This window comes from Coenobita brevimanus, chromosome 67 (genome assembly GCF_032717465.1).
Source record: "Coenobita brevimanus isolate Jiangsu-jjx chromosome 67, ASM3271746v2, whole genome shotgun sequence".
NCBI lineage: Eukaryota > Metazoa > Arthropoda > Malacostraca > Decapoda > Coenobitidae > Coenobita > Coenobita brevimanus.
In genome coordinates, this window is record NC_137020.1 from 17,104,422 (window position 1) to 17,176,510 (window position 72,089).

Genomic DNA, 72,089 nt, shown 5'->3' on the forward strand with positions numbered 1-72,089 from the left:
TAATTGACCCAGTTAAAGGCCACGGTCTTATTTTTACCAGATGATAAGCATGATGTCCATGTGATGATGCCATTAGTTAATTTCTCTTGCAAACAAAGTCCTTAAAACAGCAAAAAAATGAGATTGAATAACTGCAACAGCAAATTCAAGTAAAAGAAGTAAAACCTGAGCAACAAATAAAAGAATTAAAAAATAAGAAGTCATTGAAGGACTAGTCTCCCCTAAAAGAGTTAACAATAAATGACCAGCCATCATATTAGCCATTAACCGAACCGCTAAAATCCCAGGTCGAATAACATTCCTAATACTTTCAATTAATACCATAAAAGGTATTAAAGCTACGGGCGTCCCCTGAGGGAGCAAATGAGCAAACATATGCTGAGTATGATTTAACCAACCATAAATTATAAAAGTTAATCAAAGAGGAAGAGCTAACCTCAAAGTCATAACTAAATGTCTAGATCTCGTAAAAACATAAGGCAAAAGACCTAAAAAATTACTGAAAATAAACGAAAACAAAGATACAAAAATAATAGTTCTCCTTTGTTGTCTCGGTCCAAGAATATTTTTAAACTCGTGATGTAAAGCCATATTTAACTTATATCAAACAATTGATCACCGAGAAAGAGAAACCCAATACATATAAGGCAAAAATATCAATCCCAAGAAAGTGGAAAGTCAATTCAACTCTAACTCCATCAAACCAGAGGAAGGCTTAATAATAGAAAATAACCTTGCTATCACTTTCAAATTTTTTCTTCAATATCAATCTCCCCCTCTTTCGATTCAATTTTTTGGGGAACTCTAATATAATAATTCATTACAATTAAAAAAAAAACAAATGTAATTAAAAACATAACAACTAAATTCAGTCATAAAATAGGAGCCATCTGAGGGATCGGATGATATCCTCACAGGATAACTTAAGCTTGACAAACTCACGTTATTCTTTAACTAATCAACCAAACAGTTATAATCATAAACGGAATTAAAAGCCCCTCCAAATTAACAAACATACAATATGGCATCAACCATTTAAACTTCTGCTGACCTACAACAGAAATTACTAATTTCGGAGTTCTAAGAGTTAAGGATATAATTAACACTCGATAAAAATACAAGGTAACAAGAGCAGATCCAAGAAGTACAACTAACAAAACAAAATTCCCTGCCCCCGCCAACTCCTGAATAACTAATCACTTCGGAACAAAACCAGTGAAAGGAGGAAGACCACCTAACGACAACAAAGAAAAAAATACCAACATCTTTACCTCAACAGAAAAATTGTAAGTCAAAAGATGGTTAAAATGAAAAGCTTGCTTGTAATGGAAAAGAACAACAATAGATAGAGAAATTAAAGAACAAAATAAAAAATAAATACCCATAGTTACCTCTCTTACCAAAATAGAAGAAAGCATCCAACCAATATAATTAATTGAAGAAAAAGCCAGCACCTTACGCAATGAAGTCTGATTAATAACCCCCACTGCACCCACAACAGCCGATAACATTCTAGCCACAGAAAAATAAACCTCCATCATCCTCATTCTATCTAGATAACATAATAAAAACAAAGGAGCAATTTTTTGAATCCTCATTAAAATTATAGCCTGAGGCCAAAGCAAACCTCCCGTAACCTGAGGAAATCACAAATGGAAAGGAGCACCTCCTAACTTTAAAATCAAAGCACAAAACAGAATTACAGAAGCATCCCTAAAATAAATCAACATAAAAGAAGCCGAAAAAATAATTAAAGAAGACCCCAAACTTTGGATAAAAAAATACTTTAAAGCCGTCTCTGAAGAATACTAATTACTTTTAATAATTATAAGTTGTTCGGGAGATGGCTGGTAGAGTTGAGCAGAGGGTGTTGCGATGGTTTGGGCATATGGAGAGAATGGATAATGAGCGACTGGTGAAAAAGATAACTAGATCTGATGTGAGAGGTGTAAGGCTGAGAGGAAGACCACGAATAGGATGGATGGACAGTGTGAAGAGAGCGTTGGATGCGAGAGGGTGTCTGTTGAGCAAGGAAGAGTGACTGTGCGTGACAGAAATAAATGGAGAGAAATTGTGAATGAATGAGTGATGACGCAGCCCTGAGGGGATATTCTCCAGCATTTGGTCTGATCAGTTAGTCAGGTCAGGTGCGGGTAAGGGGATGGGTCTGTTATGATGTGGCAGGGGTAAACCAGTTCTGCTGTCAGGCCCTGCTGCGGATGTCACTGATTGCATTGCGCAGTTGACCCTCGTGCGGTGCGGTGAGGATCTGTCCGTTCTCCCCTTTGGGGCTAAGATGCGAATGAATGTGATTGAATGGATGAGTAAATGGGGAGTGTGTCGTCCTGTCTCGGCTGCCTCCCTTTCCTTGGGGGAAGCAGCCTAGGTATATAGATAGATAGATAGATAGAATTATAAGAGGAATAAACGACAACAATTTCAACTCCAATCCAATTCAAGCCCTATATCACGAGCAAAATGAAACAGAAAGCAAAGTCCCCGAAACTAAAGTAGATAAAAACAACAAATTAGGAAAAGAAAAATAAATTCAAAAGAGAAAACTCTTTAATTAAAAAAAAGATTAATTACTTATTTCTTTTGTAAGGTATAGGTAATAATAATCTAAATTGCAAAATTGAAATTATCAGCGTCAACCTCCCTAAGAACTATACCACCCCTAAACTTTTAAAAAGAGAGAAATATGCCTATAAATGGGGTATGAACCGATCAGCTTAACCTTAGCTTATCTTCTTCATTACTCACCAGAAGTAATTATACTATAGTAGGTTTAAAAGACCCACACTTAAATTTCAGTCAACTGGTGAAATTCAACCTAAGCTTCATCAGAAGATGTAACTCATGACAAAAAAGATATAACAGAAACTCTCTCCACTACAATTGGCATAAAACTATGGTTAGCACCACAAATTTCCGAAGACTGACCGTAAAACAGACCAGGACGAGAAATTAAAAACCTAATTTGATTTAAACAACCAGGAATAGCATCAACTTCCACCCCCAAAGCAGGAACTGTTCAAGAATGAATAACGTCCGCCGCCCTTACCAACACTCGAATTTGAGTACTGAAAGGTAATACGGCCCGATTATCAACATCTAAAAGTCGAAATCCAGCTTCCCCTAACTCCTCAGTGGGAACTATAAATGAATCAAATTCCAACTGAGAATAATCTGAATACTCATAACTTCAATATCACTGATGCCCAATAGACTTTAAAGTTACACTTGGATTATTAACTTCATCCAACAAATAAAGAAGTTGCAGCGAAGGTAAGGCAATAGAAATAAAAATCAAAGCAGGAAGAACGGTCCAAATTACCTCAATCGTTTGATTTTTCAACAAAAAACGATTAATAAACCTATTAAAAAACAATCTAGATATTATATACCCTACAAGAGTTGTAATAAGAATCAGAACTATTATTGCATGGTCATGAAAAAAAATTAATTGCTCCATAAGAGGTGAAGCCCTATCTTGTAATCCCATATACTCTCAAGTTGCCATTAATTAATTCTAAAAGAGAATAGCATTCTCATTCATAGGTCCTAAGCCTAGTGCATTAATCTGCCATTTTAGAAATTAGAAACTAAAGGAATCTCCATATATCTATGATCTGCAGGAGGGTATGCATGCTTTCACTCAATAGAAGTAGGGAAATACATCGAAAACACAACTACACGATAAGACATTAACCTCTATCAAATAATAATAATAAACCCCAATACAGCTACTAAAGAAATCATAGATCCAAGAGATGACAAAACATTTCAAGCTGGTAAGCATCAAGATAATCAGAATACCGTCGAGGCATCCCATTCAACCCTAAGAAATGCCAAGGGAAAAAAGTAATATTAACTCCCAAAAACATTGTACAAAAATGAATTTTTAACCACTTAGGATTTAACGCTAACCCAGTAAATAAAGGATATCAATGCATCAGCCCCGCAAAAATTCCCAAAACAGCACCCATCGAGAGTACGTAGTGGAAATGTGCTACAGCATAATAAGTATAATGTAAAATAATATCAGTTGAAGAATTAGCCAATACAACCCCTGTTAATCCTCCTACCGTAAATAAAAAAATAAATCCTGATCCTCAACACATAAAAGGCCTATAATTAATTTGTGTCCCATGAAGAGTTCCCAACCACCTAAAAATTTTAATTCCAGTAGGAACCGCAATAATTATTGTCGGTGACGTAAAATATCCTCGAGTGTCCACATCCATCCACACAGTAAACATATGATGAGCTCACACTACAAAACCAAGAATTTCAATAGCCAACATAGCATAAATCATACCTAATCTTCCAAAAGCCTCTTTTTTTCCTGACTCTTGACTAACAATATGTGAAATCATCCCAAATGCAGGCAAAATTAAAATATAAACCTCAGGATGCCCAAAAAAACAGAATAAATGTTGGTAAGTAACTGGATCCCCTCCTCCAGCTGGGTCAAAGAAAGAAGTGTTCAAATTACGGTCTGTTAATAACATAGTAATCGCACCAGCTAAAACAGGCAGAGAAATTAAAAGCAAAATAGCTGTAATAAATACTGACCAGGCAAACAAAGGCCTACGATTCATCGTCATCCCTCGTGGACGCATATTAATAACAGTAGTCATAAAATAAGTAGCCCCCAAAATAGTAGAAACCCCAGCCAAGTGCAAAGAAAAAATTCCTAAATCAACAGACGCCCCAACATGAGCAATAGCTGCCGATAGAGGAGGATACACGGTCCAACCTGTTCCAACCCCCCTTTCTACTATCCCTCTCATTAAAAGCAGAGTTAACGAAGGAGGTAATAATCAAAACCTCATATTATTTATACGAGGAAATGCTATATCCGGTGCACCTAACATTAAAGGAACCAATCAATTTCCAAACCCACCAATTATAATAGATATAACTATAAAGAAAATCATAAAAAAAGCATGAGCAGTAACTACTACATTATAATTTTGATCATCTCCAGTCAACCTTCCTGGCTGACCTAATTCAGCCCGAATTACTAGTCTTAAAGAAGTTCCAACTATCCCAGCTCAAGCTCCTAAAACAAAGTATAAAACTCCAATATCCTTATGATTTGTTGAAAAAAACCACCGTTGCATTAAAATCTCATAGTGGAATTGTTAAGACGTTTGATTACAAATCTAAAAATGTGAGTATTCACTGAATTTTAACGTATATGTTAGTGTACAAGCACAAGAAGTTTTGATCTTCTAAGATAAGATGAAATTCCCTACCATATATTTCGTACCAATCCTCAAGGTTAATTAAACTTAAAGCCTTCAAAGCTTTCAGTAAAAGTAAAAACCTTTTAAACCTTGAAAATTAATGAAGAAGCAACTTACTCACCTTTAGATGTACGGTTTAATACATTCAAATTTCTGCCACTTCATTCTAAAATGGCAGATAAATGCCTAAGATTTAAGCTCTTATCATGGAGATTCGATCTCCTTTTAGAATTTAAGTTTTTTTTAGTATATCCAGTATATGTGACTTCCAATCACGAGGGCTAGAAACTTCTAGAAAAAAAAACAATGATCATTCTATCATTTATTACAATTTTATCTCTTCTAATCAGATGCGGCGTTATAATCCTAGCTTCCATTCTAGCTAAAAAAAAACAAAAACAATCATAGATCGAGAGAAAAACTCACCATATGAATGTGGATTTGACCTCAAGGGATCTGGCCGCTTATCATTTTCTTTACGATTTTTCTTAATTGCCGTCATCTTCTTAATTTTTGACATAGAAATTACCCTAATCCAATCAGTTGCTTACATCCTAGAAATTTCTAATGTCTATTCCTGAAGAACAGTAGGTTTATTCTTTATTCTAATTCTTCTCCTGGGCCATTACTATGAATGAGCCCAAGGAGCCCTTGAATGAAGATAATTTATCAACTTCAAATAATAGGCTATAGTTTAATAAAAAAAAATTTGATTTGCACTCAAAAGATGTCTTCCAAGACTAGCTTAACCCGAGATTTAGGCCAGAAGAGAGACTTCTAATCTCTACTTAAAGCGGTTAAACTCCGTTTATTTCTCTTATACAAAATTATTAACTTCGTAGAGATGAAGATTTACAAGTCTCTTAACAAAACACCCCTCCCTCCCCACTTGGATTTTTCATAAAAAGTAAAATTCTTAATATGGAAAACACACCTTCAAATTTTACCTCGTTATCAAATCGCCTTATGTACTAACTTATACGAAACTTAAAGACAATATAGAGCGACAGCCATATACAACTGTAATCGAACTGGGCCTAGAACACTCCATTAACTGTCCTGCTTATCCCACCTATAACATATACAATGTTGGGTCAAATCCACATATACGCCGAATGAGATCAGGTCCTTATATGAAAGGGTTCTATGCGGCCCTTTCCGTTATGAAACGGGGTGCGGCTGTGCCTGAGGACCCCTTCACACACGCTCTCAACGGCTGTGTTCCCGGGGTCCTCAGGAGCCTTACCTCAAGATCGTCCCCATAATCTTTATTCTAAAATGAGTCTAATGCCACTTGTTAACTTATTATATCCAGGAGGTCTGAGTCAAGTCTCTCTCATGAATATATAGTGGCCCTTTATTTAGCGGATTAGTGTATTGGAAAACCAAATTTAATTTTACCAAATTTAATCTGTTATTTATAACTTTATTAAAATTTGTAATAAAAACTTTATAGCAACTTTAATCTAGAGTAAACTTTGAGCTTCGCAAAATATTTATTATTTTTTTGTACCTCCCCCATCCTAAATTAAAACATTCTTTTAAGAAAAAATTTCAAGCACACTTTTTTCGCCTGACTAAATTCACCGTAAAAAATTATAGTAAAAAAATGCTTTATTTTAACTAATAAGTAAAATCAAGCAAGTCTAAGCTGGGCTTTCCAATACACTAATCCGCTAAATAAAGGGCCACTATATATGCATGAGAGATACTTGACTCTGACCTCCCGAATATAACGAGATAAAGGGTGGCATTAGCCCCATTTTAGAATAAAAATCATGAGTAGGATCTTGAGGTAAGGCTCCTGAGGGCCAGGGGTCCTCAGGCACAGCCGCACCCTATTACATAACTGATAAGGCCGCATGGAACTTTCATGTATAAGAACGTGATGGGTCTTCTTATGAATGAGTATTAGTCTTATTATGTATTAAGTGGCTGATATTCAGGCTGAAAGGGGGAGGAATTTGTGGTTGAGTTCGGTTACAGTTGTATATGACTGTCGCTCTATATTGTCCTTGATTTTGTATAAGTTTGTGTGTGAATTCTTTTTAAATGTATACATATAACATCTCTATCTATCTATATACCTAGGCTGCTTCCCCGAAGGAAAGGGAGGTAGCCGAGACAGGACGACACACTCCCCATTTACTCATCCATTCAAACACATTCATTCGCATCTTAGCCCCAAAGGGGAGAACGGACAGATCCTCACCGCACCACACCGCACAAGGGTCAACTGCGCAATGCAATCAGCGACATCCGCAGCAGGGCCCGACAGCAGAACTGGTTTACCCCTGCCACATCATAACAGACCCATCCCCTTACCCGCACCTGACCTGACTAACTGATCAGACCAAATGCGGGAGAATATCCCCTCAGGGCTGCGTCATCACTTATTCATTCACAATTTCTCTCCATTTATTTCTGTTACGCACAGTCACTCTTCCTTGCTCAACAGACATCCCTCTCGCATCCAACGCTCTCTTCACACTGTCCATCCATCCTGTTCGTGGTCTTCCTCTCAGCCTTACACCTCTCACATCAAATCTAGTTATCTTTTTCACCAATCGCTCATTATCCTTTCTCTCCATATGCCCAAACCATCGCAACACCCTCTGCTCAACTCTACCAGCCATCTCCCGAACAACTCCAGTTCTCCTTCACACTTCATCATTTCACACCCGATCCATATGCGTCACTCCACACATACTCCTCAGACACCTCATCTCCATTACATTCAAACTTTTCCCTCTGCTACACCCATATTCCATGTTTCAGCCCCATATAACGCAGTCGGTACCACAACACCCTCATACAGCCTTCTCTTTACATCCATTCTAAGCGAACGACATTTAAACACTTTTTTCATTCCTCCCAGCACCTTTCCTACTTCATTTATTCTAAACTTCACTTCTGCATCTATTCTTCCATCCACAGCAACATGTGACCCTAGATATTTAAAACAATCTACCTCCTCAAGCAACTCACCATTCAAAACTATATTCATCCCCCTACCATCTATCAACCTCTTACACTTCATCAGTTTACTCTTATTCTCATTTACTTTCAATTTCCTCCTTTCACACACCCTTCCAAACTCCTCTACCAACTGTCTCAATCTCTCCTCTGAATCAGTCACCAGTGCAGTATCATCTGCAAACAGCAGCTGCTTCAGATTCCACTCTCCACCATCAACATTCATCAGACTCAGACCTCCACCTAAAACTCTTGCATTCACCTCCCTTACAACACCATCCATGTAAATATTAAACAACCAAGGCGACATCACACATCCCTGTCGCAGCCCCACTCTCACGGGAAACCAATGACTCACAGCATTTCCCACTCTTACACACGCTCTACTATTTACATAAAAACTTTTTACCCCTTTTAATAACCTACCATCAAGTCCATACAATCTTAAAACAGTCCACAAAGCCTTCCTATCAATTCTATCATACGCTGTCTCTAAATCCATAAATGCCCAAAACACATCCTTGCCTTTCGCTAAATACTTTTCACACACTTGTCTCACAGCAAACACCTGATCAACGCATCCCCTCCCTCTCCTAAAGCCACACTGCTCATCACCAATCACTCCCTCTGTACCCTCTCTAACTCTCATAATTAACACTCTACCATACACCTTACCTACAACACTCAACAGACTTATACCCCTAAAGCTAGTACATTCATACTTATCACCCTTGCCTTTATACAACGGGACCACACAAGCACTTGCCCAGTCAATTGGTACCATACCTTTCTCAAAGCACACATACAACAATCTTACTAACCAGTCAACAATAGTCACTCCACCACCCTTCAGGCATTCCACAGCACACCCATCCATACCTGCAGCTTTCCCTGTTTTCATCTCCTTTACTGCCTTCTCCACTTCCTCCTTCGTGATCAAAGAATCATTTAACTCTCCCAACGCATTTATTCCTTGCACCCTTCCATCCACCACAATCTCAGCCACCCTTTCCTCCTCTACATTTAACAATCTTTCAAAATTGCCCATCTTTTCCTTACTGCATCCCTTACTCGTTCATCCTTCCCAGACTCTCCCTTTCGTACCCTTTTCACCTCCTTCCAAAATATTTTATTGAAAATTCTCTGTCAGCCGCCTACCCACCTTTCATCTGCTGCCGCTTTAGCATCACGCACAGCCCTTCTCGCTCTATTCCTCTTTTCCTTATACCTTTCATATGACATCTCATCCTTCCTCTGCAGCCACACTTCATATGCACGTCTCTTCTCAGCCACAGCCATACTTACTTCCTCGCACCACCATTCACTTCCTTTTCTTACACCACCACCCACACGTCTCACACAACACACCTCTTCTGCATGCCCCACAACAGCACTCTTAAACAACTGCCATTCCTCCTCCACGTTGCCATTTTCCCGATCTTTCACTGCGTTCCACTCATCTTTCAATTTCTCCTGATACTCTATCTTTTTCTCTCTTTTATCCAACTCACTTTCAAAACCTCCCTGCCACACCTAACCCTCCTAGCTCTCACAAATCTCTTACCTACTCTTAACTTTCCCTCCACCAGGTAGTGGTCAGACATACCTCCACCCTCCCCTCTCAGAACTCTCACATCCAACAATCTTCCTATTACATTCCTAGACACAACCACATAGTCCATCAAAGCTCTATCAACAACCCTTCCACCCTCCTGTCTCACCCATGTATACTTATAAATATCTTTCTTCTCAAACAGCGTATTCCCAATCACCATCTCTCGCTCAACACACATCGTTATCATTTGTTCCCCATTTTCATTTCTTCCAGGCACATCATGCATACCAACTACGCCTTCAACTGCTACATTTCCCACTCTAGCATTCAGATCTCCCATCATTACTACATTCACATTCGCTCCAAAACTCTGCAGACACTCATCAACATCATTCCAGGAAGACTCCCTCTCTTGTTCATCCCTTTCACTACCAGGCCCATATACACTCACAAACACCAACAACTCACGTTCAAATTTCTCTTTCACCCACATCAGTTTCGATGACACCTCCTTCCATTCAATCACACATTGCTGTACTTCCGGACTCACTAACAAGGCCACACCTTCTCTTGCCCTTCCTCTATCAACACCTGACAATCTTCCATTCACACTTCCAAACATAGATTCCCCCTTCCCTTTCATCTTCGTTTCACTCAAAGCTAACACATCCAACTTTCTTCTCACAAACATTCTCCCAATCTCCTCTCTTTTAGCCTCAATCGTACTACATCCACGCACATTCATAGACCCAATCTTCAGGGTACGGGGATAACTCCATCCCCCATCCCTTTCTCTGGCCTGTCTCTTTTTAGGAACTAAAAAACAGAGGAGGGGGTCCCTAGTCCCCTCACCCCGCCCCTTTTAGTCGCCTTTTACGACACGCAGGGAATACGATGGCAGTATTCTTCCTAACACAACCTGGCCGCAGAGTAGTAGTACCACCCCATTGTGCGGCCAGGTTGTGTCCCCCCCGCCACATTTACTGTTTCAAAATTTACTTCACACATTTTAAATTTATATAAAATTAAACATCAACCTCTTTATTGATATAAATATAAGTCTGATTCTTGCTTTAAATATTAGTTTTTCAATTAATAACATATGAAAATTTCAGTGTTCCGAAGCTAACAAGTTTAAAACTACAAGCTTAGATAGATCACAGTGTGTATTATTTTCGCATCAGTGAAAACTGGAAAAAAGTAAATTGAATTATCTCTGGCTAAATCTTGTGCCAGCAGTCGAGGTTATACTGGAAGGGAAAGTGAATACAAATCGATATTTAACTCTTATGTTAACTAGTAAAGATTTTTTATAATTCTATAAAGGGTGAAATCAATTTTTAAAGGATAAATAAATTAATGTATTTTAATTAATAAGTTAACAAACAAAGAAAATAAACTAGGATTAGATACACTTCTATACCTTTAAGAAAAATTTATATCTGATTAGTAACAGCTATGTGCTCTAAATTCAAAGAATTTATCGGTATTTTAGTCTAATTAGGGGAACCTGTCTTTTAAACGATAAACCACGAAAAATCTTACCTATTCTATATAGCCTGTATACCTTCATTGAGATAACTTTTACAGAACAATTTATTGAAATAATTCCATTAGAATATTAGATCAAGGTGCAGCACATGTGTAGGTTAAGATGGGTTACAATAGAATTTATGTTATCACGAATAAATATTAGAATACAAATTTTGAAGGTGTGCGAAACGCACACTCTACCACTGTACCATAGAGGCTCCATATATATATATATATATATATATATATATATATATATATATATATATATATATATATATATATATATATATATATATATATGTATACCATATATATATGTATACCATATATATGTATACCATATATATATATATATATATCATTTCCTGTGGCACCCCACGGGATGCATAGGGCCTCAATGAACTCTCTCCACCAATATTTGTCTCTTGCCATCTCCTTCAGGTCCCACCAACACTCCTCTCCCGCTTCTTCTTTCATTGTTCTCAACCAGGTTTCCCTCGGCCTACCTCTACCTCTTCTTCCTCTAGCAGTCCACTTTGGCACATCCTGTATTAAACAACCTTCTTTTCTGTATATGTGCCCCAGCCACTTCCAGCGAGACAGTCTCACATATTCATTAACTGGTTCCACTCTCGTAATATCCATTACTTTTGCATTTGTAACTCTGTCTTGCCACTTTACCCCGAGAATCCTTCTCAGCATTTTATTCTCAAATCCTAATACTTTCTGATCTGTTGCAATTGTACTGTACCATGACTCATGCCCGTAAATTAAAATTGGTCTAACCATGGACTTGTAAATTTTCACTTTAGTATGTACCGAAAGCATATTATTATTCCAAACAGATTTCAACATTCCAACAGCTCGCCAAGCCTGTCTAATCCTCTCCTCAATTTCATTGTTTAATGATCCATTAGATGATACAATCGTTCCCAGATATTTAAAATTTTCTACGTTCTTCACCACATTATTCCCAATTACACAATCGATTTGGTTCTCCACTTTCATATTAATAATTTCAGTCTTTCCACAATTTATTACCAATCCCACTTTTTCTCCTTCCTCCACCAGACAATCAAGCACCCTCTGCACCTCGTAAATACTTCCGCAAATCAGTACAATATCATCAGCATAGTCCAAATCCATCAGCTTCTTATTTTCTTTCCAGTTAATTCCCGCACCTGTTCTCCTTACAACCTTTTTCATAACATAATCCATAACCAAAACAAACACCAATGGCGAAAGAACTCCTCCTTGAATCACTCCTGACCTAACTTGAAATGGATCACTCATAGAACCACCCACCATTACCTTACAAAAAGTACCTTCATGCAGGCTTCTAATAATATTTACAGCCTTTTCTGGTATACCATAGAATCTCATAATTTTCAACATAGCTCCACGTGAAACACTATCAAACGCCTTTTCAAAATCCACAAAACACATGCTAAGTGGCATTTTCATCTCATTAGCTTGTTGCATTAGATGCCTTACAATAAAAATCTGATCATTACAACCTCGACCCTTTCTAAATCCCGCTTGTTCTTCTCTTAAAATTTTATCAACTACTGGCTCTATTCTGTTCAACAAGATTTTGGAAAAGACTTTTGCAACTACAGGTGTCAAAGTTATCCCCCTCCAATTGCCACACACACTTAAATCTCCCTTTTTTGGTATTTTTATAATCACTCAATTTTTCCACTCTTCTGGAATTCCACCATTATCCCAAGCCACATTAAAAAGTTTCTAAAGCACATTCATCAACTCGTCATTTTCAACCTTAAGCATTTTAGGGAATATTCCATCCTCACCTGGGGCCTTAAAATTCTTTAACTCCTTTATAGATTTTGCTACCTCTTCCAAAGTTATATCCCCTGTTTCTATCTGCAAATCTCTCTCGGCTGGCAAAATGTCCTCTTCAGCTGGGATTGGTCTATTTAGAACAGATTCAAAGTGCTCTCTCCACCTTCCTTTTATATCCAAGTCTTTAGTCATCAAATTACCATTTCCATCTCGTACAGGTATTTCCTTCCTTCTCTTTTCAGTCCCAGTTAACTCCTTTATGGCCTGATACGCTGCTCTTGTGCTCTGACCGTCATATTTACTTAATTTAATTTCTGTCTCTGTCGCCTTTTCATCATATAGTCTCCTCTTATCACGTCTAACGAGTCTTTTTACTTCAGAATGTAAACTCCAGTACTTTGCTCTAAGTACTTCAACTACCTGGCCATCAACATGTTGTTCTTCACTTCTTAACTTAGCCTCTTTCCTTTTCTGAATTGCATTCCATGTTTCATCTGACATCCACTTTTTCCTTCTCGCTTTTCCCTTTTTCTTAATAGTAACCTTAGCACTCTCATGCAAAACCTCTTTTACCTCTCTCCACATTTGATTAATATCATTGTCTTCAGATTCCATCAAAGTCTGCAGGACTAGAAACCTGTTTCTACTTTCCCACCGAAACTTTTCCCTCGTGCTCTCATCACTTCTCAGCTCATCAAAATCATAATTATTACCTCCTGTACAGTTACCATTAACGTTTCTCTTAAGTTTTATTTTAATCTTTGACAACAAGTTGGTGATCACTATCTATATCTGCCCCCCTCCTTACGCAAACATCTTGCAAATAACTCCTATGCCTTCTGCTAATTGCAATGTGGTCAATCTGGTTACAATATTTACCACATGGTGAAATCCAAGTAGTCTTATGTATTTTTCTATGCTCAAAGATAGTTCCACCAATTATAAGGTCATTTGCCAAACAAAAGCTTCCAAGTCGCACCCCATTTTCGTTTCTTATACCAACACCCTCCTTACCCATGCAATCTTCACAGCCATCCCTACTACTGCCAACAATCGCATTAAAATCGCCAATGCAAACTAACACATCATGTCTTGCCACTCTATTCACTACATCCTGCAGCTTCTCATAAAAGTCATCCTTCATTTCATCAGCAGCCTCATTTGTCGGAGCGTACCCTACAACCATACTGATATTACCATGGTCAGATTTTAAACGAGCATAAAGCAAGCGCTCATTAATTGGTTCAGACTCACATACTGCCTTACAAGCATCTATACTCAGCAGTGAGCCTACTCCTTGGTAATGATTTCCATCACTCCTACCAGAAACCAACATAGTAATACCATCTTCCAAATTCATTTTATCAACTCTAAGCAACCTCGTTTCTGTAAGAGCACAAGTATCCATCTTGTATTCCTTGAACACTGAAATAAGTTCTTCCATTTTACCAGCATGATTGAGAGTTCGAACATTCCAGTTTCCTATTCTTAAGGTTCTTTTTGGATTTATGAACTTATTTTTACACCGTGGGATTCTTAGCACCCTCTGCCCACTTAAGGGCTGCACGGAACTGAGGGCCATATATATATATATATATATATATATATATATATATATATATATATATATATATATATATATATATATATATATATATATATATATACATATATATATATATATATATATATATATATATATATATATATATATACATATATATATATATATATATATATATATATATATATATATATATATATATATATATATATATATATATATATATATGGAGCCTCTGTGGTACAGTGGTAGAGTGTGCGATTCGCACGCTGGTGAGTGCGGGTTTGCCTCCCGCCAGAGTTGTAAAAACTTTGGGAAGCGTTCACCAAGCAATTTGCTACTTTGGCGGATACAAGGGGTGCTGTGGTTGAACCAGTATCGCATACTGGTATGCTTACACCCAATCGGCTTAAGGCGGGACGATTACATTTGGTTCACAGACTACACACATCCAAAGCCACTACAATCACACTCACAAGCACTTCTCACCCTACATACAGTCTCTACCAGACAGCCTAAGCCACTGGGTAGAGATACATTGGCTGTATCGTCCCTGTTTCGGTAGGGATAGGCCGGTCCTGCAATGGACCTCAACGGCTGATGAGGATGATGATTAGAGAGAGAGAGAGAGAGAGAGAGAGAGAGAGAGAGAGAGAGCCTCTGTGGTAAACCGTGCGTTTTCGTACACTGAAGAAAGACTGTTCGCGCCCCGCCAGGGTAATAAACGTTGGGGAGAGTACTTCTGGCCATGTATTGCTTGGCGGACGTAAGAGGTGCTGTGGTTGAACCAGTGTCGCATACTATAAAGTATGCTTGCACCCAGTCGGCTTGCGTGGGCTGATTACACTTGGTTCACAGACTATACACACATCCAAAGCCACTCCAACACTACAGTTACACTTACAAGCACTTCTCATCCTACATAGAATCTCTTCAGACAACCTAAGCCACTTGATAGGCTACACTGACTGTATCTTTCCCACTTCGGTCGGGATAGGCAGGTCCTGCAGAGGACATTGAAAAGGCTGATGATATATATATATATATATATATATATATATATATATATATATATATATATATATATATATATATATATATATATATATATATATATATATATACAGTATATATATATATATATATATATATATATATATATATATATATATATATATATATATATATATATATATATATATATCATCATCATCATCATCATCATCAGCCATTATAAGTCCATTGCTGAACAAAGGCCTTCCCCAACCTTCTCCACGAATTCCTTGGCTGAGCCAATCTTTGCCACGTTTTCCCTGCAAATTTCTCTATCTCATCTCTCCACCTCCTTTCTGGCCTTTTTCTGCTACGCTTACCATCTCTTGGTGTCCAATCAGTCAACCTCTTGCTCCATCGATTATCTCTTGCTCTTGCTACATGGCCTGCCCACCTCCATTTCAGTTCTTTTATAACTTCTATAATATCTTTGACTTTAGTCTGCTCTCTCACCCAAGTAGATCTTTTCCTGTCTCTTAAAGATATTCCCAACATTGACCTTTCCATTGCTCTCTGAGAACGAATTAATTTATTTTCCATCAATTTTGTCAGTTTCCAAGTCTCACAACCATACGTCATAGCTTGAATTATACATTCGTTATATACTTTTCCTTTCATACAAACTGGCAAGCTACTTTTCATAATGTGTCTATGTTTACCGAAAGCTTTCCATCCAATTGTAATGTGTCTTTTTATTTCGGTATCATTATCTTTCGTTAATTTTAGTATTTGTCCCAGGTAACTGTACTCCTCAACTTCTTCAAGAATTTCTCCACTTATTCTTATGACGCTCTTTGGTGTTTGAGGATTAAACATTACTCTAGTTTTACTCCGGTTCATCTTTAGCCCTACTTTGAGACTTTCTCTGTTCAGGTCATTTAACATTTCTTGCAAAATCTTATAATATATATATATATATATATATATATATATATATATATATATATATATATATATATATATATATATATAACATGTAAGGGGGAAAAATAAGATTTTATGAATAGTAATACGCTGGTTACAGACAACAAGACAGGTGTTGCTATTGAGTAGCTCGAATCACTGTCCAACAACTCCAATATGACTGGAAGTGAATGAGCCAAGAGACGTCAGAAACCACCTGACAGGAAACGTGAAGACAATAATAATATGATTCGGGATATATTTATGGAAATATATACAGATAGATGCACTGAACATTCACCTGAAATAACATTTATTACTTGTATGTTAATACAGAATACTTAGAAGAATGTACAGTCGTCAAACTTTCCACCTGGGCCACCTACCCGCGAGAGGTGGGTAACGGGTGCTGGCAACAGTGTATCTGTTTGTTCTTGTTTACGTGCTCGATGAAAGTTCGGATCATCAACTCTCTTCGTCCGTAGCGAACCTCCGTCAGAGGCAGAGTTCATCCCATGGATGACTGGGTACGGCTGACTCGAGGCAGTATTTTGCCTCAGTGAACGAGTTTCAACCTCTAACATCTACAGTTTCCATCAATTTTACTTAGTTTAAATTAATATCCGCCGAATGAGTAATCCTGTGACGACTAATGACCAAAATTATCTAATCATGTCTCGGTTCAAGAATGGTATTTCAATAGGTTTAATCGAGACCGGCCCAGGACTGGCGAAATGCAAAACCGCAAGGGCCGGTCACAAGACGGTTCTTCCCCCTAGTATTCAGTGGACAGTTTTTAGCCATGGGTTTATCATGTAATAATTAAAAAGTACACATTTATACATATGTAATATATGTAAAAATGCGGTCTATTAGACCTAGAGCAGCTTGTACAGCACTCTACCCTATCCCTGACCGCCTTGGAGAGCGCTCCAACATACTTGACCTCTTCCTTACAACTAATCCTTCTGCTTCCACTGTTAATCTTTTCTCTCCGTTGGGCTCCTCCGATCACAACCTTATCACCTTAACCTGTCCTATCGCTCCAGTACGGCCTGTGGACCCTCCAAAGAAAAGTCGTCTGTGGCACTTTGGAGCTGCGAATTGGGAGGCCCTCAGGCAGTACTTCATTGATTTTCCCTGGAATGATTATTGCTTCCATGGCCGGGAGCCATCTGAGTGTGCCTTGTGCATTATGGAGGTTATTTTCTTGAGCATGGAAGCATACATTCCTTTCTGATATCCTCTGACTAATGCAAGAAAGCCTTGGTTTAATCACACTTGTTAGAATGCTGTCCACAGCAAGGAGAGGCCTACAAAAGGTACCGGAGCCAACCCATCCCTGAATCACATTTTTTATACGTTTCTGCCCGGAATCGTGCTAAGCCTGTTCTTCGCTCTGCTAAAAATAATTTCATCCATACTAAATGCTCTCAACTCTCCAACTCGAATTCTTCTCGCTTTTTCTGGCACCTTGCCAAAAACCTTTCTAACAAATTTACCTCATCATCCTTCCCTCCTCTTTTCTGCTCTGATGGCTCTGTAGCTATTTCTTCTACTGATAAAGCAGATATCATCACTCAGACTTTCTCCTACAAATCCACCTTAGACGATTTCGGTGCTGTTCCTCCACCACTTCCCCCCTCTGACTTCCTCATGGCTGACATTAAAATGTCTTCAGGTGATGTATTTTCTGCCATTCCTGGCCTCAATACTAATAAGGTATATGGGCCTGATGGAGTCCCTCCTGTTGTTCTCAAGAACTGTGCTTCTGTCCTTACACCCTGCCTAGGCAAGCTCTTTTGCCTTTGTCTGTCAACATGTACCTTTCCCTCTTGCTGGAAGTTTGCTCTCATTCAGCCAGTCCCAAAGAAGGGTGACCAGTCTCAACCCTCTAACTATCGTCCAATTGCTTTAACATCCTGTATCTCAAAAGTTTCGAGTCAATTCTTAATAGAAAAATTTTAAAGCATCATTCCTGTCACAACCGTCTTCCTGATCGTCAGTATGGGTTCCATCAGGGACGCTCCACTGGCGATCTTCTCACTTACCTTTCAGACTCCTGGTCATCCTTCTTTCGGAACTTTGGCGAAAGCTTTGCCATTGCACTTGATATCTCAAAGGCTTTCCATCGAGTGTGGCATAAATCTTTAATTTCCAAACTGCCCTCTTACGGTTTCTATCCTTCTATCTGTGCCTTCATCTCTAGATTCCTTTCTGGTCGTTCTATAGCCTCTGTTGTAGACGGCCATCGTTCTTCTCCTAGATCTATCAACAGTGGTGTTCCTCAGGGCTCTGTCCTATCACCAACTCTCTTCCTTTTATTCATCAATGACCGCTAATCTAACCCTATCCACTCTTATGCTGATGACTCCACCCTTCACCTTTCCATTCGCTTCCTGCAACGTCCATCTCAGCAGTTACTTCAACAAACAAGGGATGAGGCTATGGCACACCTAATGTCTGACTTGGCTCGTATCTCTGACTGGGGTAAAAATAATCTGGTTGTTTTTAATGCATCAAAGACTCAGTTTTTACACCTATCAACCCGACAGAATCTTCCACAGGTATACCCACTAATGTTTAATAATATTCAGCTTAATCATGCATCATCCTTGAATATGCTTGGGGTTTCATCCACTCTGGACTTATCTTGGAAAGATCATATTGCATCTCTTGCAAAATCTGCTTCCTAGAGATTAGGTGTGCTAAGCCGACTCTGTTCCTTCTTTACCCCACACAACTGTTGACTCTATACAGGGGTTTTATCCGCCCCTGTGTGGAGTACAACTCTCATGTGTGGGGAGGCTCCCCATATACAGCTCTTCTCAACAGGGTGGAGTCAAAGGCTTTTCGTCTCATTAACTCTCCTCCTCTTACTGACTCCCTTCAACCTCTGTCTCTTCGTTGCACTGTTGCATCTTTATCTCTATTCTATCCCTGCTTCAATGGTCACTGCTCCTCTGAACTGTCAGCATGTATTTCTCCACCTCTATGATGGGTGCGCAACACCCGTCTAGAAGCAACCTCTCATCCCTTTTCTGTCCAACTCTCTAATACAAGAGTTAACCGTTACTCCCAGTCCTTGATTTGTGCAACAGGTCAACTCTGGAGCTGTCTCCCTCTGTCTGTATTTCCTGCTTCCTATGATCTCCAGTCTTTCAAACGCAGTGTGTCCAGGCATCTCAAAATGATTGGATCTTGAATTTGGCTCTCACTTGTATTTTGTTTTTCTCTTGGAAGGAACAACAATTGCGGGCTCCCGGCCTTTGGTTCCTTCTTCTTCGCATAAAAAAAAAAAAAAGAATTGTTTTCAGTACTCTCGTTATCCAATACTTTCAAGAAGTTCCTTTGAAACTCTATAGGCTAATATTTGTCGACTGTATATTGCGATGAACTCTGAGGTTCACGACGGAAGACGAGAGTTGATGATTCGAACTCTCGTCGAGCATGTACACTCGGAAGCACTAATTTCTCCCCCCCCTAGTAGCCGGAGTCGCGGCCAGTGAGAGACCAGGGGTTCGAACACCCCACACCCACATCCCCTCCCCCAACCCCAGTGGCAAATGTTGTTGGACAAATGTGGAACGGCCAAAGCTGGTGATCTTACAATGTCATGATTGTTTTTATAGAGAATCAGAACCAGTAGGTGTAAGTATATAAAGGTATTTAATGTGTATTACTGTGCTGTTATCCACAACATATGAAAAAGGAACGAAAATGAAAGAAGACCTACATTGTATTATGTGTTATTGTCTGTAATAGTTACGTCCTATATTATAATGTTACAAATAAGTATAGTATAATGAACAGCATCTGTTGAAAGATATGATGTCTTTTCTCACACATTCTCATTCCCACCACCACCACCACCACCCTTCTCTCTGGGTTTATATCAACCAAACACCTCTCTTATCCTCCTGTCCCCCACTCCCACGCTTAGTTAACCAACATAAAGATATTGATGAAATGATCCGTCAGGTATTGATCATATTAATATTAGCATACACCTCAGTATTAAGCACCAACAAATCAGTAACATACAATACTTCGATAAACCTGCCAACTATTTCATCTTGTAAGCTGTTACGTGACATATGCACTGCAAGTTTGACCTTGTTACAGGGACATACTGCTGTTTATTGCTAACACAGGTTATGGGTGTTTTTGGACGTCCATCAATTCATATTAACGTGACAATTTAAGCCTCACATTATAAACATGTAAGGTTTATATTCCTGTCACTGCCGTATTAACCAAACGAATCAGGGATCGGTTCTGACGAACCACAAACTCTCTGCTTCAACGAAAATATTTCGACCTCTTGTCACAACAGTGACAAAATGTCACAATGTATACGACTGAATGTGGGTCAGTCGTCTACCTAATGACATTGTGTCACTTGTCACAGGAGGTCGGAATATTTTCGTAAAAGCAGAGAGTTTGTGGTTCGTCAGAACCGATCCCTGATTCGTTTCGTCCATCCATTAATGACAAGAACATAAATCTTAAGTGTCTATAATGTAAGGCTTAAATTGCCACGTTAATATGAATTCATGGGCGTCCAAAACCACACACAACCTGTGTTAAAGTAAAACAACCGTATGTCCTTGTATCACAAGGTCCAACTTGCGGTGAGTATATCACGTAACTGCTTACAACAAGATGAAATAGTCAGCAGGTATACCGAAGCATTGTATGTTATTGATTTGTTGGTGCTTAATACAGAGGTGTATTATAGTAATAATATGATCAATACCTGACGGATCATTTCATCACTATCTTTGTTTACGTTGGTTAATAATGGGTGTGACTGGTGGACGAGAGGATAAGAGAGGCGTTTGGTGGAGACAGGAATCGAGAGAGATGGGTGGTGGTGGCGGGAGTGAGAATGTATGAGAAAAGACATCATATATTTCAACGGATGCTGTTCACAACACTATACTTATTTGTAACAATATAAAATAAGACATAAGTATTATAGACAATAACACATGGCACACTGTAGGTCTTCTTTCATTTTCGCGCCTTTCCTCTACAGTGTGCCATGTGACATTGTAAGATCACCAGCTTTGGCCGTTCCACATTTGTCCAACAACATTTGCCACTGGGGTTGGGGGAGGGGATGTGGGTGTGGGGTGTTCGAACGCCTGGTCTCTCACTGGCCGCGACTCCGGCTACTAGGGGGGGAGAAATTAGTGCTTCCGAGTGTACACACAAACAGATACACTGTTGCCAGCACCCGTTACCCACCTCTCGCGGCGAGGAGGCCCAGGTGGAAAGTTTGACGACTGTATACATGCAGGCGAAAATTATATATATATATATATATATATATATATATATATATATATATATATATATATATATATATACACACACACACACACATATATATATATATATATATATATATATATATATATATATATATATATATATATATATATATATATCATTAAGGGTGTCGCAGTTATAGTCATCATACACCAGCCAACGTCATCCCAGTGTGAGAAAAAAATAAAAATGGAGAGTTGCAGTTTGTCTCAAGCATTAAGTCACTGAAAATAAATAGAGAGAGAGAGAGAGAGAGAGAGAGAGAGAGAGAGAGAGAGAGAGAGAGCAATTAGATTTGTATACAAGATTAAGTATAGATAGAACTCATAGCCAAGGATTATATGGAAGTGTTAAACTAATGGTTAACACTGTAGGATTAACGCTGTTACTGCGACGTTGGCATATCTTGACAGGAGGTAACGCGGGGTATAGGAACTCCTGAGGCGACTGTACCTGCACAAACAAAACAAATAAGTAAACAGATAAATAAAAAATCTACTGAGCCTAAGCATAACAAATGGTAAGCACATCAAGTAAACACCAGAGTACTAGAACACATACAAGTCATACTTTAATCTTACTCAGTGACCTTGACCTTTGACTGGTCGTTCTCAAATTGAATCCCTTCATACTTGGCGCATCCTGAACACTTCCACCAAGTTTTGTCTAAATTGTATAAAAATTTATACTGTATTTAGTTTGACAATACGATGGAACCTTGTCCTTTGATTTATTGTCGTCAAAAACAATAGATCAACCAAGGGACTGACTGACAACCCTTCCATCATTTGTGATCTAAAAAAAAAAAAAAAAGATCAAACTTATTTCAATAATGTTTACACAAAGACACACACTGGTTGAACTTTGACCTTGTCCTGTGACCTACATCTTTCCATGATTCCTTTCGAAATTGGTTGGCTTTTTTTCTTGCCATACCCTCAGACATTCCACAAAGTTTTGTTTAAATCAGATCAAGACATTGTTAAGGTTGACCTTGTCATGTGACCTTGACATTAGACACATTGTTCTCAGTTACAAAAAGTGAACTCTCTGGCTGGGCATCAATCATTTCATCAAATGTGGTTTAAAAGCTGATCAAAACTGTATGAGAAATCTAGTACATTACAGCTTGATATCGCACATACAGTACTTACCTTGTCAGTGACAGACGAAGTTAAAAGATGTGTGTTAGAAGTTTGCTGAGGCTAACCTGTATCAGAGAGGTCCCGTTCCATCATTCTCTTTACAACGTCTCGTGCGAACAGGACGTGGTCTCCCCTTCATACAAGTGTGTCCACCAAGGGAACCATTTCGTTGGCCTGGACTGTCTAGAAGCGATCCTGCTGATCTAATCCTGTGCCTGCTGTAGAGTCCCGTATACATCTTCTTAGGAAGAGACTTTGACTGGTGTTTTGAGTAAAGGATACCGACAGCTTCCAAACAGTACTAGGTAGAATTACTAGAATCATAGCATAGGTGAGTAAATGGCGATCTTCAAAATGGCCACCACCAGCGTCTTTCAGGACCACAAAGGCTTACAATTGATGATAGAAATGTAGTACCTGGAAGACTATTATTGGGTTTTCAGGCACGGTCGAAACGATTTTGCCTATAGGAAATCAATATGACCTTGCTTAGTACCCGAAATCCAAGATGGCCACCATCCAGACCCTCCCCAAACAAAAGTCGTGTATCTTTTGAAAGAAACTTCGTGACTGGATGATATTTATGTTACAATAGCACCTTTAGTGATTCTATATCACCACATCTGAAACCCAAAATTCAAGATGGCCACAAATAAGTAATGAAAACATAAGTATAGAAAAGTACTTATTCAAAGACATTTCCCAGTCATACAGATATAAATACTATGTGAAGCTCATTTCACGATCATATGACTTAATCTTGGCATTTTCACTTATTTTGACAAACTGACTTCTGTTTATGACAAAAAATTACGCTTTTGATATCCTCCGTTTTGCACAAACATCACATCGAGCCACACTGACAAATGATTAGCATTCTTTGGGGTAATGGATTCAGGCATTTTTCAGAGAGTATTGTGTCACTGTCTTTCACCCATTCGCATTTGGTAGGGTCTGTGGCAGGGTGGGTAACATCAAACAGGCATAGAACATTACAGACAGAGAAAAATGGTTTCTTGATGTGGCCATGAATTGCACTTGAAGTTCGTGGCAGGGCTTCCAACGATTTTGGTGTCGGAGCTCGCAGTTGGACTTCCACCCGGAGCTGGTTGAATGTTCGCGATTCGGGTTTGCTCTTCGCGCCAGCCCACATCCGAATGAGATACTCCTCAGCTTTCATCAAGATCATGTCAGTGAGAGTGTCAGACTGCAAAATCAGTTAAGTAATGCACTGGATCACATGACAGAAAGGCGTGTTTGGTACCTATCTGACACACTGCATCATCTCCAGTCACTATATGTGCCTTTAAGACTTTAGATTGGCTAGTCCTACTCTCAGCTAATCTGCAAGAGTGTGTAGTGGTATATGATGCCGTCGCTCACAGGTGCTGAACTCTACCCACAATTCCTGGGGGCCTCGCTCTCAAAAATATTGAACATGATGAAGAAGACGTGCTACTGTGTCTGTGTTATTGGAAACTACTAGCAGCCGGCTACTTCCCCGATCCAGCTCCCATGCACAGTGCATCACTATGTGATCAGCGGCTTTTTTCACATCACATGTCGGCATGTCAATAGGTTCTGTAGTTTCAGAAGGCAATTGGGTGGACGGCCTTCCAAAGTGGAGAAACTCTGCTGACACAACACTGTCATCTGTGACGCATCCACCAAGCACAACATTCAACTTCACCATCTCAGGAGTCGAGATGAAATCGCGACCGAGATGCTATAGCATAGTTTTATTGACCGAGGAGGTCCACAACTTGCTCATTTGTTGGGGTATTGGGATACCTGCAGTGACCTCAGTGAGGTCAACGGATTCAACTCCAATGGCACGACGTAGCCTTTCTCCACCCTTAACACATGACTTTAAGTTGCTGTCAAACACGATATAGAGGCTGGACCCGGAATAAATAGAGTGGCCCGCTGATAGCACACAATTTATTGCACTTTCGAATGTTTCAAATGAAGCTAAGTTTGGAAAGGAACGTATTTTCGACATGAGGTCCAATATAACGGATGCATCTAAAGACAGGAAAGTGGAACTCGTCGCCTGTTAAGCTCTTCTCCAAGTCTGCAATGAGTGAACTTTTGTCAGTCTTGGAAGGAAGATCGCCTTCAAACAGAGATGAAACAGGCAGGATATCATGGGCATAAGTAGATTCAAGTTCCATGCCTCACTCTTTCACAATATCCATGTTGCACTGAGCTGCTGCTATCATTTTCGATGTCACAGCAGAAGTTGCACTCACATCAGTGGATGGTTTGCTGTGAAGTTGGGGTAATTTCCTCTTCGATGTAGTAGTAGAGAGTTTTTTGGTCTTGTCAACAAACCTCTCTCTCTCTCCGGAATTCTCTTACCAGTTGATCCCCATTCACCTGCACTTGGAGCAGCCAGACGGCCAATTCATCCAATGCCAGTTGCTTAGTGACTAGATTGTGCAGTTTGATGGCAGGAGCCTAGATGATGTAAGGGTTATCCCTCTCTTACGCAAAGCCCAGGAGCTTTGAGACATTTTCATTAAGCTGACAAGCTTTTCGTCCAGTAAGTTCATGATGAACCCTCTCCGATTCACTATTATTCATCGACACATCATTCATAGTATCCCTGAAGTTGTTTGACATGAGAAAAATTTTGTGGAAAATGAGTTGCCACTCGATCACGACTCTCAAACGTCTTGTTTGGCCAACAATGCCACCAGCTCTTTTTGATGCCCTGTGGGTGGATTGTTCTAGCTTCATATCCGGTGCAACAGCATTAATGTAACTTTCAACTCGATCCTTCACGACAAACTGACTATGCATGAACCGCTGAAAAACATCCGGATGAGTTGCTTCTAAGGCTTTCGTGGATTCAAGGTAGAACATGCCATAGCGAAAGTAATTGATGCAGCCGCTCTCTTAGAAGACTGGCAGAGAAGCTTCCACGGAAGCTATAAGTAGAGGGAAATTTCCTTCTCGATCTGATGCAACCGCATGCTTGATAGGAGCAGCCATCTGTTGAAACACTTGCAGGTTATGACACACCTCAGATTCTGCACAGCATTCTTCCAAGAAACACTAAAATTGTTCAGGGAGATTTGATGACTGGTCAAATAGTTCTGCGAACTTCTCAGTGCGTCTCTCCTTTGCACATGGAGCTCTCTGTACTTTGTGTGCACATTCTATGAATTCGTCATTGATACTACGATCATTCTGCACCAACCACTCCCAGAATGCCTTTCATGCCAAGGAGATCTGATACCATCATGATTCCATGGAAGGAACGTATGTAATGACTTCCTTCAAAAACCGAGTTCAAGCACTTAAAAAAAAAAAATGACAGTAATATCCAGAGAGTACTGCTATATTCCAGCTATATCGTAAATTCGACAATTTTCTTGTTAGCAACGGAATTTTTGAAGACGGACATCTTGAACTCTGAGTATGAAATGTTTTGATATCGAATCAGTAAAGGTACTATCGTGTCGGCAGTGCCTGAAAGCCACATAATTAGCATAAAAATAATACAGTCACGATGTTTCTTTCAAAATATACACTTTTTTTGTTCGAGGACGGTCTGGATGGAGGCCACCTTGGATTTCGGGTACTGTGTACAAAGGAGTACAAAGGAAAACAAACAGCAACAGAACTTTATGGTCCTTTCGAGGCTGTTTGGTACAGAGTAGACTATGACTACAAGATCTAACTCTACATGCTGAAGGATAAGGATAGTAAAGCAAGAAGGCTCCCCCCGCCTCCAAACCCTCCAGCCAAAACTGGCAAGAAAAAGTGAGAAAAACTACCATGCAGCATGGAAAAACTGACATGGAAATTTCATAGGAAAGACTGAAAAGGAAAACTACATTCTATAATACATTATCTATAAGCTACCAGTATGAATAACCTGAAAGAGAAAGTAGCAAAGTACAATGAGTAATCGAATAAACAAATAACTAATGCATGTCGCTGTATGGATACATTGAATTGACGGGGCATCTGCGGACACAGTGTGGAAATTGCACAGTGCACAATGAGGATATTCAGGGGTGGTGTGGTAGCCTTGCCTGGCGCTATTAAGGTAGGCAGCAGTCAATCAGGCCCCAGCTCCATTAATTCCACTGAGACTAGGAACTTTCCCATGCAGGCCACGCAAACAAGTCACCTCTTGAAGCAGTGACCCCTGGTACATTAAAAAAATCCCGATCGTGGTCACGTAACTAACAGGGACCCTCAGTGATCCACAGCCCATCACAGGCCGAAAGTATGAGTAGTGACTGTTAACTCAGGGCTATCTGTGCATATCCTAGTCTGTGCATATACTATATTTGCATTTAATATATTCATCTAGGCTCTAAAAAACTAAAATAAAATAAAACAGAAAATTATACATACACAAGTGCTTTATTCAGGAGTAAACATATTAAGCTGGGGGTTGGATGCCAAATACTTATCCAGGCGACCTTTAAAGGTTTGTACTGTATTACAATCTATTACGTTGGAGGATAGTTTATTCCATATATTTACAACTCTATTGAAGAAGAAATGCTTATCTTCCTGCGACTGGAATCGTCTGCCAATTATTTTATTCCCATTGCCTCTAGTCTAGTTCGAGTGATCAACTGTGAAGTATTTATCGACAGCCATGTTATCATGTCCTTTGAATATCTTGAATACTTGAATTAAACCTCCTTGTATCCTCCGTTTTGTTAGGGTAAAGAGATTCAGGGCTTCTAAACGTTCCTCGTACGGTTTATTTCACAATCTAGGTATCATCTTTTATCATCCTTCGCTGCACTCTTTCAAGCTTTTCAATATCCTTTTTATAATATGGTGACCAAAACTGAACGCAATACTCTAAGTGTGGGAATTATACAAAGGGAGGACGATATTGTCGGATTTATATTCAAATGCTCTGCCTATGAACCCAATCAATTTGTTGGCTTTTTTCACGGCTTCTGTACATTGTTTGCTTGGTTTCAAATCATTTGTTATTATAACTCCTAAGTCTTTTTCATGGTTTACCCTATGAAGCTGGACATTATTCATGCTATAACTTCCTCTTACATTTTTACTGCCAATGTTTAACACTTTGCATTTATTAATATTGAAATCCATTTGCCAGACTTGGGCCCAGTTAAACAGTTGATCAAGATCTCTCTGAATTGCTTGTTTTTGCAGTGCTGTATCTGTTCTGTTACCAATTTTAGTATTATCAGCAAATTTTGAAATCTTACAACACAAACCTTCGTCAATATCATTCACATATATTAAGAAAAGAATAGGACCTAACACTGAACCCTGCGGCACTTCACTTGTAACGTTTATCCAGTCTGACTCTTTTCCATTTATTAAAACTCTTTGTTTTCGTCCGGTGAGCCAATCTTCTACCCACCCGAGAACACTGCCACTGAAACCAATTGCCTTTAGCTTCTGAAGGAGTCTTTTGTGTGGAACTTAGTCAAAAGCCTTTTGAAAATCGAAGTAGACCACATCAACAGATTTAGTCTCGTCATACATGTTCAGTATATCATTGAAAAAGTCCAGCAGATTCGTGAGGCATGAGCGATTATTACGAAAACCATGTTGCGAATCTTTTATGAGATTGTTTCTAAATGTTTTACAAACTTGTCTCTGACAATAGTTTGAAGCAATTTGCAAACCACCGATGTTAAACTAATTGAGCGGTAGTTTTCTGGTTGGGCTCTGTTGCTCTTTTTGAATATTGGGGTTACGTTAGCAAGCTTCCATTCATGTGGCACCTTACTACTCTTAAGTGATAAGTTAAAAAGTTCAGCTAAAGGCTTTGATATTTCATTCTGTAGTTCCTTCAATACACGTGGTGATATTTTGTCCGGTCCTGGTGCTTTATTCACTTTTAATCTGTTTATTGCAAGCAGTACATCGCAATCGCTGACTGTAATGTCAGTGATTATGTTGCCCTCTTCTATAACAATGGGGGAAACAGTAGCAATTGTATGTATATTTTCTGTTGTAAATACTGACGCGAAGAAAGTATTGAGAATTTTCGCCATCATAGTTTCATCATCAGTGTGCTCTCCGTTATCTGTGACTAAGGGACCGATTGATGGAGTTATTACCTTTTTGCTTCTTATGTAGCTGAAAAATTCTTTGGGATTTGATTTACTGATACTTGGAATATGTCTCAAGATTTTTCTTACCGCATTTAATTAATTTTTTGGCTTTTCGTCGAAGGGCATCGTATTCATTTTTATCACTTTGACTCTTTGTGGTATTATAATTCTTATATGCAAGATTTTTTGCTTCTAGACAATGTTTAATGTTGGAGTTCCACCATTTGGGTTTAGAATTTTTAGTGGGCCTTCTGTTGCGCATAGGAATACATAATTTGATGACACTGTTGAGAGTTTCTGTAAAGTAACTCCACGCGTCATTGATATCTAAAGTTTCGACAATGGGATGCCAGTCAGCTGCACCTGCAATTGCCTTTAATTTCTTAAAATTTGCTCTCTTAAAGTCGGGCACTTTCTCACAACTGGCCTTGACACTGTCTTCACTGAATTTAATGTAAAATGTAACTATGCGATGATCACTTGTACTAAATTCTTCTCCTACAATAACATTACTCACTACATTTTCTGATGTAGCTAAGACAAGATCTAGGATGTTAGCTCCACTTTTCGGATAATTTACAAATTGATACAAAGAACTTTCTTGCAAATTTGTATAGGTCTGACCCTGTGTGTGAGGATAGTGCTTCTCCCCATTTTGGAAATGGTAAATTAAAGTCACCAAATATTACAGTACTTTGAATACAAGATAGTTCGGCAATTTGATTGTAGATATCATTATCAATGTTGAGTGGCTGACAAAGACAAGTCATATTGATTTCCTATAGGAACCATCGTGTTGGCCGTGCCTGAAAACCTCATAATAGTCTTCCAGGAATAATTTCTAATAGAAACTGTAAGCCTTTTTAGTCCTGAAAAACCCTGGTGGTGGCCATTTTGAAAACAGCCATTTTCTCACTTATGCTATGATTGTAGCAATTCCACTAATACTGTTTTGAAGCTGGCGGTATCCTTTAATCAAATCACCAGTCAAAGGCTCTTCCTAAGAAGAAGTATACGGGTCTCTACAACAGGGCCTGGACTAATCCATGTTGCCAATATCACTTAACACACCACTCTCGGCGGTCTGGAACACGTCAACATTGTGGGGTCATGCATACCCTAGTGATGTACAGGAAAATTTTACCATACACAGGTATACTGGCCCATTTTTGCCTATTTTCAGTACAGTATTGGTGACTGTGGAAACAACAGAAAAGAAAATGAATGCTGGCGTTCTGACTTTTATGTGGAAAAATAATCGGATTATTACCCTGACGCCAGACAATTTGATCAAGGTTAGAGAAGACTACTGGAACTGTAAGGGATAGATAGAGCCTCTGCTCACAGTCTGAGGACTTTCCTAAAAAGAGCCATAAGATCTAACAAAAACAAGGATATGAAATAAGTCTTTGAGTTATTTTGATGGTCCACTCGGATCAGGAGATGGAAAAATTTAGTTATACCTTAGTCTTCATCCAAGAAAGTGTACAGCTGACTGCATATGAACCTAGGATGCATCATTATGTAGCAGAGGTCTATCACTAGGTACACTTGACAACCTGGACGTATTTTCGTGTTTGTTGGTTCCATGAATAGAGTTGTGAAATATTTAGTGAAATGACCAAGTAACTGTGATGTATGAACGTTGGAAACTGTAGGAAAACTCTTTCACTCAGACACTGTACCAGGGTCGTATGTGACCAGAATGTTAACTGTATGTAGAGTCGTTTGAAGGCAGAATCATAGGAGAAAATAGATATAGAGAGGGTGGAGAAATGTGTGTTGCTGCTTGGAATATGAGATCAGCTGGACGTGGTAAAGAATGTACTGAAGTGACGATTGCTTAATGATTGCACTGAATCTAATGCTTGCGTTGTCTTGAGTGAAGTGTTCCCAGTCTGTCTGCATGTTAGTTTTCTTCTCTTTTCCTTGTGTAGTTTCACTTTAAACGTGCGTTATGTGATGATGGGGACATGTTGTAATGAGGGATAATGTAAGTTTGTACGGCCAATGAAAAGGTGTGGAAAGTGATGTCAGAGGAAGAGTCTGTCTCATTGCGCCTTCGTGGTGGTCATGCTGGATGTGGTAATTGCTTAGGATTATTAAAATTCAAGCTGTCATAGAACTGGGATACCACTGTTGTCCTTGCAGCTGCGTGTTTAGCCATGAGGGTTCTTTTGCATTTATATATCCAGAAGTTATTTCATCAAGGGTGAATTATAGTGTGCATGTTGGGGGCACTCATTGACTAAAAAAAACCCACCCCAGCCATCTCTGGGACAAGCCCAGGGTTCTTTCTAGACGAGCAACTCACACACTTGCACCTACTATGAACCGTCTGAGGCTTTGTAACCAACCAGTTATGTTTCCATGCATTTCATCATGTTAAACAAATACTTGCCAGAATGATGATAATTATACTTTATAATGTTCTGTGTGAACTCCATGAATTGCCGTCGAAAAGTTGGAAAGGATTGATGGATCAGAGCTTGAAAGTGTACAGATAATACTTAAAGCATCTGAATACCTGCTCGAGATTCACAGCATTGAGTAGGTGCAGTTGTGGTTGGAGGAGAAACGGTCTCATAGGTCTTATCATTCATCATCCTGGTTTTGAATAATGATGTCTGTAAAATAATATATCTGTCATTTTCAGTTAAGGTGAAAGTATCTTGAGATGATTAATTACTAATGCAATTCTTGTTCACGCAGCCTCATTTGTCCTTTGATCGTGAGAGTCTGTTCATTCCGACAAGGAGAGTTTGTCTTCATCCCTGTTTGTTTATTTGTTTCTTTGTTAGCAGGATTACTCAAAAACTAAAAGAGAGAATTGGACCAAATTTAGTTGGCAGATAGCCCATGTCCCAGGGAAAAATCAGTTAACTGATTACAAATTCAAGGCCCATTTAAACAAAGTTTCCTAGAAGGGTTAAGAATACTTCAGTTGGAATGTCTTTAGTTTACTCTTAACTCGCGGTATTCTGACGTAGTCGTGTTCACAATAACACTTATTACTAAATACTACACTTAGCAGGCGATTCAGTCTGGACAACTCACGGCGGTATCTCAACTTGCCTTAAGAATTCTTAGCTTAGTAACAAGGCCATTTTAGGAGATTTCAATGTTCATCACCACCTTTTGGTCTCCTCTCCTTTCACTGATCCACGTGGTGAACAAGCCTACATATTTTCTATCCTTAATGACCTAGAGCAGCTTGTACAGCACCCTACCTGTATCTCAAACCGCTTGGAGAGACCTCCAGCATACTTGACCTCTTCCTTACAACTAATACTTCTGCTTACACTGTTAATCTTTTCTCTCCATTGGGCTCCTCCGATCACAACCTTATCACCTTAACCTGTCCTATCACTCCAGTACAGCCTGTGGACCCTCCAAAGAAACGTCATCTGTGGCATTTTTTTGATGATGTGGATTGGGAGGCCCTCAGGCGATACTTTTTTAATTTTCCCTGGAATGATTATTGCTTCCATGGCCGGGAGCCATGTGGGTGTGCCTTATGCATTACGGAGGTTATTCTTTCAGGCATGGAAGCATATATTCCTTTCTCGTATCCTTTGTCTAATGCAAGAAATCCTTGGTTTAATCACGCTCGTTCTAATGCTGTCCGCAACAAGGAGAGGGCCTACAAAAGGTACCGGAGCCAACCCACCCCTGAATCACATCATCTTTACGTTTCTGCCCAGAATCGTGCTAAGTCTGTTCCTCGCTCTGCTAAAAATTATTTCATCCGCACTAAATGCTCTCAACTCTCTAACACGAATTCTTCCAGCTCCTTCTGGTACCATGCCAAAAACCTTTCTAACAACTTTACCTGATCATCCTTCCCTCCTCTTTTCTACTCTGATGGTTCTGTAGCTATTCCTTCTACTGATAAAGCAGATCTCTTCACTCAGACTTTCTCCTCCAATTCCACCTTAGACGATTCCGGTGCTGTTCTTCCATCACTTCCCCCCTCTGACTTCCTCATGGCTGACATTAAAATTTCTTCAGCTGACATATTTGCTGCCATCACTGGCCTCAATACTAACAAGGCATGTTGGCCTGATGGAGTCCCTCCTGTTGTTCTCAAGAACTGTGCTTCTGTGCTTACACCTTGCCTAGGCAAACCCTTTCGCATTTGTCTGTCAAATTGTACCTTTCCTTCTTGCTGGAAGTTAGCTCTCATTCAGCCAGTCCAAAAGAAGGGTGACCATTCCCAACCCTCTAACTATCATCCAATTGAAGAGAGAACCTGTATTTTTACACAGGTCGTAGTGTAGTGGTATGCTGCCTGGCTCTCACCTGAGAGTCCCGGTATCATCCAATTGCTTTAACATCCTGTTTTTCAAAAGTTTTCGAGTCATTTCTTAATAGAAAAATTTTAAGGCATCTTTCCTATCACAACCTTCTTTTTGATCATCAGTATGGGTTCCATCAGGGACGCTCCACTGGCGATCTTCTCACCTTCAGACTAATGATCATCCTCCATTCGGGACTTTGGCGAAAGGTTTGCCATTGCACTTGACATCTCAATGGCTTTCAATTGAATCTGGCATAAATCTTTAATTTACAAACTGCCCTCATACGGTTTCTATCCTTCTATCTGTGCCTTTATTGCTAGCTTCCTTTCTGGTCGTTCTATAGCCGCTGTTGTAGACGGCCATCGTTCTTCTCCTAGATCTATCAACAGTGATGTTCCTCAGGGCTCTGTCCTATCACCAACTCTCTTCCTTTTATTCATCAATGACCTTCTAAGATGTACATCTAACCCTGTCCACTCATACGCTGATGACTCCACCCTTCACCTTTCCATTCGGTTCCCGCAACGCCCATCTCAGCAGTTTCTTCAACAAACTAGGGATGAGGCTATGGCACACGTAATGTCTTACTTGGCTCGTATATCTCTGACTGGGGTAAAAATAATATTGTTGTTTTTAATGCATCTAAAACTCAGTTCTAACACCTATCAACCCGACAAAATCTTCCACTGGTATACCCACTAATGTTTAATAATATTCAGCTTAATCCTGCATCATCCTTGAACATGCTTGGGGTTTCATTTACTCGGGACTTATCTTGGAAAGATCATATTGCATCTCTTGTAAAATCTGCTTCCAAGAGATCAGGTGTTCTTAGCCGACTCCATTCCTTTTTTACCCCTTTACAATTGTTGAGTCTATACAGGGGTTTTATCCGCCCCTGTGTGGAGTACAACTCTCGTGTGTGGGGAGGCTCCCCACATACAGCTCTTCTCAAGAGGGTGGAGTCAAAGGCTTTTCGTCTCATTAACTCTCCTCCTCTTACTGACTCCCTTCAACCTCTGTCTCTTCGTTACACTGTTTTATCTTCATCTTTTTTCTATCGCTACTTCAATGGTAACTGCTACTCTGAACTTTCTGCATGCATTCCTCCACCTCTGCAAAGGGCACGTAGCACCTGTCCAGCAGCAAACTCTCATCCCTTTTCTGTCCAACTCTCTAATGCAAGAGTTAACCGTTACTCCCAGTCCTTCATTTATGTATCAGGTCAACTCTGGAACTGTCTCCCTCTGTCTGTACTTCCTGCTTCCTATGATCTCCAGTCTATCAAACGCAGTGTGTCCAGTCATCTCGAAATGATCGGACCTTGAATTTGGCTCTCTCTTGTATTTTGTTTTTTTCTTGGAGGGAACTGTAAAATTGCGGGCTCATGGCCTTTGGTTCCTTCTTCCTTGCATTTAAAAAAAAACAATTCAGGGTGCATCGAGTGAAAGCTCCAGCCTGAATAATTTTATATGTCAGTGATTTGAATAATGTCGTAGACCCTGTACATCCCTGGGTAGATCACTAATTACCGCCATCATTCTTTCGTCCTCTGCCCTTTTCTTTATGCGTGTTCTATCTCCCTTATTTATTTCCGATATTATATTTCTTACTTTGAGGTTTACATTCCATTCCATTAATAGTTCTATTAACTTCTCCCATTTTATACTGCCGTAAGCCTTTGTATAATATATTGATATTACAAGTAGTTTTTTTTTTTTTTTAAGATATTTCAATCAGTATCATAATGTATATAAAGTGTTTTCTATCCTCAAACCCTCTGTAAACCCTGCCTGTGTTTCATCCTCCATGTTAATCTTTTTTCATATATTCTTCAATGCCTTTCCTTGCAGATGCCATCAACAATTTATATCCATATTATGTTACATCCGCGTCCCACACTGCCACAGGCTCCAACAGCAGTAGTTCAGTACAGGAAAGACGTTGCCCAGTGGGTTGTTCTTCCTATGGTCAGCATTTAGGAGTACAGTACACAAGATCAGCTGAGGTGAAAATAAACAATGGCTCTTTAGAGCTCACTGTCTTTTTTTTTTTTCCAAGTAATTCCACTTAATGCTTTTTAACTTCACTGTTCTCACAAGCACTGGAGCTATACAAACTTTACTAAGTGCTATTACACATAATGCTTGACAACACATCTCTGTTATTACAAGTTCTGATGATGTACAAACTTCAATAACACGTTACTGTTTGCCACTGTTTTCACAAGTACCAAAAATATACAATCTTCACTGACACTGCACTACACTCAAACTGAACTGAAAACCGACTGAACTCGTTCTAGTCTCTTATCCATCCTTATATAGGCTACTTCTCCAACATTCCAGGATGTGCTGGTCCTGCATCAGCCCCTAGCAACAACAGTTACCAACTAGGAGACATCAAAACATGCCAGAGTTGTTTTACATTACATAACACTCAACAGCATTTACCACACGAACTTCAATCACATAATTTAACAAACAATCACTTAAATAAAACATTATAAAGAAAAAGTAGCAAAAAAATTAATGTTCATTCATTCATTCATTCATTGCCAGACGCCATGTATCCCAAACGGGGTGGCCAAGGGCTTAGAGTTAATTGTTTTACAGGGAGGGGCACTAATCCTCCACCAACCCATGTACAATTTATAAAATAACTACTCTCACAAACAGTAGGCAAACTGGCAACTGACTCTTACCGGAACTAGCTACCATAAACATCAGGAAATGTCGAGAAAAATATCGGCTACCTAACTGGCAAATCTCGCTTCTTAACACTACCCCCTCCCTAGTTCTTTGTCGTCCCGACAAAACTACATAGTATATCCTATACAAACATAAACCTTATTCCTATTGAAACATCTAACTATACACAAAATAATTCTTCAACTTGTCAGGTATTCTTCTATGCTGTTTCCAACGATGTCCTTGTTCCTCCACACAGTCCACTAATCCTGGAAGGTCTTGGTCCTCTTCCTGATTTGCTTCTTCTCTTGGGGAACTGTCGGCTGCGGGCGAGCACAATTCCTCAGAGATGTCCCAGCTGTACTGTCCTGGCCCGTGGTACTGCCACAGGCGGTTCACGTGTACCACCCTTGGGCGAGATTTCCTGCCTCCCTGAATGTGATACATTATGTCTCATAGGCGGTCCAACACAGTGTAAGGCTGTCCCATAGGCTTTGCTGCTTCGGTGACTCTCCCTTCTTTCTCTGAGGATTGTATAACCAAACTTGGCCACCATCCTTGAAGCTCACCTCACTTGCTTTGGCATCATACTTACACTTCATCACCTCTCCTGAAAAATTGAGCGCTCCTCACACTTGATGATGTACCTCAGCCAGCCTTTCCTGAAGGTGCTTCACATAGCAGGTGGTGTCTGTAGGCAGATCTTCACCAGGTGGTCTTGCCATTAACAAGTCAATGGGTAAATGTAACTAGTGGTCCAACATCAGTTTTGCAGGAGTGTATCCAGTAGACTCATGGGATGCAGACTGATATGCCATCAGCAATGCAGGTAATTTTTTGTCCCATTCTGTTTTCCATCAACGCAGTAATTGGCCAGTTCTTGTCCCAGGGCCCAGTTGAATTTCTCCACCATCCTATCTGACTGTGGCCTTAGAGGGGTCGTCCCGGTCTTCTTGATTCCCAGTAACTTGCAGCACTCACAGAACACCGCAGACTCGAAGTTCCTGCCCTGGTCTGAATGTAGCTCTTGTGGCATCCCTAAATGACAGAAAAAAATAACCAACACCTGTGCAACAGTCGCAGCCTTTTGATCTAGGATAACATAGGCTTCTGGCTACGTTGTGAAGTAGTCCCTGGCGACACATACCAGCTTCCTCTCTCAGTGGGTGGCAAAGGTCCAGTAATGTCCATTGTGACTCCTTCCATCGGTGCACCCACTTGGTACAGCTGGAGAGGGGCGCAACCACGTTTCTTGGGTCCCTTCTTGGCACAGCACACATCACAGGCCCGACACCACTCTTCAACATCTTGACGCATGCCAGTCCAGTAGAACCTCTGTCACAGCTGGCTTAGAATTTCCTTCACTCTCAGGTGCCCACTAGTGATCTGGTTATGGGACTCATCCAAGATCTCGGACCTCATCTTCTTCGGAACCACCAGTTGCCAATACTTGCTGAGGCCATTGGGTTTATGCTCCAGTACTACGCTGTTCAAATGAAGAAGGTCCAACTGACTCCAGTAACTCCTGTTCACAGGGCTTAACCTGGAAACCTCTTCCCATGATGGTCGCACTGTTCTCAGCTGCAGCCACTCTAGCATTGGTTGTAAATCTGCACCCTTTTCAGGTCTTCATCTGACACTGGCCCTGTCACTGCAGTATGGCTGCATTTTTTCCTATGAGTCCCAGTCCTACTACCCTGCATGTCGTCTGTTCTTCCATCTTCTCACACACTATTCATCAAGGTTCTCCTGCATTTCCTCAGTGTCAGGGCTTCTTGGGAAAAATAAGCTGGTTGTTGCCTCTCGTCACCAGCCTGCACTAATTTACCCTCATCCTTCTCAGCTGGACACTCATTGTTGAAGTGTTTCACCTCATCACATGTCCAACAGCCATTTGCTGCAATTGAAGATTTCCTTGCACTGCTCTATTCTTCCTCCTTCTTCCATTTGTGACAGTCCACCTTCCCGTGTTCCAGCTTCCCGCAGAACCAGCAACTTCCTCTGATTTTCTGTTCTCTCTTCCACTTGCTGCAATCCATTTTGCGATTTCCTGGCTTTTCACAGTACCAGCATCATCCTTCAAAATTTTCCACTTCCCGTACCTACGCCTTTCTAGCCTTGAATTCTGCACTATGACCTGCCTGAAAGGTGGATGTACTGGACCTGACATAGGACTTAGATTCAAGAGCCCTGGCTAGTGCTTCTTGCAAGCTTCTTGGTTGTGCCTGCTCCACTTCGACTTTCAACTCTGCACTATCAAGAGCATCGATGGACTGGACCCTCAGTAGAATAGCCAACAGGTTAGGTGCTGCTCCAGGGTAGGCCTTGTATGTCATACTCTCCAGGTCATGAGCAAGCTGCTGTAGGGATTCTCCTCGAGCCCATACACAGCTCTGGAATCTTGCTCTATAAACCTCAGTCTGGTACACCTCCAGACAGAAATTCGTGATACAGGGTAATCTGCCACCAGAGGTCAGGTTAATCGCACACGTCAAACCCCCCTAACTCCCCCTCCTTACCTCCACCAAAACACTGATTTGTTAGGCGGATGGATGGGAGATATTAAGCTTCGTTCACTCTCACGTCTTGCCGCATGTAATGTTACTTACATTTATCTTACTATTAGGTGTATTATCAAGTGCATAGGTCCACCTTCAGTTCCATGAGAAGTGATTATATCGACGTTTTAGCAGATTTCAATACAATGACCTTAATGTATAGAGTCTGGTTTCCAAATAGTTATCCAACGTGTTCTAAGCGATAGACTAAAATCCAAGTAACAGTTACAAGTTATATGGCCAGATAAGTCCCTCTCTTGCCTTGTCATGTGGACAGCCACATATACACTCACCTACTTATCCACCTACCCATTCAACTCAACCAATACAACCCACCGACCTTACCCCTGCCACCCACCCAGCCCATCGATCCCTGCTATCCACCCTACGAATGCCACACACGAAGTTCACCCAACAATGCCACTCAATTCATTTACTCATTCACTTCTCCACCCTGAACCCATCCAGCCACCCAACCCAACCACCCACTTAGATCATCCCGACCACCCAATCGTCTCAGTCACCCTGGTGACCAACGGTGGTGCCGACTCACCCTGGCGACTCACTTTGCCCACATCCTGACAACCTATCTTGCCCACCGACCCCTACCACCCACTCCTCCCACCGGCCCACCAACCCATCCACCCTTCTTACTGAACCCCATTCACTCCGCCACCCCATTCACTCATTTGAACCCAACTTATCCATCAAACTTATCTTATTTAAACCTAACTTACCGACCCCTCCCCAACCACCCACATATCCAGCCACCTACCCACCCAGCCCACCAAACGCATCCACTCACTAACCCAATTACCCCTACAACCCACCCAAAACCACTCCACACACCACACCCAACAACTGTCCCCCCCTCCTCTCCACCATCACTGTCCACCCACCCTGGCAATACACCGAACTACCACACCCACCAACTCAACCTCATCAACTCCACCCACCCAACCAACTGACCCACAGAGAGAGAGAGAGAGAGAGAGAGAGAGAGAGAGAGAGAGAGAGAGAGAGAGAGAGAGAGAGAGAGAGACTGACACAGTAAGGGCACGCCCACACATGTGCTCGAGCAAGTGCTGGCAGCATGTAAGCAACACAGTAACGACCACGGTGCCAGTATGTTGGGAACAGCAGCGTCCAGATCCTGTTGGCAACATCATGATGAAGTCTCAACTGCCTGGTATGGATACACTTATCCCATCGCCTCTCCTGCAAGTATTCGAAGCTGTACTGAAACATGTTTGCATACATCTGTCCAAATACTGCTGCAACCATGTTCCCGAACATGTTGCCTGCCGTGTTGCCAATATATGTTCGAGAGCACGTGTGGACTCGCCCTAAGAGAAACAAAACACGCATAAACACACACACACACACACACACACACACACACACACACACACACACACACACACACACACACACACACAGGGAGAGAGTAGTTCACAACAACTTCACTCACTAATCAACCTCAGTCGTTGTTTATCCCCGAGGAAGATTTGCCCCACGTAATACGAATTACTGTTTGATGGTTGACTGTACAGTATAAGCACTGAACAGTATGAACAGCATGTAATATTAAAACTAGCATAGTTATGATATTTAGTATTTTACCAAAGTATTCGCTCATTAAAACTATTGCCAATTGGATGGCTTATCATGGAATCCTAATGGAAATACATCCATAATATAACTGAATTAAAGGATTTGTGTCGGAGATACGAGTCAATTTACTGTGCAAGCTGCTATTACAACAGTACTAGACACTTCCACATCTCATCCGTCCCCTTCACCGTCCCCAAATCCTCCCTCCCTCCTTTCCCACCCTTCCGCATCTGTGTGTGTGTGTGTGTGTGTGTGTGTGTGTGTGTGTGTGTGTGTGTGTGTGTGTGTGTGTGTGCATATATCTGTTTTTATCTAATTATTCTTACCTAATTGATTCTTTACAGGAATAAGTCAAGCTCGTACTCTCCCATGTATTAAACCATTTTTATCATACTATCTATCTATCTATAGCCCGACGCCCTAATCCCGCAAAGGGTGGCCGCAGACAAAACGCCTCCAAGTCACTCTGTCACCCACCATTTGACTCCCCTCCCCCCAGCTCACCCCCCCCTCCCTCATATACCTCTCAACTCCATCCCTCCACCTCATACACACACACATCCTTAAATTTATGAATAGTTTTGGCACGCATTACTTCATTCGCTAGCGCATCCCACTGATCAATTGCCCAATTTGAGAAACTGAATTTCCTTACGTCTTTCTCACCTCTCTTTTTATGCATTTTTTTTTCTCTTCAGTGTCCTCTTGCTGATGCTTCCCCATAGGTTATATACTCATTGATGTCTATTCTTTTTTTCCCTGAGATATATTTATAAAGCGTCATCATGTTTCCTCTTCTTTCTCTCTTGTGGTATTGGTAGCTCCAGTTTTTCTAGCCTTTCTTCATAGCTTAGATCCTTTAAGCTTGGTACCCATCTTGTAGCAGCCCATTGTACTTTTTGAATCTTATCTATGTGTTTTTTGAGATGAGGATTCCAGACCACTGATGCAAATTCGAGGGTTGGTCTGATGAATGAGGTAATTATCTTTCTCGGCATGCCTTCATTTATATATGTGAATGCTATTCTCATATTAGCAAGCAGTGTGTGCATGTTTCGTACCTTCTCATTTATGTGGTCTGCCGGAGAAAAAGGCCTATTGATAATCACTCTTATGTCTATCTCCTTTTCTGTTATGTGTAGGGATGAACTTCCTATCTTATAATCCCGATCTGGTGCTTTTCCACTTTTACCAAACTTAATTAAATGGCAGTTGTCCACACTGACTTTCATTTGCACATCTATTGCTCGATTTATGAAGATTGTTTAATTCTTCTTGTAGCTCTCCACAAGAGTCTGTAATTCTCCTTCGTGTTTTTGCATCATCAGCAAATACATTTAGATAGCATCCCATTCAAATCTTCCTGTCTAGCCTTTATCATTAACATATACTAAAAACATAGTTGGTGCCATCACTGAGCCCTGTGGAACTCTGCTAGTCACTTCCCTCCATGATGAGTAATTACTCCTTAGTACTGTTCTCATTTCCCTTTTCTGAGAAAATCCTGCATCCAACAGATTACCTTGGATTCCTCCTTGATGGTACAGCTTCCATAAATGTCTTTGGTGCGGTATTCTGTCAAGTGCTTCCTTAATATCAAAATAGATATCGTCCACCCATCCTTCTCTTTTCCGTAGTGTTTCTGCAACTCAGTCATAGTAGCTTAATGGATTTGTAACTCATGATTTTTCTTTTCTAAAACCGAACTGTTTTTCTTTAATCATATTGTATTATTGCAGTTGGTTTACCTAAATTTTTCTCATTAGTTTTCCTAGTACCTTGCATACAACACTGGTCAGAGATACTGGTCTATAGTTGAGTGGATTCTGTTTATTTCCTTTTTTGAGTAGGGGAACAATGTTTGTGTGTGCATGTGTGTGTGTGTGTGTGTGTGTGTGTGTGTGTGTGTGTGTGTGTGTGTGTGTGTGTGTGTGTGTGTGTGTGTGTGTGTGCTTGTGTGTGTGCGAGTATGTGTGTTGTCTGTCTGTTTATCCGTGTTTTCTGTGTGTGTGTTTCTGTCTGTCTGTCTGTTTATGCGTGTTTTGTGTGTGTGTGTGTGTGTGTGTGTGTGTGTGTGTGTGTGTGTGTGTGAGTCAGTTGGCTGGCTGGGTGGAGTTGATGAGGTTGAGTTGGTGGGTGTGGTAGTTCGGTGCATCGCCAGGGTGGGTGGACAGTGATAATGGTGGAGAGGAGGGTGGGACAGTTGTTGAGTGTGGTGTGTGGAGTGGTTTTGGGTGGGTTGTAGGGGTAATTGGGTTAGTGAGTGGATGAGTTTGGTGGGCTGAGTGAGTAGGTGGCTGGATATATGGGAGGTCAGGGAGGGGTCGGTAAGTTAGGTTTGGATAAGATGAGTTTGATGGATAAGTCGGGTCCAAATGGGTGAATGGGGTCGTGGAGTGAATGGGGTTGGGTAAGAAGGGTGGATGGGCGGGTGGGTCGGTGGGAGGAGTGGGTGGACAGGATGGGTGGATGGGCAGGGTGAGGTGGGTGGGGAGTGTTCAGGGAGAGGTGGGAGGGTTATGTGGATGGATGAGATGGATGGGATTGTTGGGTGACCAGGGTGGGTGGAATTCGTGAGTGGGAAGGGTGGGTGGAATTTGTGAGTGGTGAGGGTGGGTGGTAGGGGTCGGTGGGCAAGATAGGTTGTCGGGATGTGTGGGAAAAGTGAGTTGCCAGGGTGAGTCGGCACCGTTGGTCAACAGGGTGGCTGAGACGATTGTGTGGTCGGGATGATCTAAGTGGGTGGTTGGGTAGGGTGGCTGGATGGGTTCAGGGTGAAGTGAATGAGTAAATGAGTTGAGTGACATTGTTGGGTGAACTTCGTGTGTGGCATTCATAGGGTGGACAGCAGGGATCGATGGGCTGAGTGGCTGGCAGGGGTGAGGTCGGTGGGTTGTGTTGGACGAGTTGAGTAGGTAGGTGGATAAGTAGGTGAGTAAATATGTGGCTGTCCACATGACAAGGCAAGAGAGGGACTTATCGGGCCATATAACTTGTAACTGATACTTGGATTTTAGTCTATCACTTAGAAAACGTTAGATAACTATTTGGAAACCAGACTCTATACATTAAGGTAATTGTATTGAAATCTGCTAAAACTTCGATATAATCACTTCTCATGGAACTGAAGATTGACCTATGCACATGATAATACACCTAATAGTAAGATAAATGAAAGTAACATTACATGCGGCAAGACGTGAGAGTGAGCGAAGCTTCATATCTCCGATCCATCCACCTAACAAATCAGTGTTTTGGTGGGGGTAAATAGGGGGAGTTAGGGGGGTTAGACGTGTGCGATTAACCTGACCTCTGGTGGCAGATTACCCTGTATCACGAATTTCTGTCCGGAGGTGTACATGGTTCCATATCTGCACTTCAGCACTTCTACTATGGACTGATAACTGTTCCTCTCAATCACTGACATCTGGCCCAGAAATTCCATTGCGGTACCCTTAAGGCTAGAGCAAGCTGCACCACTCTCTGCCTATCATCCCAACCATTCTGACCCGCAGGTAACTCAAACTGTGCATGGTATGCTTCCCAAGATACTCTACCATCAAATTCTTGAGGTTTCTTTTTAACTGGACCCCACATAACAGCCATGCATTTCACTGGTTTGGGGCCTAAAAACTGGGGGATCATAATTAAGGCCAGGACATAAAACTTCTGCTTTCTGATTATTCAGCCCTGTAATGTTACCTTTAGATGCCTGGGATCCATCAAGATTCACCTTACACTGTCCATTCCTCTCATATGCTCCCTGTGCACTAACCTGAGGCTCAGCAGTGCAATATTTCTTTACAGCCTCAATTTTCTAACTAATCATCTTCACATGGTCGACTACATGCTTCACCTGGCTAACTTCATGCTGTCTGCACCCCATCACTATTTTCTCACTAATTATCTTCAACTGGTCGTCTACATGCTGTTTACATTCCATCACATTATTGCATACCTCATACTTCTGCTGCTCAAGCTTGCTGTTCTTCCTTTATTTCCCCCATCAATGCTTCTAGATGTCCTTGCACCTTCAGTTGTACTTCCCTTTGTTGCTCCTGTAATGCCTCTTGAAGTTGTCCATATCATTCTTTTTGTTCTTCATGTTGTGCCTGTAGTTGTTCATTTTGTGCTTGCAGTTGGACACTTTGTGCTTGTAACTGGACACTTTGTGCTTGTAACTGTTCTTTGAGTTCTTTATTTTGTGCCTGTAATTGTTCTTTTTGTTCCGCACTCTGTGCCTGTATTAGTTTCACGATTTTACCAGAGAAATTTCCTTCTCCTGCCCAGCTCAAGACCTTGTCTTCACACCCTCTGCTTCCAATTTGAAAGTTAGACTCACTGCAGCACTTTAATTATCCACACTCCTGACACCAGTGTTATGTCCGCATCCCACACTGCCACAGGTTCCAACAGCAGTAGTTCAGTACAATAAGGAAGTTGCTCAGTGAGTTGTTCTTCCTATGGTCAGCCCTTAGGAGTACAGTACAAAAGATCAACTGAGGTGATAATAAACACTGGATCCTTAACCCATCACGTCCCGAGCTATTTCGCACCTCCGACACCCCCCAATCCCGAGGTATTTTTGAATTTTTTTTTTTTGGCTAAAACCTACGCTTTTGGTGAGAAACATCGAAATTTCGTAGAGAAATCGCTCACCTGAGGTTTAAAATACTCGATCCAGGTAGCAGTACCTCCTTACCTGACTGGGTTTTCTAACAGGCTGGCACCAAAGAAAACGAGTTCTATGGGAGGGTAACAATTTCACACCACTCATAAACGGTATTTATTTATTTACTTGGTACGAATTTATATGTAGTACGAGAGTATATTGATTTTCAAACAGTAATATAGGCATTATACTGTAAGCATTGTTTCACTCACTAACTCATCACCATACCTGACCTTTTTTGCCACATTACCTGATCATCATTTCTGACTGTTTCTTCCTCTAATGCTATGTAAACTTTGTCCTCCACATTGCCATCGATTGGGGAATCACTCTGGCCCTGAATGTCTTTATTGGCCAGGTCACTGGTAACAGGTGAATTGCGAAGACAGTGGCGTGCGGGGGGAGGGGAGGTTATGCGGTGTAAGGCATTGTCAATGCTTGGCATCTTGTAGAGGAATAGAGGAAGGTGTCCCGTGTATGCGTACGAAAAATCACGCGCAAAAATTGAAAATTGTGCAAATTAGGGACCTTGCAATTGCATGATGTACCAGTACGCCATCGGGACTGGCAAATGCAAAATGTTGCAACGTACCCATACGTCGACGGTACGGGGCGGGTTAAAGTTCACTGTATTTTCCAAGTAATTCCACTTAATGCTTTCCCTCTTCACTTCACTGTTCTCACAAGCACTGAAGCTATATGAATTTTACTGACTACTATTACACTTAAAGCTTGACAACACTTTACTATTATTAAATTTAAAGCTTGACTACACTTCACTGTTATTACACTTAATGCTTGACAACACTTCACTGTTTATTACACTTAATGCTTGACAACACTTCACTGTTATTACAAGTTCTGTTGATGTACAAACTTCAATAACACATCAATGTTTGTCACTGTTTTCACAAGTACCAAAAATATACAATCTTCACTGACACTGCACTACACTCAAACTGAACTGAAAACCGACTGTACCCGTTTTAGTCTCTTATCCATCCTTATATAAGCTTGCATTGTGCTAGAATGATCTACTTCTCCAACATTCCAGGACGTGCTGGTCCTGCATCAGCCCCTAGCAACAACAGTTACCAACTAGGAAACATCAAAACATGCCAGAATTGTCTTACATTACGTAACACTCAAAGTCATTTACCATACGAACTTAAATTACATAATTTAACAAGCAATCACTTAAATAAAACATTATAAAGAAGAAGTAGCACAAAAATTAATGTACAATTTACGAAATAACTATGCTCACAAAAAGCAGGCAAACTGGCAACTGACTCGTACCGGAACGAGCTACCATAAACACCAGGAAACGTCGAGTAAAATCTCGGGTACCTAACTGGCAAATCTCGTTTCTTAACAATTATTTAATGTTATAAATCCTAACGTATTAATTTGTGGCTTCCTTACTTTGGCATAATGCCAGTTACCGAGTTTTTCCACTCTTCCATTATTTTACATTTATCCATTTCATTCTTGAAGCATTTTGTAAACTTTTTCATTATATCATTGCTTAGAAACATTTCCTCTTTCCCATTTCCTCATGGTATCCTTTTACATTTGATTATTCCTTCCTCTTAGCCTAGTTTTCTTCCTCGATGTTCTCCATTTCTTCCATGTTTGAAGAACCTAGCTAATAAGTGATAAAGTGAAGCATTAGCTCCTGTGCATAAGTACAGCACTCACTAGAATGATATTAAGGTTCTCTAGTGTAGCCTTTTCTAAATTTTGTATGCAGCAAAGAATTATCACAACTATTGAGGATGTTAAAATATTAGCATAAACACTGCATCCACTTTTCAGTGCAGAAGACTGAGTCATGCAGCTCCTGTGGAAATTCATGGCCAAGCCCCAATTCTGGAACACCCTTCAATTGCAAGAGAAAATATTCTCAATACTGACATCAGTGTCTTTCTGTTTACTTTCACACTGATGCATTGGATGTGTACATTAAATAAAACCACAGAGACAGCTTGGATTTTCTTTTGTGGTAAATATATTTTTCTTTTATTTCCGTACAGTCCTAACACCATATGATGTATGGGGACATGAAAAAAAGGAGAAAGAAAAACATCATAAATTCATCAGTCTTACCTTTAAAATAAAAACACTAAAGCAGTTTGGACTTTCACGGTTTTATAATGTACCTACCACGTTGAGTCTGTCGCCTTTGTTTATATACAAGTCATTGATGATTCGTCTGCTCCTTTTAGGTATTGAACAATAGGTAATTGATGGAAATGCAATTTCATTACATTTCATCACAGGAGAGTCAGCAAAGTAATATACTTAAGTTGTAGTAATATTTTCCGAAAGTATTGTGGCAGTCAATTCTTTTAAACCATATATTTTCGTACTGTGAATTTTGCTGTGTATGGGTGTTTCATACTTTGGTAATTTTGTCACAAACTTTCACCTAACCTTAGCTGGGAATATGACTAAAGGCGTTTGTGAAATATTCTTAAGCTCCTTTCTCAGCTAAGTATTAAATCTAAGAAACATTTCAAGAATATTTAGGATCTTGACATAATTTTTTGTGATATTCTAATGAGTGATGTAAAAACCAAACCCATTATGAAGAGTGGCTTGGAAATTACATTGCCCTTGTCGGACAGATGCGATCCACTGAGTGTCTCTCTAGTTTTTATACTTATTCATTTATTTAATTGAGACCCTGCACGCCACAAGGGACAAAGCGCCATACCATCTGAAACCTGTTTTTTTTCCACCAATTGCCCTCTCAAACACTACCCTATGACTGCACAAAGTCGCTTTGCTCACTTCAGACCTTCACCCTTACTGCACTAATCAGAAATGAGGAAAGCGACTTCATGCAGTAATGGGGTAGTATTTGAGAGAGCAGCTAATGGAAAAGAACATGTTCGGCTGGCATGGAGCTTTGCCCCTTGTGGCGTGCAGGGCCTCAATTTATTTACTTTCCCCTACCAGATGCAATACCAAAGTAATAACATAACAGTCTTTTACATTTAGTACAATTCTTGGTCTAAAATATCAAGTTAACTGGCCACGAGGCCTTGGATGGTTCAACCCTTACGCACCGGTTGACGTGTATAGCCATCATGATTCAGGGCACAGAGCAACGCTGGTTGACTTGTATAGCCGCAAGTGTCGTCTCACCACCCTTTGAACCTGCAACCATTTTCAGTGACAACCATAGAGTAGGTAGGCTAGATACCCTAGGTACCCCACTGATGTATAGCAGTGAGGAGAATTCCAGTTCTTTCAGGGCGGCCGACTCGTTTGGCTCAGTTCAATCAAGAGAGCCGGTGTAGTGCGAAATACTGACCCCCTCGAGAAATTTGACTCCTTGCGTTCAATGCACATGCGCCGCAGATGCGCCTTCGGTTGCCAGAAACATGCCAGACATATGAATCATTCACTCTCCAACTCTGGAGAGAGCAGAACTCATAGCTGGTTATTTCGTCTGATGGTGAATTCTGACTAGGAAATTTCACCCACGATAATCCCGACTGATTTATGCACCTGTGTCCCGTCATTTTTTTCAATTTAGAAATTTGATCTCACGTTTACTTTCTTTCTTTTCTCTGTCATAATGAATGATGGGTCTAATTCGTTGAGCCAAATATAGTAAGAGACGAATCCTTTGTAAACAAAGAAGTTGCAGTGTAGTGAGATCCCTTGTCACCTTGAAAATCTTCAGATGCCATAAAGCATTCAACATACAGCACTTGGTTATTCTTTGCATACATGACTTACACGATCAACTACCTCCACCTCAATATACATAATTAAAATTTAGATTCTCAACACCTTTCTTTCCTTCCTCTTGCTGCCTCTCATACTCTGTTCACAGTGTCTTTTCTCTCCTGTCTTGCCTGTAATAAATTCTTTTGGTCCCTGGTAGTAAAGCTTAATGTTGGTGGTCTGACATGCCACCTCCTGAACCCTTGTACTCATACATATTTGCTACTTTGAAACTGTGGAGAACTACATACACTAAAGAAAGTATATATATATATATATATATATATATATATATATATATATATATATATATATATATATACATATATATATATAAATATATATTAATACAGTATTAGGGTTCAAGTTACCACAGCCACTGCTGAAAATAATTTTGTAAAGTAACAATGTTTTAGTAATATTGGTGCATCGGAATGTTTTTACTTAGCCTCATGTTAAATTACACTCCTCATAAGGAAATCCATGACATGTTGAAAAGAAGCAGAAGGCTTGTATATATGATAATACTAATTTTTTAATGAAATGCATTATATGACCACATTATTCCTTGCAGTCTAAAGTGCCATACCACTGGACTAATCTTTAACATCCTAACCCACCCACGCCTTAATGAAATGGGTAAACACTACTAAACACAATTATATAGAAACTTAGCCTAGCTTACAGTATATTGCATCAGATTTGGGTACTTTTTTTTTTTTTTTTTACGTGTCCGACTCTGGGCGAAGGCTTCAGGGCCTAATTCTTGGGGGGCAGTGACCTATCCCAAGGCCCAGTAGTCCTCCTACACCTCCACATGTCACCACTTCGGCGCTAACACCCACCATCCATACTGAATACATGCTAGGGCTGTCTCATACAGGACTGGTGTACTGGTATTAGCGGAGGTATTTTTACATGTCGGCGGGTCATGTGGTAGATCAGGAAAGTCTGCTTTTAGGAAATTCAAATCCTTAAACTGTTCCCTGCCCCAGCCGGGATTCGATCCTGGGTCCATTAGGACTGCAGGCCACCTCTCTACCCATTCAGCCACCGCTTGTTGGCAATATTACTTTAGGCTGTTAGGCTGCTGGGAAAAAAATAATGTACTGTACTTGGTAGGCTACCGGTACTATAGTTGCACAACTAATTCAATAAGACCCTCATTTTCACTGGTTATCATAAAACCCACAAATTTAAAGTCTTTTTCTTAATTATCTGTATTGCCACCACCAAAGATTCATTATGAAGTCAGAAAGGACAGCTACAAACGACATATGTGATACCTTAACCATCAACTTCATGAGTTGTACCTACGTTAGCCCCTAACAAGGGTATGTAATTCTGAAATACAGAACATGCAATTTCCATCCAAAGAAAAACACATTGGATATAATCTATTACTTAGAATGACAACTATGAAGAATTGTGCTCAACAGTTTTCCACTAAGATTACTCACTAATTGATTATTGGAGTATCATGCTATAATCACATTGATTTAGATGTATGTGGTCTACTGTTTTTATTATTATCTGTGTTCTGGCATTTTTCAGCTATGATTCTAGATAAAGAGTACCATCCCATATTCTGTGCCTTAAATATGGGGGTACACGACAGTGATCTGAAAATTCAGGGGGTATGTTGCTGTTGTTGTTGCTCAACCCCAGTCATATATATATATATATATATATATATATATATATATATATATATATATATATATATATATATATATATATTATAACGAATGCAGGAAGGAAAAACAGAGGAAACAAAAATAAGTCCTTGTGCCTACAGGCATCCTCCATTCATAAAATAACTATAACAACTGGATTTAAAATTGAGAGGATTAAATGTATAAGGGATGCAACTCCCAGGAAGTGAATTCCAGAGAGTAGTAGTTCTGGGGATAAATGAATTTTGATAAGCAGAGGTTCTGTATTGTGGGGGAGAGAGTGTGAGTTCATGGGCGCTCCCAGCTGCCCGAGTATTTCGGGAGAAAATATGGAGGCACAATTGAAGCCAGTTCGTTAGAGCACTTACGGTAAAAATATCGATAAAATAGTGCTAAAGAAGCAACATCTCTACGTACTGATAACGGAGGAAGGTCCTGCGTCATGGCAGGATTATTGATTAATCTAATGGATTCATTCTGAATTTTGTCCAACTGCCTCAATGCAACCGCTCCACATCCACTCCACATTGGTGAACAGTATTCGATCTGAGAACGCACATGACTTTTGTATATTCTGGCCATCTGCTCGTCAGTGAAGAACTCACGAACTCTGTACATAAGTCCCAGTTTTTTAGAAGCATTCTCAGCAAGGGATTTAACATAAGCTGTCCAGCTTAGGTTGGGGTTTAGAGTAACACCTAGGATATCAATTTTAGTGGATGTGGGAATACTGACATTATGTAAAATTATGTGAGAGTCTGAGGGATTCTTTTTATTGGAGAAATGAATGTATTTAGTTTTCTGAGCATTAAATAAAACCAGATTTTTTTGTCCCCATTGATTAATTTTAGAAAGGTCCTGGTTCAGAGAAATTGCTGTGTTTATTTGGGGATTTATAATATCAATTTGTGTAAAGGAGGTACTAAATGTGAAAGAACTATGAAGGGTCGAGTCATCAGCATTAGAGTGTATTGGGTTGTGCGTGACGGATAGGAGGTCATTTATATGTGTGGGAAAGAGAGTTGGCACCAAAACTGATCCCTTAGGTACGCCAGCAATTATGGAATGAAATTGAGAATAAATTCCATCTACCATGACCCGTATTTTTCTACTATGAAGGTAAGACCAGTGATGCAAGGCCATAGTGTGACATCTTAGACAACAAGGCCTGGTGCCATACTCTGTCAAATGCTTTTGAAATATCAAGTGCTGCTGTATGTGTTTCACCATGTTGGTCTATTGTTTTGTTAATCTGATGGGTAAGAAGGCAAAGAATATCTACAGTTGAACGTTCCTGTCTAAATCCATACTGCCGATCATTGATCAGTTTACTGATTTCTAGATGCTTGACTATGTGTTTGTTAATTAGTGTCTCAAAAACTTTACCGAGAACGGAAGTTATTGCAATTGGTCTACCCCCCTGGAGGTAGGGGGGGTTTCAAGAATACTCCCCCAGTATCTCTGCTTGTCGTACGAGGTGACTAAAAGGGTTGGTGGTGGGTTAGTGTCCCACCCCGTAAAAAGAACTAACTAAAAAAGCGAAGGAACGGACAAAGGACATTCTTAGGGTAGGAACATGGAATGTGAGGTGAGTGAATGATGAAGTGAAAGAGAGATTGTCCAGGTGCTTGAGGATGCAAAAGTGGATATATGTGGATTGACTGAAACTAAATGGTAAGGTGAAATGGTGAGAGAATGGGAATATGGTTTAGGTATATGTGTGGGAGTCAATGAGAATGAGAAGGCAAGAGAGGGAGTATGTCTGATGATAAGCAAGAAGTGGAAGGAGAATATAAGAGAGTATGGAACAGTGGGTGCAAGGATTGTATGGGTGAGGATGAAATAGGTATACAAGCGTGGGCGATTGTATGTGTGTATGCCCTGACAGGACCGAGTGGCAAAAGTGAAAGATGAGTTTTGGGCGAGAGTAGAAGCATGTATGGACAAGTTTGAGAGGAGCGAGAGAGTTGATTGGAGACATGAATGGCAAAGTTGGGAATGTACAAGTGGATGGAGTGGTTGGTCAGTGGGGTGTGCCAGCTGAAGTAGATGGGAATGGTAGTGCTTTGGTGGACATCTGTGCTTGTAAGGGTTTGGCAATAGCCAACACCTACTTACGTCATAAGATGATCCACCGGTGTACATGGAGAGTAATGAGGAGGATGGATGATGAACTTGTTGAATGAAAGGCAATGATAGTGTACGTGTGTGTGGATGAGCGAATGAGAAGACAAGTGTTGGATGCAAGAGTGTGGAGAGGGTGGGGGAATGGAGTCTAGGACCATCACTTAGTGATGGCCAAGGTAAAGCTGCAAAGAAAATGGTTGAGGAGACGAAGTGGAAGACAGGAGGAAACATCTCCTGTGAGAAGAGTGGAGAAATTGCAAGATAGTGAGAAACTGACAGAGTATAAGAGTATAGTGGAAGAAAGATTGGGAAGGTATGAGTTAGAGCAGATGGAAGGGGTGGAAGGAGCATGTAAGATATTCACGGAAGAGATAGGCGCAGCGTGTGAGGCGGTTTGTGGAGTGAGGAGGAGATGCAAGGGTGTGCAAGGGACAGCATGGTGGAATGATGAGGTGAAACGAGCTGTGGAACAAAAGAAGAAGGCATATAGTGAATGGTTAGTGAGTAGAGGAAGGGGAGAAAATAGAGCGAAGAGAGAGGTATATGTGAGCAGGAGAAGGGAGGTTAAGAGACTGGTGAAGGAGAGTAAGAAGAAAGTGGATGAAGTGTTTGGGAGGAATCTGAGTGTGAAATGGAGGGAGAGTAAGAAATTGTTTTGGAAGGAGGTAAAGAAAGTAAGGCAGTGTGAAAGGGGAAATAGTAGGGGAGTGAAAGATAGGAATAATAGATTGTTGGTGGAGAAGAGAGAGAAATTGAGGAGATAGAAGGAGCACTTTGAGGATTTGTTGAATGTAGAGATTGAGAGCAGTGTGAGTATGAGTGGTTGGGGAATGGCTGGGAGAAGAAGAGATGAGAGGAGGGAGGAAGAGATCAGTAGGGCGGAAGTAGTGGAAGCGATGAAGAAGATTAAGTTGGGAAAGGCCCCAGGAATTGATGGAGTGTGGTGAAATGCTTAGGTATGGGGGTGAGATTGTTGTGGAGTGGATATGGAAGTAGTGTAGATTGGCTTGGGAAGAGGGAAGGGTTCCAGAGGACTGGAAATCAGGTATAATTGTTCCTTTATACAAAGGAGAAGGGGAGAGAGAAGTATGTGGTAACCATAGGGGTATTTGCCTTCTTAGTGTGACTGGTAAAATATATGGTAGAATACTCATTGATAGGGTTAGGCATATGATAGAGGACCTAGTTGGAGAAGAACAAGGGGGATTCAGGAAGGGAAAAGAGTGTGTAGATCAGATATTTGTTCTAAGATGTTTAGTGGAGAAGTATCTAGAGGAGGGAAGGAAAGTGTATGCTGCCTTCATGGACTTGGAGAAAGCTTATGACAGAATAGATAGGCAAGGCATGTGGAATGTATTAAGAATATATGGAGTGGAGGGGAAATTGTTGAGTGCTGTGAAGAGTATGTACGAGGGAGCTAGGGCTATGATGCGATTGGATGGTGAGCTGAGTGAGTTCTTTGATCTCAATGTGGAACTGAAACAGGGTTGTGTGATGTCTCCATGGCTGTTTAATATATACATGGATGGGGTTGTAAAGGAGGTGCAAGGTAGGGCACTGGATGTGGGGATGGCTCTAATAAATGAGAGTGAGATTTGGAAGATTCCGGTGCTGCTGTTTGCTGATGATACAGTATTGTTGAGTGAAGATGAATGGGAGTTGCAAGGTTTTGTGAATGAATTTGGGACGGTGTGTAGGGGAGGAGCTGAAAGTTAATGTAAACAAAAGTAGAGTTATGGTGTTTGAGAGGAATGATGTCACAGATTGTACAGTGAGGTTGGATGGTGAGGATATGGAGAATGTGAGTGCATTCAAGTACTTGGGTAGTGTGATGAGTAAGGATGGAACTTTGGGGGATGAAGTGCGTGAAAGGGTACAGCAGGGAATGAAGGTTGTTGGTTCACTGAAAACAGTGATGAGAAATAGGAAGGTGAGTATGGAAGTTAAGAAGTCCCTGCATGATAATATTGTGATCCCTACCCTGACGTATGGAAGCGAGGCGTGGACCTTGCAAGAGGGGAACAAGTCAAGAGGGAGAGCAGTGGAAATGAGTTACTTGAGAGGAGTATATGGAGTGACATGGAGGGACAGGTTGACGAATGAAAAAGTGAAGGAACGTTGTGGGATGGATGTGGATATGGTTGAGAAGATTAGGAGAAATACACTGAGGTGGTTTGGACATGTGGAGAGAATGGAGAGTGAAAGACTGACTAAGAGGGTGTATGTAGGTGAGGTGGAGGGAGGGAGAGGGAGAGGTAGACCGAGGACGAGGCGCAGGGATGGAGTTGAGAAGTTTGTGAGGGGGGGGGTGAGTTGGGGGAAGGGTAGTCAAATGGTGGGTGACAGAGCGACGTAGAGGCGTTTTGTCTGCAGCCACCCTTTGCGGGATTAGGGCGTCGGGCTATAGATAGATAGATAGATAGCCTATAGTTTGATGGATCAGAAGTTGCCCCCTTCTTAGGAACAGGATGGATATTTGCTTCTTTCCAAAGGGCTGGAAAAATTGAGGTATGGATGCATGAGCGGAAAAATTTTGCTAATACAGGAGCCAACATTGAGGAGCAATTTTTTAAGTACTATTGAAGGAATTTCATCTGGACCAGTGGCTTTGTCTGCCGATAGATTCTGTAATACGGTTTGTACGTGTCTGGTGTGAATCATGAAAGGATGTATTTGAGGGGAATCAAAATCAAGTACGGGAATATTATGATTTTCTGAATTTAGGGTTGAGTTTGTTGAAAAAATGTCAACAAGAAGGTTGGCTTTTCCGTTAGGCCACTTACTAAATTTCCACTGAGGGACTGTAACGGTGGAATGGAAAAGGTGATAGTGAAGTTAGTTTTGAATTAAGGGTTGACCAGAATATTTTGTTATCATTTGGATTGTTTAGTAGTTTGTTAGCTTGTCTATGTAGAAAGTTTGATTTAGAAAGATTGATAATAGTTTTGGCATGGTTTCTGATATTTTTATAATAGTTAAAGGCTTCATTGGTTTTGGTCCTTGTATAAGTGTTATAGGATATTGTTTTATGTTCTGTTACTCTAGCACAATTGTGGTCAAACCATTTAGGAGAATTACATCTTTTTCTGTAACTATGATGGGGAATGAATGTTTCCAAGCCGATTTTAATGAAATCCTGTATGTGGCCCAATGTGGAATTTGCATCATGGGAGAAAAAGGAGGTCCCAGGAACATCCATGAGAAAATTTTGAAGTCCCTCCCAGTCTGCCCAGTCGTAGTGCCATTTAGTCATCACGACAGGTTCAGAGCAAGAGGGTGTGGTAGGTGTGAAACTGGTGGCTTGAATCAGACAATGATCTGAGGATCCAAAGGGGGACTTCACTTCGACATTATAATTATCTGAATTGGTTGTTAGAAACAAGTCCAGTGGGTGGGGATTTTGATCGGGGTTGTTTGGTACACGGGTGGGTTGACTGACTAAGTGGGTGAGATTAAATAAGTCTGCAAATAGCTCACATTCAAGACCAGAGTCATCAGTTCTGGGTGAATAAGTGAGCCATTCGACATTATGGACATTAAAATCACCTAGTATAGTAATTTCTGATGCAGTATTAATGTTGAGGACACTTAGTTGTGAAGACAGAGAGTCAAATAAACTAGGCTCTGAAGGGGCATTAGGGGAACGATAAACACAACAGAAATACTTAATTTTACCAAAAGAATTTAATTTGTATATGGAATAGTCGAAAAAAGGACATTTAAAATTGGTAATCTCCTCCAGGGCAATTTCTGATTTAGCAAGGCAACATACGCCTCCTTTGAGTTGGAAATTTTGAATCAAGATATAACCAGGAAAATTAAATCTGGCTAAATCAGAGGTGGAGCTTACTTGTGTCTCTGTCAGAAATAGCAGATCAGGGGATTCAAACTGGAGGAAATTTTGAACAGAGCTGATGTTGAAGTGAAGTTCCCTAATATTGCAAAAGAAAATTTTACTGCACTGACGAACAGATTTAGGGCGCCACAACACTGGAGGTGGCACAGTCACTTGATAACGACCGGGAGAGCCCTGTGCAGACAACCCAGCCCTGCCGGTGGTGGTCACCCGAGAAACACTGCACTGATTCCCAGTATAGCAGCAGCCATGGTTCTTTTTATGGCGGGGAGAACAGGGATGTGTTTTGGAATGGGTATGATTTGTAATGACATGATCGGTGTTTTTTTGAGAGAGGATATAATGTGGATGTGTGTGTTGTGTAAAGAGGGCAGCCTGATGCCCTCCGGTGTGAGAGGCAGAAAGATGTGTAACCAGCTACCAAGGCCTAGGAGAGCAAATAGAATCCAGGCTATTCCTTGAGTCTCCCTTAACCTTGGTGGTAGTACTTCCCTGGGTGGGGCTGTCTACCCCTACCACTCTTGCCAGCAGACCCATTGGCCACAGACAACCAGGTGCTCCTATGGGATTTTCCCACAGGTTCTCTACTCTGTTGATATTGTTCTGCATTTTAGTGTGTCCTGTGTTGTGTGCTAGGTTGTAGGGGCCCTTTCCACAAGAAGAAAAAAAATGGACAACCTCTGTTGTAAGGGAATGAAGTCACAATGTACAGTGAAATTGACTGGCCATTTAATGGAATATTGATTCCTTCAAAGTTCTTCTTAGGTAGTTGAGATGATTAAAGATGTCGATATGGGTTATCAAGTACACTGGGTCACAAAAGTATCAGTGCACAACATGCGTGAAACATTTGGGACCACAGAACGAAGGTCGCTGAAATATTAGTATCCACACGTTGGTAGCCCTGATGTCGGGAGGTGTTATATATCGCCAACTAGCAATATCTTCTTGCAGACATATAGCAAATGTAATGTTTTTATAGACAGACACTGATGATACACAATGAGACGTTGGTAATGTCAGCAGTTGTTCGAACCTTTTCGGTAGGCATCGCACCCCCTGTGCACCGATACTTTTGAGATCCAGTGTACATGAGCAAATTCAACATGGAAAGAGAGTTGTAGTTATACTGTAGGTATTAGAAAGGAATATAGTTAAGTATGGAAGAGCACAAAAACCATTGCATGTCAGTATAGTATTGTAATTCAAAATTGATGTATGGAAGCAGAGCATGGCCACTGCTGGGCAGTCACGTCTCGTGAGAGCCACTGAAATGAGTTATCTGAATGGAGCTTTTGGAGTAGCCTGGATGTGGGCAGACAGATAAAATTTATGGACAGCATTGTATTCATGTGGATGCCTTGGAAAGTATCAGAAGGAATGCCTTGGTGTAGTTCTGCCATGTGTTGTGAATAGAGGGGTGAGCGAATGACCAGGGAAGTGTATGAACAAAGTTGAAGAGAATCATGATAATGGGAAGACTGAGGATAGAGTGGTGGGATAAAGTGGAGGGGTATGTGAGAGTAGTCTGAAATAGAAAGAGCAACTTTCATTGACTGGAAGGGGATGGCATAGAGGCAGTTTATTCAAGCCCAGTGTAATGTGGTCTGTTAAAGCCCGCGTGGCCTAGAGGCAAAAAGAGGATCCTCTGTTTGGCTCAGTGGTAACATGCATGCGTTTGAAGCACGGAGACCTGTGATCGAATGTCAGCTGGACCAGTGAAAAATTTATTAGATTTCCGTTCTGTTATTACGTTGGTTGGCAGCGATGTGTAATGTAATTTGAGGCTTGGAGGGCAATGGTACTCTTGGTTAACTGACAGCATCCTAGTCCTTACATCCTGGGGTTGAGCTGTCCTGTGTGATCTGCAGTGTCCCCAGTGGTGGCCTCCGATGCTACGATACCGTGTGTTCAAAACTTACCAAATTAATCACCAAGGGGAGAGAAGATTGATGTAATGGAGTTTGTAAAAGCCCCGATTGCAAAGCGATGATCCTCTGTTTGGCTCTGGTAACGTGTGTGCGTTTGAAGTGCAAGGGCCTGCAATCGAATCTCAGCCTGACTAGTGATTAATCTGTTAAGTTTTTGCCTAGCCTGGGGCTCCTACGTTCATCATGGGGCAACGTAGGATTGGATGATGGATGGATGGATTCAGTTAGGTTATACACCAGTGCATGAAGGATGAGAGTATCTGGCAGTAGTATTGTGCAGGTACCATGGTTTCATGTGGGTGCATAAGAGGTGTATTGGTTTAAGAGGTACGTTACAGAACTATGTTGAGTTTAAGTGTGTTGTGTGCAGAGGAGAGCATGTGAAGAGAGAGAGATGGGAGCAGATTTATCAGACTGGTGGATTCATGAGTGTATAGAGTTTTGCTACCTGGGCGATATGATATGTGTGGGTACCGTAGTTGCTCAGTCACAAAGATTAGGAATGGTTGGAAGAAGTTCATAGAGTTGTTACCTCTTCTAGCACAGAGGAGGCTCTTCCTTAAAGTTAAGGGTCACTCGTATGCAGCTTGTGTGTGGAGTCTTATGGACACAAAACTTTGGGGATGAAGGAGGAAGATATCCATAGGCCCAGGTGTACTGAGATGAAGATGGTTAGATGGATGTGTGGTGCATTTTTGACTGACAGACCTGGGGATGTCAGAGTTGAGAATCGGAATTTGAGAGGCAGGATGGGTCTTGAATGCATTATTGACGTGAGCAGGAGATGCAGATTGAGGTGGTTTGGCCATGTGGAGTGGATGGAGGACGTTAACTGAGTGAAGAGTGTGAAGGGTGTGCAGGTTGTGGATATAGGTGCCAGAGGCATACCGAACAAGACAAAGGGATGAGGTCATACGGAGTGTTCTCAGGGTTATGGGCCTGAATAATGAGGCTGCTATAGACTGGGCAGCATGGAGAGCTTCCAAAAGACATACTAGGCTGCCACTTGCAAGCGTGTATGTAACCTTTAAAACGAAATTAAACAAATCCTTCGGAGATCAAGTTTTTCTGGCCAAAGCTTGTATGCTGTTGTGGTACCCATCATCCACTCAGTTAATGTAGAGCTACCTACTTCTTCCTTCACTTATCATTCTTTGTCTACGCCCCTCTCATTCTGTTTACTCTCATCCTTCCCATCACTGTTAACTACTCTTCTTTCCATTTGAGGTGACTGTACACTACATTACAGTCCTAATGGTTTCCTGTAATCCAGGAAATCATTTACAATGCTGTGTGGTAACCATATACCTGTAACCAATCAGTAAAGTGATGTGATGTTTGCAAAGGTGCCCCTACTGAGTGGAGAGTTGCAAATGCAGTATCCACCCAGGATGAAAACCTCCCCAATCTTATCCATGCCTAACAGTGGCAAGGCACTGTCTGATGTTCAGAAACTTCGGTTACCTTGGGATGACCCCTGCAGGAGCAAGTGCTTACCTGCTGTAGATGGGCTTCCTCGACCAATCAGAGTGGGTTGTTCAAAAATAACTGTAATGTGGATAATGTTGAGATGACTGTAACTAATTATACTGGAAACATTGGACTTAGGGAGCTGTACGTACTGTCATTACAACTCTCAGTGTTTGGATATAAATACTCATCAATAAACAAATCACAGGGTTAATCACATGTTAAGGCAAGTTACTGGGGGTTTCCCCCTCACCCCCTGTGGGCGTGCATGTGCACGCACTCAGAAAAGATGTGCTGGCCATGGAAAATGGCTTATTCTACCAGGTGTCGGTAGAGCTGATACCTTTGCGTGGGAGGATGGAGAAGGATTTGAGCCTCTGTGCCTGTTTTTGATGAGGAAGGGGTAGGTTTTCAGGAGGATCAGCTTCCCCCCATGCCCTGGATTTTTTTTAGGGCAATATTTACCACTGCCCTAATGCAATACATGGTGGAGGAAATAAATTTCCACCAGGCTAGGAGTGCGTAGTGGCTGGACGTGGCTGCCAGCAAAAGCAAGCACATGAGGGACTCGATACCTGTGGAGGTGGGGGAGTTGTCTGTGTGGCTAGCCCTGACCATGTTGATTTCACACTTAAGAAAACATGTGCTCCATGACTATTGGTTGGTTGATGAACTCATGGGCACACCTATCTTCGGTAATTATATGGCCTGTGACAAGTACCTGTCAGTCTTACGGTTCCTCCATTTCAACAGAAATTAAGGGCCTGCACCATATGACGGGTTATGGAAAATTAGATCCGTCTCTTGTTTTTGTTTCTGCCCGGAACTGTGCTAGATCTGTTCTTTGTTCTGCTAAAAATAATTTCATCCGTACTAAATGCTCTTAACTCTCCAACTCAAATTCTTCCCGCTGCCTCTGGCACCTTGCCAAAAACCTTTCTAACAACTTTACCTCATCATCATTCCCTCCTCTTTTCTACTCTGATGGCTCTATAGCTATTTCTTCTACTGATTAAGCAGATCTCCTCACTCAGACTTTCTCCTCTAATTCCACCTTAGACAATGTCGGTGCTGTTCCTCCATCACTTCCCCCCTCTGACTTTCTCATGGTTGACATTAAAGTTTCTTCAGCCGATGTATTCTCTGCCATTGTCATATAAAGACTTTGTAGTTACTTGTAGAGAAGTTATATATATTGGACTTGTGGACGAGCGGTTGTTATACTTGAGTTGTTTGTACGTTGATAATCTTGGTTCCCATTTGTCATGCAATGACAGGAGAGGTAAACAATAGTATGGGACTTTTTTTATTTGTCTTGGAAGTATTAACAAGTCTCTTACACACGAGTGAAGTTAATTAGAGTCCCGTGAGCTACCTCCTGTCTCTCTCTCTCTCTCTCTCTCTCTCTCTCCCATGTTGCTAAGCCCTTCTCCCTACTACCTGCCTGTTCTATGGCTAGCTCCCTTCTGAGCTCTCTTTCCTAAATTCTGGTGTAGCAGGAGTCGTGTCACGTGTGTTCACTGTGGTTGGAAAGTTCTAGAAGCCTGTGTGTGAGTATGTGTGTATGTGTGTGTATGGTCAACTAGGCTTTGTTCTTCTGCTGTATCGCTGACAAACTAACCATCATCTCCTGACTGGCTACTTCGTAATCTGTCGTCAGCTTTTCCTCAGTGTAACTTGCAAAATCATTTCCCATTCCCAGGCTCGCATAGAGCTGTCTATCTGTCTATTTATCTATCTATCTATTATGATTTGTAAATATAATATGGAGTCCTAACATATGCTCGGTACACGCCACTGGAGGTCCTCCGACAGCAATCATCATTGACATACTGTATGCTAATCTATTAGTATATAATATTGATTATAATATTGTATGCATATAACATTCATAGTAAATAGCAATTATCCAGTAATATTACATTTTAAACAAGTTGTATACATATTTGAATAAATGCAATGGTTGTTGTATAACATTTTGTAAAATGTGTATGTATAACAGATGTTCGCATATAATTGTGCAATGGTAATACTGCTAGGTTATACATTAAATATTGAGTTATCCCTTTAGTAATGTCTAATATTTCACCTAACTTGTATGATGATACTGGTAATACAGAATTGTGGTATAATTGTATGACTTATAACATTGTAGTAGCATTGTGGTAATACATAATTGTAACATTTTATGAATTGTTACAAAATATTGTGGTAATGCATAATTGTGTTGGCCTTATAATTGTAGTTACATTTTGTTAATGCAACTGTTACATAAGTGTCTTGGCCTTATAATTGTAGTTAAAGTTACATAAAAGTTATATCTTGTTAATGCAACTGTTACATAACTGGCAAAGTGTAACATAATGCAATCGTTTGTCGTTACATAATTGTTACATATCGTTTGTAGTTACATAATTGTAGTTAAAGTTACATAAAAGTTACATCTTGTTAATGCAACTGTTACATACTGTAAATGGTACATATTGTTTGTAGTTACATAATTGTAGCAAGTGTAACATAATGCAATCGTTTGTCGTTACATAATTGTTACATATCGTTTGTAGTTACATAATTGTAGCAAGTGTAACATAATGCAATCGTTTGTCGTTACATAATTATAATATGGAGTTACATAATTGTTACATATCGTTTGTAGTTACATAATTGTAGCAAGTGTAACATAATGCAATCGTTTGTCGTTACATAATTGTAATAATTGCAGTCCTGACATATGAATCCGGTCATGCTGCGGTCGATGATAGTGATGATGTGCCATGCCACTTGCTTGTAGAGACAACAATTTGTTGTTTGTAGTTTATGTGGTATTTTGGCATATGTAGTAACACACTTATTTTCATTTGTTTGTTATGTGATCTTACTCTATTTCTCTCTTTTTTTCTTTCTTACTTTTTTTCTTTCTTTTTTTTTGTATATATTGATTTTCTTTAGTTTGTTTTTCTTCGATTGTGTACGCTTTTTCTGTGTTGTTCATGGTTGCATAATTACTGGCTAATTTCCTTGGGATACTTTTTTAAAGTTTAGTTTATATTGCACAGGTATTACTGAAAATGATATTATATAGCCCCATATTTTGTTATTTTATATAAAAAATATATACACTATACACAGTATTAACTATATACACTGACTTGTTGTTCACTTGTACCTATCGTGGCCAATATATGTGTCAGCACTGTGTGGAAATCATTGTCTTCACGATTGTGTTGAAGATGTTCACTCTTGCTAACGTCATTTGTGTTGCCCATTTTTTTTTCTTATAATTTAATTTATATGTTTCCACTAGGTAGCTTTAATTAATAAATGTTTAATACAGTTCTTTTAATCGGTCACTGAGTAACTGTGATGGTATATTTTCTTTATCACTTTGTAGATATAATAATGTATAGCTGTAGGTATGAAACACGTATTTTATATAGGTATAAATGGTAACACTCGTTGGTAGTAAATAAATGTTATAATAAATGAATGAATATATACAGTGAAGAATATTTATTGTTGGTGATTATTTAGTGTTTGAGTTATGCAAATAACTGAAGTAAGTATGTTTATTTAAGCTGTAACTATACAGCACGTTTTATATGTTTGTGCAGAAGATTTTTGTCTCTCACTGTGTATTGTATAAATGAAGTAACTATGTAACTCACTAATTTTTACCGTGGTGGGAATGGTGTCAGTGATGGTGCAGGTGGTGAGTTGACTGACGTGGCGTCTTTTCAGCAAGCACGCGTGATGACGTCGACTTCCCACACTGGTAGCTGTGGTGAGTGAATGAGTAGCGATGAGTAACTTGAGTGAAGACGAGTGAGTAAGATGAGTTGTGAATATGGACTTGGTATTTGCTTCGTCGTCTTGACCTCTTCACTCCTGCGTCAGCGGTGGGGGTTGGGTGGATGTAGCAGAGAGAGGAGGGTGAGGTCTGGCGGTTATGAGTTGTGAGTCGTGTCTCACTCTTCGTTTGTTTGTTTTGTTTTGTTTTGTTTTTTTCTTTCTTGATGTATTCTTTTTTCTTGTGATTTACTCGTTGTAGGATGAAGACTGCCGCTACTTGTAGGTGCGTGTAGAAGATTATACAGACGACTCGTAGAGTTGTTACATGTAGTTGATTGTAGATGGTTGTAGTGTAGTTCGTTCACTGTAGAACTGAAGTTAATCTTGTAGAGTGTCGCCTGCTTTTGTAGAAAGTCATTGTTGATTCGAAGACGAGGTGCGTTCTTTTCGCTGCTACCAAATGTCATACAAAAACTTTGTAGTACTTGTAGAGAAGTTATATATATTGGACTTGTGGACGAGCGGTTGTTATACTTGAGTTGTTTGTACGTTGATAATCTTGGTTCCCATTTGTCATGCAATGACAGGAGAGGTAAACAATAGTATGGGACTATTTTTATTTGTCTTGGAAGTATTAACAAGTTTCTTACACATGAGTGAAGTTAATTAGAGTCCCGCGAGCTACCTCCTGTCTCGCTCGCTCTCTCTCTCTCTCTCTCTCTCTCCCATGTTGCTAAGCCCTTCTCCCTACTACCTGCCTGTTCTATGGCTAGCTTCCTTCTGAGCTCTCTTTCCTAAATTCTGGTGTAGCAGGAGTCGTGTCACGTGTGTTCACTGTGGTTGGAAAGTTCTAGAAGCCTGTGTGTGAGTATGTGTGTATGTGTGTGTATGGTCAACTAGGCTTTGTTCTCCTGCTGTATCGCTGACAAACTAACTGCATCATCTCCTGACTGGCTACTTCGTAATCTGTCGTCAGCTTTTCCTCAGTGTAACTTGCAAAATCATTTCCTATTCCCAGGCTCACATAGAGCTGTCTATCTGTCTATTTATCTATCTATCTATCTATTATGATTTGTAAATATAATATGGAGTCCTAACACCATCACTGGCCTTAATACTAAGAAGATATATGGGCCCGATGGAGTCCCTCCTGTTGTCCTCAAGAACTTTGCTTCTGTGCTTACACCCTGCCTAGGTAAACTCTTTCACCTTTGTCTTTGAACTTGTACCTTTCCTTCTTGCTGGAAGCTTGCTCTCATTCAGCCAGTCCCAAAGAAGGGTGACCACTCTCAACCCTCTAAGTATCGTCCAATTGCTATAACATCTTTGTCTCAAAAGTTTTTGAGTCAGTTCTTAAAAGAAACATTTTAAAGCATCTTTCCTATCAAAACCTACTTTCTGATTGTCAGTATGGGTTCCGTCAGGGACACTCCACTGGCGATCTTCTCACCTACCTTTCAGACTCCTAGCCATCCTCTTTTTGGGACTCTGGTGAAAGCTTTGCCATTGCACTTGACATCTTAAAGGCTTTCGATCGAGTGTGGCATAAATCTTTGATTTCCAAACTGCCTTCTTATGGTTTCTATCCTTCTATCCGTGTCTTCATCTATAGCTTCCTTTCTGGTTGTTCTTTGGCCGCTTTTGTAGATGGCCATCATTCTTCTCCTAGATCTATCAACAGTGGTGTTCCTCAGGGCTCTATCCTATCACCAACTCTCTTCCTTTTATTCATCAATGACCTTCTAAGCTGTACATCTGTCTCTATCGAGTTGTACGCTGATGATTCCATACTTCACCATCCTATTCAGTTCCTGCATTGTCCATGTCAACAGTTACTTCAACAAACGAGGGATGAGGCAGTGGCACCCCTTATGTCTAACTTGGCTTGTATCTCTGACTGGGGTAAAAATAATGTTGTTTTAATGCATCAAAAACTCAGTTTTTACACCTGTCAATCCGACACAATCTTCCACAGGAGTACCCACTAATGTTTAATAATATCCAACTTAATCCTGCATCATCCTATAACATGCTTGGGGTATCATTCACTCGGGACTTAGCTTGGAAAGCTCATACTGCATCTCTTGAAAAATCTGCTCCCAAGAGATTGGGTGTGCTAAACCAACTCTGTACCTTCTTTACCCCTGCGCAATTGTTGACTTTATACACAGGTTTTATTCGCCCCTGTGTGGAGTACAACTCTCATGTGTGGGAAGGCTCCCCAAATACAGCTCTTTTCAATAGGGAGGAGTCAAAGGCTTTTCGTCTCATTAACTCTCCTTCTCTTAGTGGCTCCCTTCAACCTCTGTCTCATCGCCACAGTGTTGCATCTTTATCTCTTTTGTATCGCTTCTTCAATGGTCACTGCTTCTCTGAACTGTCTGCTTGCATCCCTCCACCTCTACAACGGGTGCGTAGCACCCGTCTAACAACAAGCTCTATGCCGTTTCTGTCCAGCTCTTTAATGCATGAGTTAATCGTTACTCCCAGACCTTCGTGTATGCAACAGGTCAACTCTGGAACTGTCTCCCTCTGTCTGTATTTCCTATACTTCCTATGATCTCCAGTCTTTCAACGCAGTGTGTTCAGGCATCTCGAAATGAATGGATCTTGAATTTGGCTCTCTTTTGTATTGTTTTTTTTGTTTTTCTTGGAATGTACGGTTTGCGGGCTCCTGGCCTTTGGTTCATTCTTTCTTGCATAAAAAAAACTATCCTGTACATAGAGGACCATGTTATGCATGCATGTGTGTGTGTGTGTGTGTGTGTGTGTGTGTGTGCAGAGGGGTGATGGAAGACACATTATCCTCTTGCTTAATCTTATTGTAATTTACAAACAGAACTATTATTATCCACCGTGGCATGAAATGAACTTCATCGTAACACTTTGGTAATTGCTTTCCATATACAGAAATTATGAAAAGATTTTTTTTTTTTTTTTAAGAAAAAACAGAGCCAACGGTATGAACATAATACACCGTCAGCCACACCACCACCACACTAACACCGTCAACCATACCACCACCACACTAACACCGTCAGCCACATCACCACCACACTAACACCGTCAGCCACACCACCACCACACTAACACCGTCAGCCACACCACCACCACACTAACACCGTCAGCCACACCACCACCACACTAACACCGTCAGCCACACCACCACCACACTAACACCGTCAACCACACCACCACCACCACATCACCATCGTCAGTCACACCACCACCACACATACATATATATATATATATATATATATATATATATATATATATATATATATATATATATATATATATATATATATTGTTATTTATCTCAACACAAATGACAGGGAAATAAGTACAGCTTCAGTTTCAGTTGCTAGCAACGGTTAGAGTGTTCATGTGTGGTTTCTGAGAGGACTAAAAAACAAAACAGAAGAAATTATATAAAATAGTTGTTGATATAAAACCAAAGAAAGCGTAGCTAGCAAGTTTAAAAATGTTAGCGCGCTACAGGAAAATAACGTAAGTGAGGACAGCTGACGGCGGTTCAGCGCACGGGAAAATACACAGTAGTTTTTTGCATTTTTCTCAAAAACTTTGAGGCGTAGGATCACCGTTTTTGGCTCAAATGAAAGCCAAGGAAATTCTGCATAGGATGATAAAAACATAACAGTGGTGAGAAAAGTTTTTCGCTAGAGCTCCCCAGAAATGGGTTTTACTTTTTTCGCTTATTATTCGAACACCATACCTCTTACCAAAGTGGGACCTCCAGCATTTGAAAGCTATGAAAATTCTCTTTCCAGTTATGTTTATCATGTAGAGATTGATTAGTATACATTCGACTTATGATGGGAAGTGAGATCATTGTTCCCAAATGTTTATTCCCAGGGCCCTAAAGTATGTATAGTGTGGGTGTTTTTTCTTTTTTTGTGTGTGTGTGTGTTTTGCATATAGTGTAGAACACTCTTCGATGACTACGAATATGTGGGTTTTGTGGCAAAATAAGTATGTTTGGGTGGTGGAAATAAGCCAAGAATAGACATTTTTGTAGCGTGCAGCAGCCAGGGAGGGAGGGGAGAAATGCTGACGTGTTGTAGAACACAAAAATTAAAAACTTATGCACGTGTGAAAGGGTTAAATTATAGTGAAACAAGAAATCATTATAGGCTATGTTCCAAGGTGCATTTTCCATAAGCATCGTGATCACAATAAAAAATTCCAAGCACTTCTTCTAGTGCAGGACTGATCACCATAGTGCCAGGTTCTTCCAGATAATTGCTTGACTTGGACCAGTGTACTCGTAAGTTGAGGTAGCTCCCTGACACTTATTCCTAATCGATATATTTGGCTTATTACATTTTACTGTCCTCTTCTGGATTACTAAAAACCTCACAACTAGTAAAGTGTGCTTTGTGAACAAGTGACGTATGAGCGAACATTTGTACATAAGTCTATCTTTATAATTTATTCTTAGTGTAAACTTTTAACATTTCTGGTGAGGTAGTTGAAAATAACAGCAGAATAATTGAGCTAAAATTTTTACTTTCTCATGTTTTCTTTCTCTCACGTTTTCTCTCTGGATGTGCATATAACGAGGCGCCATAGCATTGATCACACATGCAATGGTCAGTCCTCTGCTCCCAACTTGCCTTGTCAACGAACTGGATTGATAAATGCTTGGCAACTGATCGAATGACAAAATCCAGAAATGGGGAGATTATCCTTGCTGATTTCATCTCCTAAACAGAGAAAAAAACGTTCATGTGAAATTATGAGCGTAATATCTAGTCCTGTATGAGACAGCCCAGGCATGTATTCAGTATGGATGGTGGGTGTTAGCGCCGAAGTTGTGACATGTTGGAGATGGAGGAGGACTACTGGGCCCCAAGGAGGACTACTGGGAGTTGGGAATAGTCCCTGAAGCCTTTGCCCAGAGTCGGACACTTAAAAAAACAAAAATAATTGTTAGAATGAATGCAAGAAAACAGTGTGTCAACTGGAAATCTTTTTAAATTCAGTTTTATAGTGGAGCATGTCAGTTGAAGCACTCGGTACATTCCCTTGGAAAGCTGGGATTCCAAGGGGTTTCTTTGGTCTTATGAGTAAATATATAGCTAAAAACAAAATATATTGAGTGTATCTACTACCTGCTGAAAGATTCCTTTCTCTATCTCACATAGTAAAGTTATTGGCCTCTGAAAACCATTGCAGTCGGGCCGTGTAGTATTGAGCCAGGCAGGGTCATGTCTGGCCGCTCATTTCTCAGCTGAACGTAGAGCAAACATCACTGCTCGCCGTGCTTGCTCACCCGTAATAACAACTTTTCATCTGCGATTTATTTTCTTTAGTATACCGTACTGTACTCTTCTGTGTTACATATGTCCTTCCAATAACCCCTCATCGTAAGTGATTTATTTTGCCTATTACACCATACTGTGCAAAACGATATTAACCTGCGACGTCCCGGTAATATTTGGATACGTCAGTACTTTTTGTCACACAGAGTCCAGTTGACGTATCGATATGTTTTGCAATGCAAGGTTCATCATTTGCACATTTTTCAAATTTCACACGTGATTTTTGCGGGACACCTTCCTGGCGACAGGGACCCTTCCGGACCCCACGTGACCCCCCCCCACACCATTGTCTTGCCAACTCACCTGTTAGCAGTGGCGTGGCCAGTAAAGACCAGTCTCTCCGACGACGAAATTCAAGCTGCCTTGATGCCTTCATAGGCGAGAGAGATTCCCCAATCAATGACAATGTGGAGAACAAAGATTACATGGCCCCTGAGGAAGAAATGAGCAGGTAACATTGCCAAGGACGGTGCGGTATGCTGATGTGATTGGTGAGTGAAACAATGCTTATATCGGCTATATTATTGTGTGAAAACCAGTATATTCTTGTACTACATATTAATTTGGACGAAATGAACAAATATCTACCTATTCTGAGTGGTTTGCAATAGTTACCGCTACCATAGAAAATGCAACAGCAGCAGTGCGGCTCCAGAGAAGATGGTACCAGTTGTTCAGAGGGTCACCTGTATAGACCACTTCTAAGCTCAGGTGAGCACTTTTTTCTTAATTTGCCATTATTTCTCATAAAAACCGGAGGTTTGAGCCCCCCAAAATCCAAAATTGGTCAGGATTGGGGGGGGGGGGTCATTGTTGAAAAATCAGTTGGGACACAGCAGGTTAACCAGCCATAACCAGAAATGATATTTGAAAGAAGAGGTGTTAGGGTGCTTAAGTAACTGACAAGAATACGAGGCTATGGGTCATGGGCTGGAAGACTTACCAAAATTATTTAAAAAAATAATTGAACCCGCCTTGACTCTTGGCATTTTGTGAGGAGGACAATCTTTGTCCCCATCAAATAATCATACCTATATTATTTTTCCTTTAAACTGGTCAGATTTTCATCAACTTGCAGCACAGATCAGTAGCCCAGTAGAGACAAGACATTACATACGCTCATCACCTTTTCCATATTATTCATCGTGACTAGCATCAAAATCAAATGTTAATTTTCTGTTACAGCTCAGCATTTTAGGCCAAATTAGAATAAAAAGAGTGTTGTGCATATGTATGCAACGACTTGTCTTGCACTCGTGTTCCTGAACTTGATTCTTCTGAATTCTCTGCCCTCTGGCTTTGGCTTTCCTGTCATTCTCTGACTAAATATATCTGCGCTGTTTACTTATCCCCTAATTCTACTGACTATGAAAAATTCTTCGACTATCTTACTTCCACGATGGAACACATTCTATCCATATCTCCTTTCTCTGAAATCTCCATTCTAGGAGATTTCAATGTTCACCACCACCTTTGGCTCTTCTCTCCTTTCACTGATCCACCTGGTGAACAAGCCTACAACTTTTCTATTCTTAATAACCTAGAGCAGCTTCTACAGCACCCTACCAGTATCCCTGACTGCCTTGGAGAAAGCCCCAAGATACCTGCCTTCTTCCTTACAACAAATCCATCTGCGTACCCTGTTAATCTTTCCTTTCCAATGGGCTCCTCCGATCAAACCTTATTACCTGACCCATCCTATCACCTTGGTACGGCCTCTGGACCCTCTAAAGAAATGTCGATTGTGGCACTTGGGAGCTGCGGATTAGGAGGCCCTCAGGCAGTATTTCTTGGATTTTCCCTGTAATGATTGTTGCTTCTATGGCCGAGAGCCATCTGAGTGTGCTTTGCACAATATGAAGGTTATTCTCTCGGGCATGGAAACATACATTCCCTTCTCATATCCTTTGACTAATGCAAGAAAGCCTTGGTTTAATCACACTTGGTCTAATGCTGTCCACAACAAGGAGAGGGCCTATAAAAGATACCAGAGCCAACTCACCCCTGAATCATATCTTGTTTCGGCCCAGAACTGTGCTAGATCTGTTCTTTGTTCTGCTAAAAATAATTTCATCCGTACTAAATGCTCTTAACTCTTCAACTCAAATTCTTCCCGCTCCCTCTGGCACCTTGCCAAAAACATTTCTAACAACTTTACCTCATCATCCTTACCTCCTCTTTTCTACTCTGATGGCTCTGTAGCTATTTCTTCTACTGATTAAGCAGATCTCTTCACTCAGACTTTCTCCTCTAATTCCACCTTAGACAATGTCGGTGCTGCTCCTCCATCACTTCCCCCCTCTGACTTCCTCATGGCTGACATTAAAGTTTCTTCAGCTGATGTATTCTCTGCCATCACTGGCCTTAATACTAAGAAGGCATATGGGCCCGATGGAGTCCCTCCTGTTGTCCTCAAGAACTTTGCTTCTGTGCTTACACCCTGCCTAGGTAAACTCTTTCACCTATGTCTTTGAACTTGTACCTTTCCTTCTTGCTGGAAGCTTGCTCTCATTCAGCCAGTCCCAAAGAAGGGTGACCATTCCCAACCCTCTAAGTATCGTCCAATTGCTATAACATATGTGTCTCAAAAGTTTTTGAGTCAGTTCTTAAAAGAAACATTTTAAAGCATCTTTCCTATCAAAACCTACTTTCTGATTGTCAGTATGGGTTCCGTCAGGGACACTCCACTGGCGATCTTCTCACCTACCTTTCAGACTCCTAGCCATCCTCTTTTTGGGACTTTGGTGAAAGCTTTGCCATTACACTTGACATCTTAAAGGCTTTCGATGGAGTGTGGCATAAATCTTTGATTTCCAAACTGCCTTCTTATGGTTTCTATCCTTCTATCTGTGTCTTCATCTATAGCTTCCTTTCTGGTTGTTCTTTAGCCGCTTTTATAGACGGCCATCATTCTTCTCCTAGATCTATCAACAGTGGTGTTCCTCAGGGCTCTATCCTATCACCAACTCTCTTCCTTTTATTCATCAATGACCTTCTAAGCTGTACATCTGTCCCTATCGAGTTGTACGCTGATGATTCCATACTTCACCATCCTATTCTGTTCCTGCAACGTCCATCTCAGCAGTTACTTCAACAAACGAGGGATGAGGCAGTG

At 40.6% G+C, this 72,089-nt stretch overlaps 1 pseudogene; it reads right to left on the bottom strand.

The window, feature by feature from the left end:
• Nucleotides 1-3,591: 3,591 nt before the first annotated feature.
• Nucleotides 3,592-38,528, bottom strand: LOC145405569 (cytochrome c oxidase subunit 1-like; annotated as a pseudogene).
• Nucleotides 38,529-72,089: the final 33,561 nt, after the last annotated feature.